At 39.7% G+C, this 72,089-nt stretch overlaps 1 long non-coding RNA gene across 1 annotated transcript; it reads left to right on the forward strand.

Moving 5' to 3' along the window:
* The first annotated feature begins 8,539 nt into the window (after positions 1-8,539).
* On the forward strand, positions 8,540-52,273 carry LOC123380446. Its single transcript, XR_006586209.1, has 4 exons — positions 8,540-8,670; positions 21,575-21,639; positions 22,155-22,264; positions 51,795-52,273. It is a non-coding gene; the product is annotated as an uncharacterized LOC123380446 (long non-coding RNA).
* Positions 52,274-72,089: the final 19,816 nt, after the last annotated feature.

Raw genomic sequence — 72,089 nt, forward strand, 5'->3', positions numbered from 1 at the left:
CCTTGCCATACAAAATTCAGCAAAATATACATTTTAAAATTTCAGATTCACCACAGAAGATTGGTCGAATGAGTGAGGACCAATTTGAGAGTAAAGGGCTTCCCAAAAGGCAGGTTTCTGATAACAGTAGTATGAAAAATATATTTTTCTCTCATCCTAGAAAGTTCAATTTACTATGCTTTGGGTAAAGTCCACAAGGCTTAAAAAACCTTGTCAAATGAGCACATCTGTGCCTGTCTAAGCACAACTTGTGGGGTGATAACGATATTCCAGAAATATCAGATGCTACAAATATTTCACACTAAGAGTACTAGTGCGTATTTTTTCACAAAAGTAAAACAGTCTAGAGAAATTAATATCAAATATAATAAATTACTGACTTGGGATTCTATTCCCTAGGCCCAATTCTGAATAAATGTCTACAGTTTGCCTAACAGGACCTGGAAAATGTCCCTAAGCAACCATGCTGAATTAATTATATTCTTCTAGCCATAAAAAATTGAGGAAAAAGAGAAACTAAAGCAAAGGGAATTAAAAGGAGAATATATTTAGCTCAAAAATATTTAAGCTATTGTTTTTTTTAGTGTCAAGTAGCATTTCTTGGAAAACTAAAATGAAAATATGGCTTAATGTGCAGGTAACAGCATGGTAGGTAGCTATATATCACCAGATACTGGGAGTCTTTGGTCTTCATAAACTTGGGAGAGGAGGATTTAGACGTGGCCATGGAAGGCTTAGCCCTTCTGTTAAGAAGCAGCTCTGTCCCTTTCTGTCCTTGTCTTGAGCTGCTTTTCTTGCCGTCTCTCAATCTCCAATGTCCCTTTTCTTGCTTTTAATCTGAAGGCCTGAGCTCACTGTCTTTGGTTCTCTAATGGTTCTTCTCTGAATTTTGTATCCAAGGGATCCAGAAGGGAGAAAAAAAATCTGATTTGGATTAAGGGTTACTGAACATTTATGTTTATCTTCTTTTCAGTCTTTCAGTGTTCTTTGCTTCAAAGGAGAAATGTCAGTGTCTCAAAGAGGACTTCTATGGTCACCCTGTCTAAAACAGTATCCCATTCCCCTTCCAATCAGGGTCCTAGCAACCAACATGCAGAGAGCTGAGTGGAGAGCCCTGAAGCCCCCTTCCCCACACAATGGCCTTGCAGGGAGGGAGTGGAAGAAAGACCCCCCCCAAACTCCCTCTAACTCTACCCTGCCATGTCCTGCCAGAGCCTAGCCCACTGGCAGAACCCAAATTGGAAGAAGCATGTGGAAAAGGGTTCAGAGGGGATCTTGAGAGGATGGAGATCTCTCCACACCCACTTCCTTCTCTACCTCTTTACCTCATTTTACTTTCTTTAGAGTCTCTGCCATCATACTTAATGCTAACTTTTGTTAGTTGATTATTTTTGTGGTAAGAAGGAAACTTTATGAAATAAACCTTTATTTTGAATTCTCTCTTGTTTTCCAGAATGTTGCTTGGCACATGGTCTGTACTCATTAAGTATTTGTGAAGGGAAGAAAAAGGGGAATTAGATGACTTTTTTTCCCTCATGATAGATTTTTAGAAGGTATTTAAATATTACAAACTAGGGGAGCCTGGGTGGCTCAGTTGGTTGGGTGTCTGACTTTGGCTTAGGTCACGATCTCACAGTTTATGAGTTGGAGCCCCATGTCAGGCTCTGTGCTGACAGCTCAGAGTCTGGATCATACTTCAGATTCTGTGTCTCCCTCCCTTCCTCCCTCTTCCGTGTCTTTGCCCCTCCCCAGCTTACTCGCGCTCTCTCTCTGTCTCTCAAAAAATAAATAAACATCGGGGCGCCTGGGTGGCGCAGTCGGTTAAGTGTCCAACTTCAGCCAGGTCATGATCTCGCGGTCCGTGAGTTTGAGCCCCGCGTCAGGCTCTGGGCTGATGGCTCGGAGCCTGGAGCCTGTTTCGGATTCTGTGTCTCCCTCTCTCTGTGCCCCTCCCCTGTTCATGCTCTGTCTCTCTCTGTCCCAAAAATAAATAAAAACGTTGAAAAAAAAAATTATAAATAAATAAATAAATAAATAAATAAATAAACATAAAAAATGTAAATATTACAAAGTTACAGAAAAATATTTGGTATATATATTAAAAGTAAGACAACACTGTATAAGTAAATGAGTTTGGGAAAAGATAGAGTGAAATATTCCCCATAGCTCCATGTTTTTATAAACAAGTCTGACTCTTTGTATCTTCATATTGTTTAAAACTGTGCACATATATTTCACACTGTATGCTCTCATAATAACACTATTCACCAGGGAGTTTACAAGGTATTTTCCAGGGTCCTACACTGAGTTGATGATAGGAACATGGCTTAGGTGTTCTGATGTAAGAATAGTTCTTGCATGTTGTGCTTAGCATGGAGCTCCAAGTAGATGAGCAATGGGTATGCCACAGCCGTTTATCTATAGGACAGGAGTGCTGAATGCACAAGCTCTAAAGCTAGATTGCCCTGGCCCAGTCTAAGTTCCACCTACCTTTATAGGTAACCTTGATAAATTACTAATCCTCTGTGTGCCTTGGTTTCTTAATCTGCACCATCATATAATAATAACTACAATCCCATTGGTTTGTTGTAAGGACTAAATTAACATAAGCGCCCAGAAAAGTGTCGGGGACATAGAAAGTGTGCTGGTTTTCTAGTGGAATATTTCTAATCAGCTGGAAGTATAGCCTACTTCCTTCTATTCTTTTCTTCTGTCTGCTGTATGTGCAGAGAAAGACTCATGCAGCATACCCTGAACCAAAAACATACCCATTTGTGGTGCCTAGCGATGATTTATAGCTACTAGAGTACTGACAAATACACTTTAATAATTAATCTCTGAGTTAGTGGACATTTCATAGATGTGGGAGATGATAAGAGAATCTATTGAAATGATACAAAATATGCATGTTGCACTATCAGCTCTGGAATAGTGTGAAAAAAATATTTTGATGTGAGGCATAAAGTAATTCTATTAATAATAATGGGATCTGCATTTTTACTTTCTCACTGGGGACACACACATGAATTTATTTGCAATATGGAATATTCTCCCATGTGCCACACAACCTCGTGTTCTATAACATACAGTTAAGTCATTTTTATAAGTTTGTGTAAATTTACATATTGCTATATGTAATCTCCGAGCAGTGTTCCTATCTGATAGAAATGCTATTTCCCTCTGCCCACCATTTTAATAAATACCTCTTTGTTTACAATTGCTATTTCTTCTCCTTCTGAACTTTTAGTCAACACTGAGATGAAGGCCCTGAATAAAGGCAATTAGCAAACACAGTCTTCCAGCTTTGAAATTTACTCAATGATCTTAATAGTTCCCACAGATTTTCAGCTAGTTTTTTTAAACCAGACAGTGTGAGGAGGCAGGGACTTTTTATTGAGAAATGAGCTCCTCTGCATACATTCAAATAATTAAGATAGCCTCAGTTTTCATCCCTGATTCAAGGGGGATAGATACAGAATGAATGATGACATCATTTCTGTTAGAAGGGGGAAAAAATAAGACACAAAAAAGCAAACAAAGTAATAGAAGTTCAATGTCAACTAGGTGTCCTGTATGATCTTAGTACACACTAAGGGCTGTCTTGGCCTGATTGGACAGTGGAGTGGTGGTCTCCTCAAAGAAAGTATCAGAGTTGTAGAAGGTTTAGACACCGACTATAATTCCTTTTGGGAAGGCTTTAGGGGAAAAAACCTTGGTGGCCTCTTAATATTTTAGATAATGGCTTTATTTTATTAATGACATTCTGCCTCTGTAAGAGATTCTGTTCTATTTTTATTGGAACATACACGTGAGAATCCGCTCCATTTGTGTAGGTCCAATTGGATGGTTTTGAAAAGAAGAAATACATTAAATTTAATCAGCTGATCATCTCTTGTTTGTTATGTGTTTAATAGCAAGATTTTTCCAAACCTATATAGTAAAAAATATCCTGATTTATCAAAATTCTTTTTGAAGTCTGCTAGTACAAGACTTTTTTTAAATGTTTTTTTACATTTATTTATTTTTTATAGACAGAGACAGAGCACAAGTGGCGGAGGGGCAGAGAGAGAAGGAGACACAGAATCTGAAGCAGGCTCCAGGCTCCGAGCTGTCAGCACAGAGCCCGACGCGGGGCTTGAACTCACAAACCGCGAGATCATGACCTGAGCCGAAGTTGGACGCTCAACTGACTGAGCCACCCAGGTGCCCTTAGTATAAGACTTTTTAAAAAATTATTCTAATAAGCCTCAAGCCTTTAGACATCCTGCATGGGAAGATGGGGAGGGTTAACAAGATGTAAATCCAGTGGACCAACCTGGACTTTGGGTGGGCTTGACTGCATTAGTGGAGTCTGGGATTTTGAGCAAATGTGACTTAGGCCATTTTGAGGATCAGCACCAGAACTATGTAATCAGGTAGGATGGAAGGAACTGATTTGCTGGACCATCAGCAGTTGGACAGATTTGAGACCAAGGAGAACACAAGTAGTTAAGAATCTAACCATGAATAGACTTTGAGTGTTGCCATCCTCCTAATGGGAATAATGATAGTACATATTTCATAGGGCTGTTGTGAAAATTAATTGGGATAAGAAATAAAAAGCTCTTACCAAAGTGTAATATGATAATTAATGTTATTCTGATTGAGGCAGCAGAGAGGAGGAAAATATCTCAGTGTGATTAAGTATTCCAAGAAGTCTTTTGTAACTTATTTAAGAATCTTGCATATACCTAACCTTGAATGTCTGAGGTAGACTTGGGAAAATGGCAGGTTTTTTAAAAGGTTATTTTCTCCAGTGTCACAGGTGAGTAGGGAGGAAAGGAGTAGGCAGGATAACAGATGAAGAGATTTCAAGGAGTCAGAAAAATACAGCTCTGAGAGCCTCTCCAGTTTCATACTAGGGATGGCCTGCATTTCTTCTCAAATTATTATTTTAGTCACAAGCAATGCTTTCCAAATGGTCTCATGAAAAAAGATGCCACTTGGCATAGTCCCCTTAGAAAACAGAAAATGAATTAAGCTTCAAATCTGGTCTTTTGTTTTGTCCATGAACAGGAGACTGTGACTATTTCTCTAAACTGAGTACCTATAGGATGATTGATTGAGTGATTGATTGATTTTTAAATATTTTTAACATTTGTTTATTTTTGAGAGATAGAGACAGCATGAGTGGGGGAGGAGTGGAGAGAGAGAGACAATGAATCTGAAGCAGTCTCCAGGCTCTGAGCTGTCAGCACAGAGGTTGACAAGAGGCTCAAAGCCGTGACCCGCAAGATTGTGACCAGAGCCAAATTTGGGTGCTTAACCAACTGAGCCACCCAGACACCCCTAGGATGATTTAAATAAGCATATCATTTCCAAAATGCGGAGCTTCTAGAAGCCCACAGCATCAAGTGGAATGAAACTTTGATGATATTTGCAGCACTGAAGTAACTTGCTGTTACTGGCTGAATTGTGTCCTCTCAAATTTCATATGCAGAAGTCCCAACACTCAGGATTCCAGAATGTAACCGTATTTGGAGGTGAGGTCTTTAAAGAGGTGATTAAGGTAAAATGTGGCCTTTAGAATGGGACCCTATAATCCCATATGACTGGTCCTTATAAGAAAAGGTAGAGACATCAGGGATGTGCACAGAGAGAAAGGCCATCTGCCAGGTGGAGAGAGAGGGCTCAGGAGGAACCAGACCTACTAGTACCTTGATCTTGGACTTCCAGCCTCCAGAACTGTGAGAAAATAAATTTCTGTTGTTATGCCACCCAGGTCTATAATATTTTGTTACAGTAGATTAACAGATTAACTAGCAGATTAACACACCTGCCTTTCACTAGAAATTTGAGCCTGAGTTTTCACATTATATGGGACCCAAATTTCAAGAAAGGTAAAGAGGGGGGCTCAGTCTCTACCTCCTTATTCAGGTTTTACAGTAATGAGTATGACAAAGCAGTGGGGTTATCTGCAGTTAGCACATGTCAAATATCTGAGTGGTCCTCATGGTTGGGCCCAGGCTATGGCTGCTGAAATAGATGATACCACAGTGTAATTCCGACCCACAGAAATGTGCTGGGGGAAAAAAAGATAGCTGTTTGGAAAGATCCTTGACTCAGATGTCAAGACATGCACGTGTGCATGAGTACATGTATGTACATGTGCATGTACATTCATATAAACAGTCAAGTTTTCACAGATGTCCACATCGTTAAGCAAAACAAAACAAAACACAACAACAACAAAAAAAAACCAAAAAACAACCTTCCAACCTTCCCGCAATATCCTGGAGCCACAAGGCATTGTAGTCTACCAGAAACAAGACAAAATATGAGAAAACCACTGAGGATATGTGCAGTCTCCTCTGTGTCTGTCTTTTTTTTCCCCACTAACGGTGCTATGCCTGGGCATACTACTGACAGATGCTCTGACAGGCCTCTGATGCTTCTTAGAACTGCCGTCATAGTCTTCTAAAACCTTAGGACTGATTTGAAGAAGCTTCCTGTGCAGCCTAACATTAAGAAAAAAAAAAGTCAGTGAAGCTAGGAATTCCAGTAGTTCTATCTTCCTGGAAAACTCACCCACTGGCATGTGAAGCCTACACTTATCTCTCCACCCAGTCACCAGTGTGGTCATGACCATGATTGGGCCCAAGCCGGCGGAGAGCTGCTGGCCATGTGCCACTCACTGTCAATAGGGGAGAGACACTGTTGAGTGACACGAGGTCACATGGGGCTCTCCATCCACAGAGTCTGACTGGAAGTGCAGCTGGTTCTAGAAAAGAACATGGCACTTCATCATATGTTTCCCTGCTATTAATGTGGTGAAAAACATAGTCAGCTCCTCACTTAAATCACAAAAATCACAGGCAGCAACAGTTAATAGGGAATCCACATGTTGGCTCATCCGGGCTGTGTGCTAAGGCAAGCCAGAAACAGCTCCGCTTCTCAATTAGGTGAGAGTGAGTTTGGTCTGAATGGTGGACAAGTGCCCCTTTCTTCCACCCCACACCCGTCTGCCCTGCTTCTCTCATTAACATAAGCTTGCAATTAAGGCTCGGTGTTCTCAGGACACACTTGTTCCTTCAGGCCTGGGATGTGTCTGTGCCTTTTCCTTCCTTCGAGGAACTGCTGCTGCCCGTTTGAAAAATCCAGAAATAAAGCTGTCAGTTTTAGCACATTAAATCATGCAATGATGAGAACAAAGCCACTAACCAATCCTGAATCCCAATAACAAACCTCCAGAGGGACATTCTCCTGTCAGGGAAGCTCTTTCTGAAAGTGTCCACCTTTGAAAATATTTGGCACTCTCGAAAAAGGCATTAAATTTTATTAAGTCTAAATGAAGTTTATTTTACTTTTATGTGTTTTAATCTATATTTTAATGCAATGTGAGTTGTTATTGATGGACACATCTCGGTCCCTTTTGAGTGTGAGCAAATGATGCAGCTTATCGAGCACATCTTCTTAAGTATTTTCCATTAAAATGTGGAAGGCATCTGACCAGTAAAACCATCCAGTGGATATTTACGAACAAGAGGCTCTGTAGCTGAGGTGTCCATACACAGTTGATCTATGGAGGGAGAAATTAAATCAAAAGAGTTGAATAAGTGTCTGGTGAGGCTGAAATAAATGTACAAATGGTACAAAGAACATAAAAAGGTAGAGGGAGAACAAATAAAAGAGACATTACAAATTATAGCAATCTTATTTTGTTTGTAAAGAGCCTTGCTTCCAAGAAGTTCAATGTGAATGTTTGATCAACCATTTACTTAACGAACATTTATAAGTATACCTACTAAGTGCCAGGCAGGCACTAGTATATAATGATATACTTTCTTGTCTTTGAAGATACCACTATCTACTGAGGCAGTGAGACTTTGACTTCACTCTAAAAACTCTGTAGAGATGTGAAGATGAGTACTCTGAGAAAAATGAACTCTGTTGAGGCTTTGTTGGGCTGAGGTGCTGGAGGTATTGATAAGGGCTTCCCAAATGGCTTCCCAAATGAGATCTTAAGGAAGGAACATAAAGAAGAGGATGGGTTTGTGTGGGACAGAAGCATGGCTCCAGGGGGGGAGCATTGAACAGGTAAAGGCAACAAGACCAGAAAGGGTCTGATGGCTCTGGGGCTGATGGGAAGCCTCACATGAGTGTGCTGTGATATGCGGTAAAGAGGGAGATGAAGACAGTAGGTAGCCCAGGGCTGGCCCAGGCTGAGGCATCTGAAGTATATCTTACATTCATGGTGAGTTCGCTGGACTTTTTAAGCAGACATAATCAGCTTTATTTTCCTGCAAATCCATTCTACTAAGCAGTGTGGAGGATGGGCGAAAGCAGGCAAGTGGCACCAAGTGGAAGATTTTACAGTAGTTTGAACCAGCTTAACACCTTTCCCTTTTCCTTTCTCACCTAGCAACACTGGTCTGTAGCTCCACACTCTCTAACCTCTCGGAAATCGTTCCAGTTTCCCCCCCTTCAGTTTTGACTCCACCTGCTCTCTCTGGTTCCTGCTTCATTGGTTTAACCTGTGTTTTTTTCTCTCTTCAGGGCAGCAGCATCCACAAGTAGGGAGGAGAACAAGATTCGAGAGACAGTCTCAAAGGCACAGTCAACAAATGTATTGGTTAGCTCAGTCTACTTCGTCCACACGCTGAAGATTAACTTTGGTTATTTGGAGCTTCGGTAACTTACCTTCATTTTTTTCTTTCCCATTTCTTCTCATCTAGTCCCAAGCTCTGGTAGTTTTCATCTGGTCTGATGTTAGGAACACTTCTTTCGTATGGGAATGTTCAGATATCTCAAGTTCAATCAGTTTAAGAATTCAAGTTTTTGCTCTTTCTCTTTCCCCAACCAACTCTCTCCCCTAGTTTTTTTTTTTTTTAATTTATTTATTTGAGAGAGAGAGAGAAAATGAACCCATGTGCACAAGGATCGGTAGGGCAGAGAGAGAGAGAGAGAGAGAGAGAGAGAGAGAGAGAGAGAGTGAGAGAGAGAATCCCAAGCAGGCTCTGTGCTGTGAGCGCAGAGCCAATGTGGGGCACAGTCCCAGGAACTGTGAGATCATGACCTGAGTGGAAATCAGGAGTCAAACACACAATGGACTGAGCCACCCAGGTGCCCCTCCCCTAGGGTTTGTGTAATAATCATGTTAATTGTGCTGTTCACCTAAAGAGGTCTCTGGAGTGTAAAAGGAACAAAATCCCAATGCCCAAAGCTACAGTAAATATCTACTGGGCACTATTTTAAATGCTTTGCATGAATTCATTCATTTAAGCCCACTGTAATATATACTTGTCTTCTACCTTTAAAGGACACATCTCACACAGTGCCTGGGTAGCTCAGTTGGTTAAGTGTCTGACTCTTGATTTCAACTCAGGTCATGCTTTCACATTTTGTGAGTTCGAGCTCCTCATCAGTCTCTCTGCTGTCAGCATAGAGCCTGCTTCAGATCCTCTGTGCTGCCCCCTCGACTGCTCCTCCCCAACGGCTTCTCTCTCTCTCTGTTTCTCTCCCTCTCTCAAAAATGAATAAACCCAAAGAAAACACACCTCATGACAAAAGTATTGTTGTTCCCATTCAGAAATTGAGAGCTTTTGCAATTTAGAGCAGATGAAAAAAATCTGGTATGATTGGGGACTTCCTTGATATTCCCCAAATCTTCCCTCTTCAGCCAGCCAACTTCTACCAGAATCATAGATCTATAGAATTTGAGATTCTCAGAATGAGAGGATTTTGTAGGTATTGTTTTCAGTTCTCCTGGAGAAGCGCCAAGTGCTGGGCCTTGATGCATTGATTACTTCAGTCCTTCATTCATTCACTGTGGACAGATTGTCGACTCTGTCTAGATATTCACTAAAGTGAAGTATGCTCTGCCCATATGGTCATCTGTCTTGCTTCAGCTTCAACACTTTCAGGGAATTCACTACCTCCTGAAACAGCCTGTTCTGTTGTCTCTTTAGTTTGTGGGACTTCTCATTTTGAACCAAATCTATTCCCTTCCAATGTTGTCGCTGGTCACAGTTTTACTTCATGAGACCACCTAGAACAAGTTTAATCTTTCTTCCACATGGCAACACTTTAATTATTTGAAGGCTTTTTTTAAAAAAAATAAATTTCCACCCTCTCTAGCAGGTCTTCTTTTCCATGGCTATATATCTGTAGTTCTTCACGTGACCAGTTTCAAATCTCCTTGGAATCTCAGTGACTTCCTCAGGTTGTACCCCTCCAAACGTACCCATTTCATCTTCCTGAGCCTATGTACACAGTGCTCAACACTCCATATAAGCCTCCAAGCCTGCTCTGTTTTCAGAAGGGTAGAAAGAAGTTACTCTTCCTTCTTTCCTGCTTGTATTAACTCCTAACATTTGGAGTTATGTGCTTGTGTTGGTGTCTGTGCTCCCCTGCAATATAGCAAGAGTGGCAAAGACCATGAAACATTTTGTTTTCAGAGGTATCCCCAGCAGTGTGCCTGGTATGAGTAAGTATGCAGTTAATGTTTGTGGAATGACTGAATAACTTAATTGAGTACATTGTTGTTCTAGCCCAGTCAGCCCATTGTCAGGAAGGAAAACTGAGACCAGAGAAGTCAACGATGGGTGTAAGCAGAGCTAAGACTAGAACTCAGGCCCAGTGACTCCCACTTCAGACCTCGTGAGTGACAGGGCAAATCCAGAGGTCAGGAGGTGGGGAATGGCAGTAGTGGTGGTCAATATGAGACAGCCATTTTACCTCTGAAAGCCAGGCATCTGAGGCTCTTCTGGGGTCCAAGACAAACCGCACGGGAGTAGCCTTTGCATCCCAGCCTCACTTCCAGGTCAGAAGCCTACTCAGTGGGACAGGACTGCATTCGAGGCAGATTTGGGCCTCAGCTGTGTATTCAGGGCTTTTCCAGGGCCCACATAAAGCTCAAATATTGATTCAGCATCTCTCCTCTAAGATCTCCTAAGCTGCACTGGGAGAGGGCTGACAAATAAGAAACAGCCAAGGATGTGCCCAGAGAATTATTCCAGGGAAATGAAATGAAGTGTTGGCAGTACAGTGAAATAAATTCTGGTTTTGTTCTGCTCAAGCTCACTGAGAGGAAGGAAGGAGGCTGAGGCCATTACAGTTCTTAGAAAACAAAGCAAAACTGGTTGTCAGTTACTGCTTGCTCCTGCACGCCTCGTTCATAGATGTGTCTGGCCTGATCACAGGAGAATTATGGCTCTCATTCCATAAACAGCGCTGATCCATATCCTCCCTTGGAGACTCTGAGGGGGATTCTGGATAGTATTTTATGACTTGAAACAACATATAATATAAGCCCCTAATCGGATGGTAATGGTCTACTCTGTCACCTCGTGATATACAAGTGCCAATAACAGCATGAATAATGCATACCATCGTTAAATTCTGTGGTTTTGCATGATTTCATTCGTTCTTCAAAATAGGTATTATCCCCATTTTATAGGTTCAGGAATCAAGGTGCAGAGAGTGCTAATTTTTTTTGAAACCAGATCTGCTAAAGCCAGTTTTCTTAACCCTATGCTCAGTACTTGTATAATGAGTTAAGAAAATCAGTATCGATCTAGGTGTGGTTTTCTGGGTTTTTTTTTAATGTTTATTTATTTTGAGAGAGAGAGAAGCATATGAATGAAGGAGGGGCAGAGAGAGAGGAGAGAGAGAACCCCAAGCAGGCTCCATGCTGTCAGTGCAGAGCCCCACGTGGGGCTCAATCTCATGAACTGTGAGATCATGACCTGAGCCGAAATCAGTAGTCGGATGTTCAACCAACTGATTGACCCAGGCACTCCAGTTCTCCCGTTTCAGACAGAGACTTTCTTCACACATTGCTGTCTTTCTGCCTTGAATGTTCTTACAACACACCCCCACCTAGTTTCTTCTCACCCTTATGCATTCCATGCAAGTGCTGCCTCTTCCAAGAAGCCTTCTTGGTCTGCCCCCCATCCCCTGAGTTTGTATAGCACCACTTTCAGATTTCTGCCATTGCAACAATGACTGTTTGCTTAATATCTTGTTTTCCCCACTGTTACACTGGAAACCCCTTAAGGTCATAGGCCATTTTCTTGTTCTTTTTATCCTTTTCTACTTTATTTTTTATTTCCAAATTTTTATTTAAATTCCAGTTAGTTAACATACAGTGCAATATTGGTTTCAGGAGTGGAATTCAATGAGTCATCACTTACATACAACACCCAGTGCTCATCACAACAAGTGCCCTCCTTAATGCCCCTCACCCATCTAGCCCATCCCTCACCCACCTTCCTCCGTCAACCCTCAGTTTGCTCTTTATCCTTCTGTGTCTCATGGTTTGTTTCCCTCTCTCTTTCCCCCTCCCCCATACATTCATCTGTTTTGTTTCTTAAATTCCACGTATGAGTGAAATCATATGGTATTTGTCTTTCTTTGACTTATTTCACTTAATACACTCTAGCTCCATCCACATCATTGCAAATGGCAAGATTTCATTCTTTTTGATGGCTGAGTAATATTCTGTTGTATGTACACCACATCTTTTTTGTCCATTCATCAGTTGGTGGGCATTTGGGCTCTTTCCACAGTTTGGCCAGAGGCCGTTTCTTATTAAGCCTGTGCCTCCAGTGCCTGGAGTAAGTCAGTGGTCCTGATGGGTTTCAGTTATCAAATGGAAGACAGGCTCTGGAGCACCCAGTAACCATTTGGGCCATGTTTTCTAATCACACTGTGGTAGGATTGGTTTAAATAACTAAGTTCTTCCAGAAGTCAAAGTGTTGCCTTTTGTCAGTGTCCCCAGCTAAGCACTTGACATGAGTAAGTATTCAATAAAGTACCCAGAAAAATTCTACCAAAGAAATACCAAACTAAACAAAAGACATAGCTCAGAGGAGATGAAGAAAGTTATTCAAGGTGGCAAAGCATAGTAGGAATGAGCTGGGACTCTGGAGTAAGGACAACCCGGCTTTAAATCCCAGCTCTGTCACTGCCTGGCGCTTGATCTAGCAAGTGAAGGATTGTTTCTGAAACTCAACTTCTTCATCCGAAAACCAGGGATAATACTAATGCCAACATTAAAGGCCAGCTGTGAGAATTATTTACAATCCTGTGTCTTAGCACGAAACCCAGCATAATGTTAGCACCAGTAAATGGCAGCTATTTTTATATAGCTGCATACTTCTCTCTTTTCTAACAGATATGCAAAGGTCTTGAAATGCATTTTTCTTGAGAAATGCTTTGACACTGAGATACATCCAGAATGTTGCTAATCTGATATGTAGGTAGAGGTGACTAGGTGTCTATGACTCCATATCCATGGCATCTAAAATATGGGACTTGTGTTTTCAGGTTGGTTCTAGGCATATGTAAAATCTTCTTCCACATGCCGCTCTCAAGAAGAATCAGTCACTTGAAGATAGTGCATTTTATAATTTATATTTTATGGTAATTTTTATGTTGCACTTTCTATACTATGAGCTACTTAGGGCAGAAATTGTTTCTAATGTACCTTTCTTTGGGCTTTGCATACAGCGTGATGCCAGGCATATAGTAGATACCTTTTTATTTTTAGCACTTATCACAGCTGTTCTTGAAAGTTTTGTAAAGTATAATTACGTTTAATATATGTCTCTCCTAAGAGGCTGTGAGAAGCAGAGAGTTAAGATAGGAGAGAAACAGGGAGTAAAGATGAGAAAGAAGCTCATTTAATTTTATACCTTCAGGTACCGGGACCTCTGCAAAAAATAGCTCTTTTTCTTTTCTTTTCTTTTCTTTTCTTTTCTTTTCTTTTCTTTTCTTTTCTTTTCTTTTCTGGCCATGGAATGCTGGAGCCAACTGTCCTCTCCATATCCACTGCTGCTCATACTTTGAGAAGAGCTGTTTCTAGGATTGGGATTATAGATGTGACTGCAGGGAGTCCCATGTCTTTGCAGTCTGCTCACTGTTATCTCCCCAGTGTCTACCACAGTGTCAGGTACATAGCAAATACTCAGAAATTACTGAACTTGAATGTTTTCCAACACCTGATAGGGAAACAAGAGTCATGGGAAGGAGTCCCAAAGAGCCTTTGATACACCTGCCTAGGGGAATTCCTTATAGGGGGCTCTCAGACTTCAGAGTGCAGAAGGATCACCTGGAAACATTGTCAGGACATGATTGGAGGTGGGGGTGAGGACGGAGGAGACAAAGTGAGAGAAATTCTAGCCTGGCAGAGAGCACGCAGGCTATTCTAAGGTAATGCTAGCAAAGCTGGAGAACCCGGATGTGTCCAGCAAGCCTGTGATGGGTGATAGGGGAGGCAGTGACAGAATCCAGGCAGGGGTAAAAACATCAGTGTAGCCTAGTAACTTGGTGTGGACCCTAATCACAGGACTAGACATGAGTCTCCGGGAGACAGGTTGATTAGAGCAAAGTAGGACGCCTGTCCTGGGGGCACCAGGATGCCGAGGACATGAGTGAGGCAGAGTTCAGAAACAAGACTGGACTGATGGGCTGCGGTCCTTCTGTATGACACAGACACAGATCCAGCATCTCGCCGTAGTAGCTTGCCTCTTGTGTTGTAGTCGTCATGCTGCATGGCAGTGACCTGCTTGTATTTCTGTCTCCCTCCCTACGTGGTGAGCAACTTGAGGGCATGGGCCATGTGCTGTTGTTGTTCTTGTTCTTATTATTATTGCTGCTATTATGTTTCTTCATATCTTTGGTACTTAGTTCAGAGCTTGGCACATGATATCTATCCGTTAAGTGTTTACTGAATGATGGCATGAGTGGATGGGTGGGTGGATTTGTGAATGATTTATTTTCCTTCCATCCCCTGACCCCACATTGGGAGACAGGTGTTTAAATCCTCCTGGCAGGAAAGCAGGGCACTCCCAGGAGCTGGAGCAGGTCAGAATATGCATGTGGGAATTAAGTGGTCTCAGCTGTGGGGAAAGGCAAACCAAAGAGGTGGGGATCAGCAAAGGGAAAACTTTGAATAACTAGTCATTAGTCATTGACCTTGGTGTGGCTGAATCGGTCATTCTAGTCTTTTTTTTTTTTTTTATCAGAACAGTTTATCAGAAGGATGGTGGGGAGGGTGAGAAGGAGGGAGAAGAGGTTTAGTTCATGCAGTTACTTTATTCATATTTTCAATTTCACACTTTATAAGATTCTTATAACACACATTTATTATTGTCCCTTTAAAGATGGGGAAACCAAATAATTTGCTTAAGGTCACAGTGCTGCTCCAGGGCAGTCCAGAACTGGAGGCACTCTCTAGTGAGTGTTTAACTTAGGGCTGTGAGGATAGAAGACGGATATTATGAATGCATTGCATGCCTAGGGAGAGGGATTTCTATTCAGTACTATTCAGTACTATTTCAGTACCCTTGACATACACAACTGGCCCATCAAGACATGGAAAACTCTTAGGACAGATTTCATCAACCCTCAATTTGTTTTTACATAGTTTTATTATATTGATTAATCTAATTAGCAGCCATAGGAAAGTGGTATTTACTTAGTTAATAATCAGCATTTTGGGGGCACACATACTCTGTGGCATTTGGCATTAGAGACACAAGAATAATGAAAATATGATTATCCTTTGTTGAGCAACTAGAAGTGTGCTAACATTTCCCACACATTTTCCTAATTCCTCCTCACGTGAATTCTAATGAGTAGATATTATCATCTCCAACTGACAGGTGAAAAAAGGAAGGCCCAAAAGGTTAACTAACTTAGCTCTACCATTTTCACATTCTGAACTTGGATGGTTCTTTTTGACTTTAGCCCCCATATTCTTGTTATTACAGCGTGCATGTATCAGGGGTTCATAATCCATTCGGAGAGGCAGATTGTAAATGTATAATTAAATATAATAAATGATGTAAGTGCCTTAATAGAAGTTACAAAGCACTGGTGGGGCTAATCAGTTCTTCAACCAGAGAAGGCAGCAGTGTGGAGGTGATGTGCAAATTGGGCCTTAAATGAGACCTAGTTTTATATCTGAAACCAAGTAACATTGTGTGTCAGTAATACTTCAATTAAAAAAAAAAAAGGGCCTGGGTGGCTCAGTCGGTTTAGTGTCTGACTCCTAATTTCTGCTCAGGTCATGATCTCATGGTTCGTGGAATTGAGCCCCATGTGCGGCTCTGCACTGACAGAGTGAAAAATGTGAGTGAAAAATGTGAAAAAAACCAAAAACCTTTAAATGAGGAATATTTTTAAAGAAAGTACTCATCCACCTTGTGTGTTAAAATAACTTTAAATATGTGAAAAATGTGAGTGAAAATACGAAAAAAAAACTTTAAATGAGCAATAGTTTGTAAAGAAACTACTCATCTGCTGTGTGTGTTAAAATAACTTTAAATTCTCAGCAAATAACTGGTGGGCAGAAAAATATGTTCCATGTATGCAAGCTTCCCTTTGCTTGAGTGCCCATCACCTCCTATGCTGCCTGGGGACTTGCCTTCTTTCCACACAATACTGTTGGCCGCTACGCCTGGGTTCCTTTTCATGGTTAAACTGATGGTCCATCTGTTCCCAATGAAAAGTACAAATATTCTGACACAAACCTTGAATATAGAACTGTCACAGAGTCAAGGTAGAGCTGTCAAACATCTCTTCTGAGGGGCAGAGTACATTTTTAGGGACGTGTTCCTGTAACTATGTTTGTCTTTCCAGGCGGTGGGGCAATCAAGAATGTTTCAGGAGATTTCCTGCTGGTACTGGAGGAGTTTGTGCATAGATCTAAGTAATAAATGTGCAGTCACTACACATAGGAGAGGAACATTCAGCATCCTATGATGGGATGTATAATTGACTTCCTCAGCACCATCTTCACATGTTTTATTTCCCCTTCCTTTCTGTTGTGTCTTTTCACTAATCTTTCCTACTAAGTTACCAAAACACACTTTCAAAAACCTATTCTTTGCTTTCTGTCCTCAGGTTTTTTTTTCCTAAATATTGCCTCAGACAGTGTTGCAGTTGTCTGCCCTAGGCTCCTTGAAGGTGGTCCATTGTGTTAACTCAAGGTTCTGGAGCCCTAAAGCCTGGTTTGAATTATCGCTCCATAGCCTACCACCATGCAAACTATTTAATATGAATTTCCCCACCTGTAAAATGGGGTGATGATAGCACTGATTTCACTGAGTTGGTGTGACATCAAATGAGATAATGCTCGTAGAAGACATTTCTGGTGCCTAGGGAGATCTTCAGAAAATGTTAGCTACTAGGACTTTTTTCTAGCACAGTTCTTGGTAGACAGCAGATGCTTGAATATGTTTGTTAAATGGCAGAAGAGGACGTAAGTCATGGAGAAAATGACTGGCCTCTTTAAGGACCCAGAGTTAGTGACAGAGCTGAACTGTGATCTGCCTCTTTTAAACCAAGGACATTTCTTTTTCTAGCAGGCTTTCTTCTTTTGAAAATACCCTTTGTCTACATTTTAATCTTTGAAAATAGGTTTGTGTTATTTCTATTTGTTTTTATTTTTATTTATTTCTATTTCTTTTTTTTTAACGTTTGTTTTTATTTTTGAGACAGAGAGAGACAGAGCATGAACGGGGGAGGGTCAGAGAGAGGGAGACACAGAATCTGAAACAGGCTCCAGGCTCTGAGCTGTCAGCACAGAGCCCCACACAGGGTTCAAACTCTCAGACCGCGAGATCATGACCTGAGCCGAAGTCGGCCGCTTAACCGACTGAGCCACCCAGGCGCCCCTATTTATTTCTATTTCTAAATGCCTCCTACTTTCAAAAAACTTGTTTCATGAAAAGCCATACAATATAGTATTGACTGCCACTTAACAGATATTAAAAAAAAAAAAATAATGGAAAAACAAAGCAAGAGGAGCTGGGGAATTATATCCAAAGCCATAAACTGAACTAGAGACAAAAGCTTGAGCTCCGTGTTTGGTTCTGTGTACCTGGCAGTCAGGTGCATGTCCATGCGCGCCCAGAGAAAGTCCTGGAGTTGGAGCCTCAGCGGTCTATATGGAGCTCCTCCATATAATTCTAGTGAGCTTTCCCTTGCCGATATGTCTACATTCTCTCTTGAAATGTTTACTAAAAACCAGAAGATCAAATTCAAAGGCTGGGCAGTTATCAGACAGTCTTTCAAGTACCAAGACCTGGGTAAGTAGCAGTAGATGTAGATCAGCGTATTTAGTGTTCACCCGAGGAGCTCATGAGTGAAAGTGCAGCTGGTCCACAGCACCATAATCCTGTGTTTCTTCCAGCTGCTCAGGCAAAAGGTCAAGTTGGAGAGTAGATTGAGTCTGATGTTCAAGCTGGACATATCCTTTAGACAGGCTACAGATGGCCTGTGGTTTAGCCTGTCAGATCAGTCACTGCTTGCACTTTACAAAATGTTGGTCCAACCAAGGACACCTTTGTTACCATACTTTACAATTTGCCCTCCAGGCTTCAACATGATCACGGACAATTAGAAGCTAGCAGGGCAGCATGCAGATTCTGTGTTCAGTTATTTGTCCTGCCAGCTGCAACGTGGACCTCCCTAACTCTAAACCAATGCCTAAAGTGTTAATTGGCATTGCCCAACAAGGAAGGGAGTCTCCAGCCACTGAGAAAAAGAACATGCATTTTCCATTTTATATGACATGAAGAGAAAATGCTATCTTGGTGAATTATCTCCTGTCCTGGATGATATGCAGAGAAAGTATTCAGAATCCAAAAAGTGCAGCCTAATGTCAGAAAGCTGTTCTTTTTGATTGCATCTTCACAGAGCTACTCTTTCAAATATCATGGTCAAATATATTTGCTTCTGAATGCTTCTGAAGCAACACTATTTTCAAAAGCTGGAAAACATCAATCATCTATACACCCATCTATCCAGTGATCCATTCATGCAACAAAGATTTACTTCCATATACTCCATGGAAGAGTTTTGTAGTCATCATAGGCATATAGACTTGAAACATTGTGGTCCCTAAGGTCCAAGAACTTAAAGAAAAGAAATATATACTCTTTAGGTTGAAAGGAAGTTTCAATTTATTTAGTCTAGCTCTCTATGTAAGAAGTCTGGTAGGGCAAATTTGATTTGCAGAAAAATAATTATTTTTAAAGGCTGAGGAATAATAAGGGGTTAAGAGTTGTAAAAGTAAACTGCTATGAATTCTCAGGTTGTGGAAAGATGTCTTTGAGCCAGAGGCTATCTGGGAAGGCTTCATGCAGGAAGTGGCATTTATTTGCTTCTTAAGGTGTGATCTAGTGAGTTGAATGGTGGCCCCCCAAAATGTGTCCATGTGCAAATCCCTAAAACCTTTGTATATTACTCTATTTTTTTTTATTTTTAATGTTTCTATTTATTTTTGAGAGACAGAGGATGAGTGGGGGAGGGACAAAGAGACAGGGAGACAGAATCTGAAGGAGGCTCCAGACACTGAGCTGTCAGCACAGAGCCTGACGCGGGGCTCCAACTCATGAACTACAAGATCATGACCTGAGCTGAAGTCAGATGCTTCACTGACTGAGCCACCCAGGTGCCCCCAAAATTAACAAAAAATTAATAGAGAGGGGTACCTGGGTGGCTCAGTCAGTTAAGCGTCCGACTCTTGGTTTCAGCTCAGGTCATGATCTTAGTTTTGTGAGTTCAAGCCCCACACCGGGCTCTGTGCTTATAGCAGGGAGCCTATTTGGGATTTTCTCTCTCCACCTCTCTCTCTCTCTCTCTCTTTCTCTCTCTGCCCGTCCCCTGCATTTTCTCTCTCTCAAAATACATAAACTTTAAAAGAAATTTAAAAGAGAACAAAAGGAAAAGAGAATAAATTAACCAATTAGGTGGTGGGTCTGACTCTGGTTTACTTATTTTCATACCGAGAATCCTCCAATGTTTCCACCTTTTTAAAAGAATTTCAAAATCTCCATCCTCCAGACTTTCTGCATGCCAACTCTGATGTGTCTTTTGTGTGCTAGTCTTTACTACACCGGCCCTTGCCTGTGCAGGAAATGCATACTGAACTGTGCAGAATTCTTTGGCATTCGCTGTTTTCTTACCTTGGTATCCTCACCCACTGTCTCCTCAATGTGGATATTCATTCAGTTTTATTTCTTCCTCTTAATCTCCACTCTCTAAGGCCAAACATAGGCCAACATCAGTGATTCATTTGTTCAATTCGTTTATTTGACCAGGACTGGAGAACTTTGTCTTAACGCATGGAAAACGTTTACTTTCCAATCCTGTCTTTCCCATTTGGCACCGTTGACCTACGTGACAGTGGCAGTTTCAGCTTTGTGGGTCCACAGTGCTTTGTGTATGCCAGTTCTCACAGATTCTTTTGAATAAATGATCCCCTGGCTGGAGCCTATTCATGTGAGCATGCTATCCTGGCTAGAACGAAACTCACGAAGTGTGTTTGCAATTAATTAAAATACTTAATTTAACTGTTTGGTAAAATTTGCTAAGATTCATGTACAATGTGAGATTGGTATTACCCAGAGAGCCCTGTTTCTTCCAAGATCCCTTTGCTACTTGTCTAGTACAACACCAGCGCTCACCTGGCTTGCCTCAGCTCCGAGTTGTCTTCAGCTTTGCTGCCTTGAATCCGTTCTCCATCTTGCATTCACAGGGATCTAGTTTCTAGAGCACAGATCAGATTGTGCCCACCCCTGCCTAAAGCACTCCGATGGCTTCTCTGTGTTTTCAGGGTAAAGTCCACGCTCCTGAGTCACAAGACCCTACAGGATCTCCTCCCAGCTCAAGTCTTCAGAGAAAATGCTCCTCATTTTCTTGCCACTCCGTTCACCTTTGCTGTTCCTTCTTTCTGGAATAATGCTCCCCCACCCCAACAGACAAATAACTCTTATTTATCTCTTATATGACTATTCCCCCACCCCCTGCCTAGGTCTGAGCTTTTGTTTGTATAGCATTCTATATATTCTCTATGGTAGCATGTTTCACAATAGGTTTTAATTGCATGCTAATTTTTATCTAAACGCTGTGAAACTGAGGATTCATAAGGGTGATGCTCATTTCTATCTCGTTCACATATTAACACAAGGGTCTGAGATAAGATAGCACTCAATGGTTAATTGTTAAGTTTAGTGGAGCCTTATTAACAAAACTAACAACACACATATTCTATTAAAAAAAAAAATTCTTGGGCACCTGGGTGGCTCAGTAAGCTAAGCAGCCAACTCCTGGTTTCAGCTCAGGTCATGATCTCACAGTTTCATGAGTTTGAACCCCGTTTCTGGGTCTGTGCTGGCAGTACAGAGCCTGCTTGGGATTCTCTCTCTCCCTCTCTCTTTCTCTGCCCCTCCCCTGCTCACACTGTCTTTCTCAAAATAAATAAATAAACTTAAAAAACTTAAAAAAAATTCTTCCATAAGCATGGTGTTTTCTCATTTCATATCACTAAACTGGTTACATACAGAAAATGGAATGACCCTTCTGGAGTCTGTTGTAGCCTCACCTAGCTGTCCAAGAGAAAGAAAATGCTCTGCACAAAGGAATGTTCACCTGTTTCCTGGGACCACTCCCAGGCCTGAAGTGCCTGGTGAAAACTGGGATCGTCAAGTTAGGACCATCAGCAAAACGATAATAATCTGTACTTGTTGAGTGCCTTTGATGTGACAGAGCTTTTAATGTACATTGTTTTTTCCTTTTGTAGGCTCAGAACTACCTTATAAGGCAGTATCATCATGGCTCCTTTATATGAGGAAGCTGAGCTCGGAGGTAAGTAACTTGCCCAAGGATTCCAGTGTCAGTAAGTCTCAGAGCCAGAATTCAGTCAGGGCTGTCTCATTCCAGTGCCTTTGTTCTCCGGATTTCAACACGTTGTCTCTCTCAGGACTTCCCATACATGCCAGCTGGGAATGAAGTAGACACTGGGAAAATCTGCCTGAGTGGACTTAGGGAATAGTGAGTCTCTCCTAGGAACAGAATGTCAGGAAAATGAGACTATCCATCTCCATCATCCTTGCTCACAAATAAATCCCTTTTGTGAGCCCACTGCCTAGGTGAGGATAAGAAATACGAGTTTTTGAAAAGTTTTAAAGGCAGGTGAAAGACTTCTCTTTCAAAATCTGTGTTTACCAATACCCACTCAGCAGCGAGCTCCGAAGGCCGGGGAATGCCCCTTCGGCCGGTGAGCAGTGCTGCTGCAAACAGCTGTTCATTATCACAGCGCCACAGCATCGTCAAGTGTCTGCAGTATTAAAGTAAATCCTTGCCTCTCTGACCCCTGCCAGATCCAGTCATCCAAGAGATGGCTCCTGAGATACATCTCAACAAGCTGCGTGAAAAACAAGAACTTGATAGTCCAGCTGTTACCAAATGGGAAACTTCCTATTATTCCAAGGTGTGTTATGCTAAATGACCAATCATTTTTTATTGATTCTCAGTGCTCTTTGTCAGGATGTCCTGAGTACATAATCCCTGCTGATCTTGTGGTCCTTGGAAATGACAGCTAAAGCCAGCAGCTGGCTTAGTGGAAGGGTGAGATTAAGATAGCAGTGTCTCTTCTGCTGCATTATTCATATAAGGAAGCCCATTCACTAATGGCCATGCAGGACTCCTATTAACTCTTGGTGCTTAAGAACAAGAGTGGAGGATCAAAGTCTTAGCAAAAGTACAAGTATAAGCTTATGTGAAAATGTCAATAATTTTTAGGTATTTTATTCCCATAGCTTAAGGCTTTAAATTCTGAGTTCGAGAAAGATAGGCTGATGTCCGTGACCATTTCATTTCCCCTGGCTGGTAAGAATATGTACCACATGTCGCCTCAAACAGACCTGTGGATTGGGTAAATGAGTGACTCAACCACTCAGCTCCTTTAAGGAAACTTGCAGAAACTTATCCCTCATTTTTTGGTATTTAATGTGCATATGCACATGCACATATGTATGTGTGTGTGTTTGTGTATACATGCATATATATACATGAATACACATGTATATAAACATGCATGCATACATGTGTGTATGTCTGTATTTATATCTATCTATCTGTCTATCCATCTATCGATTATTTTAAAGGATTGGCTCACATCTCTCACTTGATTGTGGAGGCTCGGTGAGTCCAAAATCTGGTGTCATAGGCCAGAAGACTGGAGCTGTAGGGAAGAATTGCAGTTTGAATCCAAAGGCCATCTGCTGGCAGTATTTCTTCTTGCCCTGGGAAAGTCAGTCTTTGTTCTACAAAGGCCTTCAACACACTGGATGAGGCCTGTCACATTATGGAGAGCAATCTGTTTTATTCAAGGCCTATCAATTTAAGTATTAATCTTGTCCAATAGCACTCTCGAAGGCACATCCAGAATAATGTTTGACTAAATATCTGGGCACCCATGGCCCATCCATGTTGGCACATAAAATTGCCATCAGTCAGCTTCTCATCACTTTGCTGCATTACTTTGCATTCTCACCAGTAATGTATGAAAGTTCCAGTTGTTTTGCATCCTTGTCAGCCCTTGGTATTTTCAATATTTTTATTTTTGCCATTTTAATAGTGATAGTATAGAGATTAAAACAGTGCATTTTTTAATGCTTATTTACTTATTTTGAGAGTGAGAGAGAGAGCAAACAAGTGGGGTAGGGGCAGAGAGAGAGAGAGAGGGAGAGAGAGGGAGAGAATCCCAAGCTGGCTCCACGCTGAACATGTTCTCAGCTCAGAGCCTGATGTGGGGCTAGATCTCACAACCAGGAGATCATGAGTCAGAGGCTTAAGTGACTGAGCCACACAGGTGCTGCTAAAACAGTGGTTTTTGATTTGCATTGTCCTGATGGCTAATAATGTTGAGCTTTTTGAGTACTTGTTTCTCATTCTTATGTTCTCTTTTGTGAAGTTCAGGACCTTTGCCCATTTTTGATTAGGTTGTTTTATTATTGAGTTTTAAAGATTTGTTATATATTGTAGGTAAAGTCCATTGTTGGATGTGTAATTTGCAAATATATTCACCCAGTATGTATCTCATTGTATCTTTGGCAGACCAAAGTTTTGAGTTTGGGTGAAACTCATTTTATCAGTCTTTCTCTTTTCTGACTTTTGTGTCATTTTTACAAACTCTTTACCCTTTTTCCATGTCTCAAAGATTTTCTTTTTTTTTTCCTAAATGTTCTGTAGCTTTATGTTTTAAATTTATAATTATGATTTGAATTAAAATTTGTAAAATGTGTGAGGTATAGGTCAAAGTTCACTTTTTATATATAGAAGCCCATTTGTTCCAACACCATTTAATGAAAAGATGACCCTTTCTCAGTTGAATTATCTTTGCACCTTTGTCAAAGTTCAAATGGCCATATCTGTATGGCTATATTTCTGGACTCTAACTTTTATCCCAATGATCTATATGTCTATCTCTTTGGTATTAGCAAAGTTTTACTGTCGTATCCTAATTTAATTATTGTAGCTTTATAGTAAGTCTTAAAGTCATGGTTTGATTTCTCAAATTTGGTTGTTCTTTTTCAGAATACCTGTCCTATTTTTTCCCCTACATATGAACTTCCTGCTACCCTGTACCACATGTTCTGCTTCAGGCTAATTCTTGTGTCAAGATAATACCCTGTTTCCTTCTGCCTCTAGGCCTTTGCTCAGGGTGCCTTCTCTACTTATGTCCTTCCCTGCCATTTGCTCTCAGAGTCCCAGCCATGTTTTACCATGCAGATCAAATCCTATGAAGTCCCTTGGCTTGTGTTTGTACCTAATATACAACATTGGGTGAGCTGAGTGATGTGAATCATAGCACAATGCAGAGGAGATGAGAGAACTAGAGAATCCACTGCTCTCCTAGACTTTCTTTTTTTATGTTTGTTTATTTTCGAGAGAGAGAGATAGAGTACAAGGAGGGGGGAGAGGCAGAGAGAGAGGGAGACACAGAATCCGAAGCAGGCTCTAGGCTCTGAGCTGTCACTACAGAGCCTGATGAGGGGCTTGAACCCCATGAACTGCAAGATCTTGACCTGAGCCAGTTGGACACTTAACCAACTGAGTCACCTAGGAGCCCCTCTCCTGCACTTTCTGCCAGGGCTTTTAGGAGCTGAAGTGAAACTTTGCCTTTGCTGAACTCCAGCCAGTTGCCTCTCACAAATCCATTACTGATAAGATGAATGGATAGAAGAGAATGCCTTCACAGGTGTGTTTTCATTCTGAAGGCAACAAATATTCAGAGTTGACAACGGAGGTGAAAGGTGGCATTTTGGGACAATATATTCTTTTAAACCATGCTGTTCAGACAGGTGACAGTTTGCCCCATGGAAGAGTTGGCATTTCCATAGCACTGTATCCATTCAGACCTCTTGGCATACCATATAGTGAAGGTCAAGGTCAGATTTCTATTCTTTTTCCCAAGAATAAAGCAGAGACAGAAAGTTGAATTTGCTTCTTCCACCTGCCAAGAAGGAAGGAAATTAGCATATCCTGAGCATTCATTAGTTAAATTTCTGTACCAGGTATTTCATATACTGCAGTTATTATACACTAATCATTTCGCTCTGCTCTTACCACCAAGATAGGTGAGGTTATCTTCATTTTACAGGTGTGGAAAGTAAATTTAGGAGACTTGACTAGGGTTAGCTATTTAGTAACAATTGAGCCTCAGTGCACCTGCAGCACTCACAAGCACACACACAAATCAGAGTGGACAGTTAAGTGGGAGACCTATGATGTATGGGATGTGTAAGAGGGATACCGTGAGCTGACACCATTGAACTCTGAGTGTATATTGTAAGTTGTTAAGGAACTCTTTGATGTTTATGAATATCTTTGAGTTATTTAATGATGTAGCTTATATTTGGGTTAATTTTGCTCCATTTACTTGTAAACCACTGTCATTTTGTCAACTATCATGACATTTCCTTGAGGGCACTTCAGAACAGACACGGAAAGTTTAGTTCTCTGCCATAGAGAAGCTGGTGTCGAAGGAATGCGACTGAGAAGAATGTAGGCAACAGAGAGAGGGGACCAGAGCGGGCCACAGCTGATCACAACTTGCTGAGATATTGCTGCTCCCAGTGATTGATAAAGAAAGATTTTTATTTTTTTTACTTTTAATGCTTTCATACTTGGATTTAAAATTTTTCACAGATAAGATTAACTTAGAGGATAAAGGGGCAGAATTCACTAAGGAGGCTAATGTCTATCCATTGAAGGTAATTGAATAATCTTAATCTCCTCTAGTTTCTGTTTATCGGCTAAAACACAGTCTTTAGTACAGTTAATATGGCCTGTATGATAGGGACCCTGGTAATGTGCCTCATCTCCTCTCTTGTCTCTCTGCATTGCACAGTTACTGAACTGCTGTATTTCATGCACCCCAAATAATTCCTCTGCTCAGGGTACTCCTCCAATATCTACCACCTTTCCTGTGTAAGACTAATTCCTATAATGATAATGGGAACTTTATTAATTAGAAATTATGTTTATTAGGGTGTCTGGGTGGCTCAGTTAAGCGTATGACTCTTGGTTTCAGTTCAGGTCATGATCTCATGGTTGTGGGTTCGAGCCCCATGTCGGGCTCTGCGCTGACAGCACTGAGTCTGCTTGGTTTCTCTCTCTCTCTCTCTCTCTCTCTCTCTCTCTCTCTCTCTCTCTCTCTCTGCCTCTCTCTCTTTCTCTCTCTCTCTCTCTCTCTCTCTCTCTCTCTCTGCTCTTCCTCACTTGTACTCTCTCTCTCTAAATAAATAAAGAAACTTAAAAAAGAAATTATTTTTATTAGTAGTAATTAATTAATTAATTAATTAATTAATTTCATTTAGCAAGAGAGGAACCATACTTTGTGGAGTTTAACACAAACATTTTACAGGCTGCACTAGTCATGGCTCTATTGAAATGACCCAGCATAGCTGGTGGCTGAAGTAGAGATTGCTGAGAAACTTCCAGTTATGTTGACACACACGCACGCGCGCACACACACACACACACACACAGAAGCAGTGGAGACCCTATGTCAAAGGGAGATTTTATTTTTTTTAAGTTTATATAGCTTTGTAGTTCCTGAGAGATTTCAGAATTGGGAAGGAATGCGTAGTGTATTTTGATATATGTGTTGTGCATAATGAACTAGACTATATTAATGTTCTTTGTGAGATGTAAGGAAAGATTAGAATTCACTTTTAATTACCTTTTGTTGATGGGCTATACTATGTACAATTCCGTGATTCCATGAAGAAACTGGGCCATATCGGCTTCCAGCTTGTGTTCAGATTATACTTCCACTCGTTCTTCATGTTTCAGCTAAGTCACATCCTCTGGAAAGCTTTCCTTTACCTCTGAGTCTACATCAGATCCTAATGTAGCCTTTACCAAGTTACATTGTAAATGCACCTTTAGTTGTCTTTTTCCTCCCATATGCTGGAATATCTATACAGGCTAGGCCTGTATCTATTTTGTTAATCATTGTGTTCCTGCACTTAGCATCTGGAGTGGCACAGAATATAAACTTCAAAGATTCAGAGAAGGAAAATAAAAGGGGAAAAAAAAATGACTGTATTATGATTAAGTCATATAGTTATCATGGGGCATTGGAAATCTTTTTCTCCTGGCTGCTGTATAGGTGATCATTTAGTAAATGTCTGTTGAGTCTTTGCTTGTGCAAGAGCTGTTTTGGGCACTTGGATGAAAGAGAGATGGAAACTAATCATGTCCTTGTCCTAAAGAAGTATGCACTTTGCACACTGAGTGAGACAGAGTTAAAAGTTAATTGAATTCCTATTTTGTTGATTACAATAAGCATTTTTTATGGACTACTTATAATGCTATAAGATATTTCTCTTTTCAAATTATTTTTAATATTTGACGACCATCTAAAAAAATGCCTGCACCATCCAAAAGAAGCCCCCCGCAATATCTTGATGGCAACACTCAGGCCAAGAAAAGATCCAGAAAGAAAATAAAAAGCTTCTCTTGGATGCACTCTAAAAATTTGCTTCTTAACCATGAAGAGGCTTTTTCCAAAGCATTTATGGGAGTAAGGAAGAAAAGTCTGCAAGAGCATGAGTAAATGTGAATTATATCACGATACAAGGATAGTTTGGAGGTGAGCTCAGAGAAGGTGAGGACAGTAGGAATTGTGAAGTGCTTCAAAGAAGCTGAGCATCTCACATGAAGAAATGTATTTATTATCATATCTTGGTCGTGGATTCCTTAATTCACTGGAAGTATGCATTGTTAGTCTTATACTGCAATCAACTCAAGTTCATAACTCCTGTAGCCAGGGGCTGCCTCACATTCATTTCTCTGTCCATCATGCTTTATACCTGGTAGTTGCCCTCATGTCTGGGCTCAGAAAAATGTACAAAGCAAGATAATTCAAAACAAGAGATAATCAGAGGATTATTGATTTTTTTTTTGCCTTTGGTGTTTTTGCCTTCTTTTTAATATTTTTCTTGAAGCACTATTCAAATAGCTTTCTATTGCCATAAATGCAGCTTGATGTAGTGAAAAATTGAACTCCTGTTTCTTGACTCCATCCTTCGTGACAGTGAATTTATATGCCTTAGCTCAGCTAATCTTCACATCAGGCTTCAGTACTAAATATTATGTGCTAGCCCCATTTTGTAGATAAAGGAACTCAGCTTCAGGGAGGAAGACTGACTTGCCCAGAGACACACAGTTAGCAAGACCCAGAGGCTGCAGTCACACTGAAGTGTCTGGGCTTAAAGCATGTATATTCCTTCTGCTGCAGCACCTATTAAGAAACAGGAAGCACATTGGGACTCCATTTTCCATTTTCCAAGGGGTATGCACATCACTCTACTTCTCTGAATCTGTTTTCTGTGTTAAGTGGGGGACAACAACATCTATCTAATGAGTAATAGATACTAACTATTGATGTGTCTATGAACATTATCCATAGTCCTCATTACAGTCTTGAATAGGCATTAATATTCCCATTTTACAGATGAGGAAAGCATGTTTCAGAGATATTTAGGAACTGGCCATACATCACATAGATGGATGGTAATGCTAGAGCTGAGATTTGAACCCAAGTATGTCTGATTCAATCCAGTTACAGTTCCACTATTACCTGGGGGCCAGATTGTAGATGCTTTCAGCTTTGTGGGCCATCAGTCTGTTTTGCAACTATCAACACCATCATTGTAGTGTCAGAGAAGCTATAGGCAACATGCAAAGAAATGAACGTGGCTGGGTTCCAATAAAATTTATTTGTGGACATTTCAATTTTTCTAAACGTCAATAATGTAAAAACCATTCTTCAACCTCAGCCAGGTGATCAAAGTTAAGATCATCAGTGAAAAGTTGTGCAACTAGTATATCAACACCCTTGGTATGTGATGAGAATGGGACTCTACATTTATGTCCTTCCTCCACAAAACCTATAAACCCAATCTAACTGAGAAAAACACCAGATCCAAATTGAAATGCACTCTACAAAATACCAGGCCAGTATTCATCAAAATTATCAAGAGTCTGAGAAACAGTCACGGCCAAGAGGAGCTGAAGAGCCATGATGACGGAATGTAATATGGTATCTTGGATGGGATTCTGGAACAGAAATAAACACTAGGGGGCTCCTGAGTGGCTCAGTCAGTTAAGTTGTCATTTAGGTCATGATCTCGTGGTTTGTGAGTTCGAGCCCTACATTGGGCTCTGTGCCGACAGCTCAGAGCCTGGAGCTTATTTCAGATTCTGTGTCTCCCTCTCTCTCTCTGCCCCTCCCCCACTCCCACTCTGTCTCTCTCTCTCAAAAGTAAATAAACATGTTTTTAAAAAACAACATTAGGGTAAAAGTAAAGAAATCCTAATAAGATATTGACTTTAGTTAATAATAATGTTTCAATATTAGTTGTGACAATCATGCCATAGTAATGTAAAATGATAATAATTGGGTAAACCAGGTGTGGGGAACATGGGAGCCCTTTGTGATATGCTTGCAACTTTTTTGTAAATCTAAAACTATTCTAAAGAAAAAAGTTTATTAAATGTTTTTGAAAAAATGTAAGCTCCGCCCTTCCCATCTGCAAAAAAAAAAAAAAAAAAATCAGGGGCCATAGAAAAAGCAGATGGTGGGATAAATGTGGCCTCACAGGCCATAGTTAGCTGTCCACTGCACTCTGCTATTCGGCCTCTGTACCTTCCTTACTGGGCTAGTCAAAGAAGATGGTGCATGTAATAGTACTTTGTAAAGGTGCAAGCTGTTATGTAGATGATAGCTTTATTTGTGCAATTAGTATATGTTTTTTCATCTAACAAACATTTACTGAGTGACTACTGTGTACAAGGTACATTGCTAGATTTTGACCAGTGACGGTAGGAAGGACACAAGCCCTGCCTTGAGCATCTGGAGATTTAGGCGTTTATATGAATTGCCACAATGCTACAAAAGACAAAATTAGTCACCGTGTATGGCATACCAACTACAAAAGATTTGTAAAGGAAGGAGTGATAAATCTTTATGGTGAGAAAAGGGAAAGATTTTCAAGGAGGAAGTGATGTTTGAACTGAGTCTTACGTGATAAATATGAGCTCACGTAGGAGTAAAAGAGTTGAAGGTGAGGGGGAGGACAAGGGAGCCAGAGGACAATACAGGCAGAAGGAAGAGCCTGAATAGAAGGCTGGACATATGAGAGAGGAAGGCATGATTTGAAATTAACAGGAGGTTTGTTATGTCTGAGACACATGACATTATTCTGGTGTCTCCTGAGCACCCATTGCACACTGGACATTATACAAGTGCATTTCATGTACAGCTGCTTATAGTCCTTATTGTCTGGTAGGCTTCTGAAGTATATTTCTGTCATTGGCTGAATTCTTCCTCCCCCCAAGTTTTTATGTTGGAATGCTAACTGCCAGGTCCTCAGAATGTGACTGTATTTGGAGATGGGGTTTTTAAAGAGGTAATCAAATTAAAATGACATCATTATGGTGGGCCCTAATCACATACAACAGGTGTCCTTGTAAGAAGAGATTAGGACACATACAGAGGAAAGACCATGTGAAGACACAGGGAGAAGATAGCCATCTACAAGCCAAGGAGGGAGACCCTCAGAAGAAACCAAACCTGCTGATTCCTTGATTTCAGACTTTTGTCCTCCAGACACATGAGGAAATAAATTTACATCATTTAAGACAGTCTATGGTACCTTGTCATGGAAGCTTTAGAAAACCAACATAATCTTCTACAAACTTCTTTAATTATTTATATCTCTCCAACTCTCCTGTTGTTACTCCAGTCCAAAGCAATGTCATCTTGTACTATTACTATCTTCTCTTAAATAGTTACTCATATTTACTCTCGCAGCCCTCCAAACAGTTGCTCGCCTAACCTTAAGATGCAAAATGCCATCATGCCACTTCTCTTCAGTGACTATATATGGTGAAGCTTGAGATCAGAAGACCAAACAGAAGAACATTGCATTAGTTGGAGCAAAAAATGGTAGGGGCTTGAAATAAGACCAATGGAGTGGGGACACAGAGGAAGGGAGAAACCAGATGGACTTTGAAGGCAAAATCCAAAGAAATGGAGAGCTCATTAAATGGTGGGGAAGGAGAATAGAGATGGATCATGAATGTCTCTCAGATAGTTACATATGTAGAATTCTTGCCACACAGAGCGGATAATTTTAAACTCTCCCTTCTTCATATGACAAAATCATTTTCAGTAATGATGATGTAATAATTGATAAATCATTACTTTCTTAATTTGTGCTTTGAAAACAATAACACACAAAAGGAGAATACATTTAAATTGTAAAGCCATTGTTCAAATTCATTAAGATGTTCTATATACTTTTACTAAATATTTGTTGTTTGTGTTTTCCAAACAAAAACATTAACACCTCCCAGTTCACATTTATTTCAATATTTTAAACTTAACACAAATGAAAACTCCAAGCGGTCATTTCATTCTAATGAAAGAACTGAAACACCCAAGTTCTCTTGCTTTGTTTTGTCAACTACTGTGCTGGTGTTGTTTATTTCTAACCTATTGTTATAATGCAAAGATACTTATTATCATAGGAAAGGGGAATATGTGCTGTGCCTAAAGTGAGCTTGAATGCTTCTAAACCTTTTCAACAATAGCAAACTATAGAAAGAACCCAAATGTCCATCAAATAATGAATGGATGAAGAAAATGTGATCTATCTATATCTATCTATATATCTATCTCTATATCATCTATACTATATATGTATATATATAGTGATATACTATATATATATACATATATAGATATGTATACATATATAGATATAGGTATAGTGGTATACTATATAGTATACATATATAGATATAGATATGTATATAGATGTATGTAGTGGAATACTACTCAGCCATCAAAAAGAACCTTGCCATTTGCAATGATGTGGATGGGGCTAAGAAATATTATAAGCAAAGTAAATCAGTCAGAGAAAAACAAATACCATATGATTTCATTCAAAGTTACTTTAATATTTTTTTTTTTTAATTTGAGAGAGAGAGAGAGAAAGAGCATGAGTGAGGGAGAGGAGCAGAGAGAGAGAGACAGATTGTGAAGCAAGCTCCACACTCAGCATAGAGCCCAATGCAGGGCTCAATCCCACAACTCCTGGGATCATGACCTGAGCCAAAACCAAGAGTCAGATGCTCAACCAACTAAGCCACCCAGGTGCCCCCAGAGTTACTTTTGACAGAAACAGGTGTAGCTGTGTCCACATGTGTTGGGATTTAACTGTATAACTGAAGATTTCTGATTATTTTCCACGAACAATAAAATGCTTATTATAGCATGTCATAAAATAGGCTAGTTTGACACTTGCACATATATTATTAAAACTCAAGAATAATCATGGCAATTATTTAGAATTTAGAAAAAAAAATTGAAGGAAGAGTTTTATCACTGACATTGTTTAGATAAAATGTCATCACATGGTGATAAAAATAAACCAACTTTTAGTCAGGTTTACTATTGTGCATAAATTCTCTCTATATAATGCACCCCATGATTTACTACCTGAGATGGATAGTTCTCACTATATAACCCTGCCCTTGATCTACCACTGTTCTCAGGTATTTGACTCAGGAAAAAAACCTCCCATTTATGTTGCCTATTATGGATTTACTGCATCCCCTCAAAATTTGTATGTTGAAGTCCTAACCCCACATACCTGAGACTATGACTGTATGTAGAGATAGGGTCTTTAAAGAGGTTAATAAGTCAAGAGGAGCTTATTGGGGTGGACCCGAAACCAATGTGACTTATATCCTTATACGAAAAGTTCATTACGACGCAGACACACACAGAGGGAAAATGGTATGAAGAAACCAGAAGACAGCCATTTACCAGCCAGGGAGGAGACCTCTGAAGAAATCAAACTTGTCAATTCCTTAATTTTCAGCTTCCAGCCTCCATAACTGTGAGGAAATCAGTTTCTGTCATTTAAGTCACACAGACTGTGGTCCTTTGTTATGGAACCCTTAGAAGGCTGATGTATTGCCTGACTCATAGAGAGAGGTTTTACTAGAAAGGTGATGAGTTCCACTTTGAGGCAATTTAGTCTTGTGAATTTTGGACCAACCTTGCATCCCTGGAGTAAATCCCACTTGAAGGGCACCTGGGTGGCTCAGTCAGTTACGAGTCCAACTTTGGCTCAGGTCATGATCTCAGGGTTCGAAAGTTTGAGCCCTGCATTGGGCTTTCTATGGTCAGTATGGAGCCCACTTTGAATCCTCTGTACCCCTCTCTCTCTGCCCCTTCCTTGCTTGTGCTCTCACTCTCTCTCTCAAAAATAAACATTAAAAAAAATCCCACTCAATTTTGATGAATGATCCTCTTACTATATTATATGCTGTTTGCTAAGATTGTGTTGAGGATTTTTACATCTCTGTCCATCAGGGATATTGGACGTTGGTTTTCTTTTTTGTGGTGTCTTGTGGCTAATGCTGGTTTTGATACTGGTGGCTGATACAGGATGTTGGTCTCATGTATTTGGAAGTTTTCCTTCATTTTCTATTTTTTTGGAATACTCTGAGGAAAATAGGTACTAACTTTTCTTTAAACATTTGGTAGAAAGAACTCCTCTTTCTACCAAAGCCATCTGGTCCTGCACGTTGCCTTTTTTGTAGCTTTTTGATTACTGATTTAATTTCATTACTGGTAATTGGTCCGTTCAGATTTTCTATTTCATTCTGATTCAGTTTTGGAAGATTGTGTGTTTCTAGGAATTTATCAATTTTTTTTATGTTGTCCGATATGTTGGCACATAATTTTTCGTAGTATTCTCTTATAATCCTTTGTGTTTCTGTGATGTCAGTTGGTGGCTTCTCCTCTCTTGTTTTTGATTTTTTTTTTTGAAGGTGCTTTGTCTTTTTGCTTAATGAGTCTGGCTAAGGGTTTGCATCCTCTGGAACACTCCAGAAATTTCAGAATGGAATTTGGAAAATGACAGCGAGCTAGATAAATATATTTGCATATCATCAACATTTGGGTGGTAGCTGAAGCCATGAGAATAGATGAAATTATCCAGAAAGAAACATGGAGTAAGAGAAAGAAGGCCAAGGATGGGGTGCTTTGGGACCCCCTACAAATCTACAAATCTGAATAAATGTGCATGTTTTCTCACAGACATACTTGGGCATACCAGCTGGGGTTATTCACCTGAGAGAGGTCATTTAGAGAGGCACTGAATTTTGGAGAGAAAATCATCTGTAAATGAAAATTGTTCCTTTGATAATCCTCAAAATGAACAATTTTCTCATCTGAGGTTAGCTAGCCCTGTGATCCACCTGAAAAATATTTAGTTTAAAAAAACTGGATAGATACAAAGTCTGAGCTATTTCTTTCAAAGGAAATACAACTGAAAAAATAAAATGATTGTTGAATAAAAAGGCAAACTGAAAATTTGGTTTCCGGAAACCTGAGGTGTTTATGGGCCAGATGTGCCATGCTTTGAATATTTCAGAATGCTGTAATTGTCACTGGGAAGCTGAGAAATAGCAGTATCTTTGAAAAGCTAGTTTGAAAAAAGAATAGGCCACTTCAGGGCTTTAGTGAGAAAGAATAAAATGTCACTGATGCCTGAAATAAAACTATCACAGGGCTTTTTCCACTTTAGAGTCAGCCCACTTTGTATGTGTGAGTGTGTGTATGTGTTTGCATGTGTATGAGCATACACAGATTTAATGTCCAATTTCAGTGTATCTTCCTACTAGAAAATTTATTTTATTTTATTTTATTTTATTTTATTTTATTTTATTTTATTTTATTTTATTTTATTTTGTCTTATTTTGTCTTATTTTAATCTTTTTATTCATTTTTGAGAGACAGAGAGAGACAGGGCATAGGCAGGGTTGGGGCAGAGATAGAAAGAGACACAGAATCTGAAGCAGGCTCCAGGCACTTAGCTGTCAGCACACAGCCCAACGTGGGGCTAGAACCCATGAACCACGAGACTATGACCTGAACCAAAGTCGGATGCTTAACCAACTGAGGCACCCCGAAAATAATTTTATTTAATGGATGAAGGTTAATGTGTTCATTTTATTTCATTTGCACTAGGTGTGTGTGTGTGTGTGTGTGTGTGTGTGTGTGTGTGTGTGTGTATGTGTGTGTGTATATATATGTATATATATATATACATATACATATGTATATGTGTATATATGTGTATATACACATATGTATATGTGTATATATGTGTATATATATACATATACACACACGTAGAGAGAGAGAGAGAGTTCATATGTATATATGAACACATATACATATGTATATGTGTATATATGTGTATATACACATATGTATATGTGTATATATGTGTATATATATATACATATACACACACGTAGAGAGAGAGAGAGAGTTCATCTCTTAAAAATAACAAACTCTTTTTTTGAATAGGGGATCTTGGTTTCGATCCCCCATTGTCTATAAATTCAAGAAGGGTATATCTTCAAATACCTGATACCAGATGAAAAATGAATGAATGTTGAGTGGTTTAAAAAATACACATGCATGCATACCCTGAATATGTTTATATATACAGTTGTAAGAAAATACAAGGCAAGCTAAGAAAAGAAAACTTTAAAGTGTTCCCCATGCCATTTTATTTGTGTGTGTGAGAGGAACAAGTCTAAGGGGAAGAAGACAAATGGTTGAGCACATTACTGTTTTAATATTGCTATTCGACTGTTCCAGAAAGATAGTTTTCAACAGAATATTATGGGACTAGAGAATTATTCTGGGTTATTTTTGTGGGATAATATTTTAAAATGCTGTTCGGGAGCCTCTTATTTAGAGCCAGCCAGCCGATACATGTTAAATCCTATTTGTATTTATATAGAAATTTTAATTAACTGGAAGTTTTAACAATTTCAATTTATGTAATTAAGTCTAGTGTTAGATAAGGATGGTCGATTGGGGTTAGGGATAATGTATTTTCCGTGTGTGTGTGTGTGTGTGTGTGTGTGTGTGTGTGTGTGTGTGTCTTGACCTAAGGCCACTGGATGATACCATATCTAACTAACTGTTTTATGTTTCATGAGGGTAGTTGCTAGTATGAGGGAAGGTCCGTGCACATTTTCAGATATTTGAGGAACTAGCCTCAGTGTACTGATGTGGGATAATTCCTTCTACAAATGTACTGGCATTAAAGGTAATGGGGAAAATTGCGTTCAATTTTACTATTTTTCTCCTGGATCTGTCTCTACCTCCCGTATTTCCCATCCTCCAATGCATTTATCCCCCTCCCCCTTCTCTTTCCTCCTTGTGGCAGTCCTTCTGATTCTGCCTCTATATTCTCCCCATCTTCACTAACTGTAACTCACTTGCAGGTGTGTGACGTAATCTCCAACAGCTCAAAGGGGCATCAGAGGTGGGGTTAGCCAATGGTTTCATTGCACATCTTCTGAGTTGAGCAAGAGGCCGAGCGCCTGTGACCTGCCACAACCCCTCTCACCAGTCAGTGTGTGACCTGTACAAGAGTCCAGGGCTCTTTTCTCTAAGCCTTTCAGGCAAGTACTGTCTCCTGTTGCCCACCTCATCTGACCTGCAGCCCACTTACATGCATACTCTCTGAGCCCCACCTCTCTCTGCCTTTTGCATAATTACATCTACTTCTGTGCCTTGCCTCCCAGTAGTGGGCTTCTTGTTGTGGCCACGACTGTACCTAACTTTGCTCTCTTCTGACTTCTCTGCTTGGGCTTGGTGTAGTAGTAGTAATACAATATTCAAATAACATATATTGAACCTTCACAATGTGCCATTCATTGAACATTTTACATCTATAATCTCAGTTAATTTTCACACACTCTGTGAAGTCCTCACTGTTGTGTAACTTATTTTAGACATAAGGTACAGGGAAGCTAAGTAACTAGTCTGAAGTCACACTGTTAGTAATATGATGGAACTATGATTTGAGCCCAGGCCATCTGATTCCAAAGCTGGAGCGTTTGTATCTGATGCCATCTTGCCTGTCATACAGGTGGTCCCACAATTTAAACCACAGCATAGTATGCCTGGCAGTGTGAGAGGGTCTAAATAACAAATCAAGGTTTACCTTGAAATGGGCACCCGAAAGAGTTATTCACGGCTTCTGTTTCATGTTTCATTTGTAGCCCTGTTTGGACTATTCAGCACTCTTTCAACCTTAGCACTGAAATTGGGGAAGAAAGAAAAGTGGGCAGAGGACTATGGTGAAGGAAAAGGGGACTGGGGAACAAGAGTCACTGAGGTGGGCGGAGGAGTGGCCAGCCGGGCGGTAGCATGGTTATGGCAAGAAACAAAAATCTGAACCTGACTCTCCTTGCCTTTCTGACCCAAGTGGTTATCCCTGTGTCATGCCACCCTCCTGTTGTGTCTTCTGTTTTCTTACCACTCTAGGATCTTAATAACATAATAAAATGAAATGCACTTGTCCAATGTAAAACATGGCTGATGTGGGAAAAAATCAGAGTCATCATAAAACCTTACCAAATCCCTGTAACAGATATTGTAGGCAGCTGGCAGTCAAGACAGAAGGACCCTGAAGTGCAACTAAGTTCAGGTCAATAGGAAGTATTTGTAGCTTGAACTTACGAGTTACAGTAAAGAGGAAATATGCTGGCTGTAAGCAGCAGAAGCATGTAATAACCCAGTCCCAATACATTTCAAAGTTGTTTTTATTGAACTCCAGCCATCTATCTAATTTGCTCTCCAGGGCATTCTGGGAGAGTGATTTTATGATATATATTTTTTAAAAGCTGACTGTTTTCAATAGTTTAGATTTAATTTTCTCTCCATCTATTAGGTGTCATTAACTCATGGCATTTTTAAGCTTGGTAACAGACAAACGCCTTCAGTAGGCAAATTAAAAATGGAAGATTTAATAAGTGAAAACAGTGTGACTCAAAGTGGGAGCGAAACAGTTTTGTATTAGATGGAGGAGTTAAAAGACAAAAGATATCGGGAAATTCAATAGAGCTAGAAATTATGAAGACTACACAAAGGAATAAAGAAAGGTAAGAGAGTTTCAGCAAAACTTTCTGAATCAAATTATAGTTATTCCACACAAGGCAGTTCTTTCAGGAGAAGTTGAAAAAAAAATGAGCTCAGGAAGAAGAGAATCTGAGCCAAGAAATGTCTGGGATCCATACCCCTTGCCCCACTTTGCCCTTGAGCTGTGACCGTTTGCTCCGGGTGCACTAATGGAGCACGTTTACCCAGTTGACCAGACAGGGTGATGTCGTTAAGGTCACAGGCTTGACCCCTTCAAGTTCTGTGGAGAAGCAGTGTAACATTGTGGCCGTGAGAGGTCTCTAAGCTCCGCTGCTTGTTAGCCAAGTTATCTAGCTCCTTGAAGCTCAGTTTCCTCATTTGTAAAATAAGGATAATCCTAATACTCACCTCCAGCTCCTTGCCCAGAAAGGGCAATCCAATACTTAGCCCAGGGCCTAAAACTGTAAATAGCGGTATACAAAGGTTATTGATGGAGTATTGGTTTTACAGCTTTCCATGTGCACAGCATGCTCAGTCTTTCAATAGCACGGAAGGACAACTGAGTCGTCTATCACCCCATCAGTCAGGATCATTCCAAGAATCGGGCACCATTGGACAGCACACAGCATTGCTAACATGTCTGTGAGCTATAACATTAGTCACAAAATGGACTTCACAGCACATTCTGTGAGTGTCGCCTGCTCAGAACATCTATATATCTTGTTTTCAGTGTTGCCTGCTATGTGCAGCTTAAATGAAATAAGGATTCATTTTTCCGAGCAACAGAATCGAATTCCAAAACTTTAAGTCACGCTTAACAAAATGCTGGCTTCAATCCACTAAATTGATTTTAAGTCCCACTAATGGGTCATGACCCACTGTTGAAAAGTCCTGATACTGATAATAATATCCAATTTCTCGAGGAAAACCCAGCCTGTGTGCACACAGCAGGTTCTCTAGTTACTTTTCTGGTATAAAAGGCCTTTGATGATTTCTGAGCAGAACACAGTGATCCCAAAGCACAGGATTTAGCCTGTGTGGCTATTCTGCATGTGCTTTCTGCTCATAAAAGGATGCTGGCCTTTTAAGTATTCTGGCTTCAGAGACCTTCTGTGAGACTGACCTCTCAGATGGGAATGACTAGCTACCTTACAAAGGGATAAGCAGGAAAATAGAAGTTGTCTGGGCTTGCTTCCTCCCTTGGCTGGCTGAAATTCTGGCCCAGAAGAATGGGCTGGGTGAGGGAGTAGGGTGTGTGTGGAGAGGACTCAGGGAGAATGGCTGGAATGATTGGAAAGTAAATTAAGAGAGCTCCAAGGCCTGGTTACTTCAATTATTTGTAGTTAAAGCTTCATTATGAGCAATTAATGAGCAGCCATATGGCACATCTCTAAGTCTAACCAGTAATGCTCACTTCACATCCAGGTGGTTGTAAACAATTTAATCCCATTTGGTCACCACTAAAAAGTTAAACCTCAAAACAAAAAGCAACCATTTTCCCTAACCTGCCTCCCCCACCCCCGCCCCAAGCACACATCCCTCTCTTCAGCAATGTCCTGGATTATTTCATTTATTGGATAGACTTTTGAGACTGATAGTTTGTGATAAAACTAATATTTCCATTAGGAGTTCTTGATGCAAGCTACAGATACCAATTCCGGCTAATTGAAGCCATGAAGGTGTCATTAGAAGGGTGTGAAGACAGTTAAAAAATAAAGAAAAGTAAAAAAAAAAAAAAAAAAAAAAAAAAAAAAAAAAAAAAAAAAAGGTAGATGACAGGAAGGGCAAGTCCAGAGCAGTTCAGAGAATCCCTCTAGTTGAAAAAGTCCCAATTCTTTGTGTGTGTGTGTGTGTGTGCATGTGTGCACACACACACACAGGATCATAAAAACCTGCACGTTTGTAACTGGATTGAAAATGAATGGGAAAAAATTCAATTAAATTCAACTTATGTTTAATTGAGTGCCAGCTTTATGTCAGGGATTGTTCTAGAGGTTTTTGATGCATCGGCAAAGTTCTCTGCCCTCATGGGACTTACATTCAGTGTTTTTATAAATCCATCCTAAATTCTGGTCTTAAGCAGCGTTGATGATGGGGTGATAAACTTCTTTTGATAACATTTTTTTTTTCCAAATGTGACTTACATTTAAGATTATTTACCTTGTGGTGTATATGTACTTTTCACTTTTAGGAGACAGGCTACCAATCCATCCTTACTATTGAAACGTACACAATAAACATGTAACTATATACTTGTATTTGGCTCAATGTTACACAAAAACAACTAAATACACACTGTGATCCTAACCACTACCCAGTTTATTTCTAAGGTTGAAATGTTGCAGATGAGTTCTCTTTGCTTAAAACTGCTATCTGTGCCTACATAACACTTTTTGGGAAACATTAGTAAATGAAATAAACTCCTTAAAGTACTTATGCAATTGTACTATCGAGGTAACAATGACCAGAGTATGTCTCAGAGTTTGTAAATCCAACTAACGTGAACACAGGAGCTCCCCAAGTGCTTTAGGACACTAAAAACAACAACAACAACAGCGACAACAACAACAACAAGCAACCAAAAAAACCCAAAACCATATTATTAGCTTCAAAATTCAAAATTTAAGTGGGGAAATACAATTAAAAATTTTTAAATGTTTATTTATATTTTGAGACAGAGAGAGACAGAGCACGAGTTGGGGAGGGGCAGAAAAAGAGGGAGACACAGAATCTGAAGCAGGCGCCAGGCTCTGAGCTGTTAGTACAGAGCCTGATGCAGGGCTGGAATTCACAAACTGTGAGATCATGATCTGAGCCCAAGTCAGACGCTTGACCAACTGAGCCGCCCAGGTGCCCCGAGGGGAAATACAATTTAAAGGGTTAACTTTCATGTGAAAATTCTTCATTAAAATCAGAACAAGTGGGTACAGTAATGAAATGACAGAAGTTGGCATAAGGCAACTTTTGAATTCATAGTCAGTAGTTCTACTATGATAAAAATGATATTATAAATATTGGACTTACTTGAAATAAAAGAATCCTTTCTCTTCCAGTGAGTCATCAAAGACTTTTTAAATCAGGTTAATTTTCAGGGCACTTATTATATTTTGGAAATTTTATTTTGTGTCTCTTTCCCACTTGCCCCTGTGAAGACATGAATATAGGAAAAAACTGAGAAAGCGTGCTACATTTGGAAGCCCCTTTTGTTTCCTTTCTGGCTTTAGCAGAAAAAGGATTCTCTGTTTCATAACGCGTACACACACAGCTGCGTGCAGGCAGTGGCCGCGCATCACTGTTGCTGCTAACAGCACAGTGCGTGGTTCCTGCTGTTGAGCTCCGCGAAAAGCTCTTTAATGAACCAGACATAGCCAGAGTCCATGCTGTTTTTACCTAGTCCAGAAGCATTGTTTAATATAACCTTGGGATTTCGTTGCCTCTGGAAATATGGCAGGATTTCTTTCAGTCAAAGGCAAATAGTGATGAATGTCATAATTAAACATTGAAGTGTATCACAGTGGACTTTTCAATGAACAACCTAGTTTTTTGTCTTAATTACATAGAACGGTGAGGGAATACCTCTTTGGAAATGGAAACATACTTCCCAGCCACCTTGATTTTTGTGAGTCTTTTATTTTGGCTGTCTAATAAGGATCTGTGGGTAAGCCGTGTATAGGCTGTGAATCCTTCCAAAGCCTGAGCAGCCATAATGACCATCAATGTCTCTGTCCATCCCATTCACCTGGGAAGTCAACCAGTGAGTTCAGAGACAGACAGAAGGTGGAAGACTAGGTCTTATATTATGTTAGGATTTTTTTTTTTCCTATTACTTTCTAAATTGGTCCTCAGACTCCAAATTTGCTAAGAGTGGCATCCCTTTTGAACTATTTGCAGCAGGAGGAACAGACTCAAAATAATAAGCACATTCCCTCCCTGTCTTATGTAAATGATATTTTGATGTTAATTGTCTGTTGTTGGGAGATGATTGGGATCAGATGTACAAAGCAGTGTGCTTTTAGAGTTAGAGCAAAAGCCTGAAAGTCAGTGAGTCAGGCTTTTTAGCTAGAGAGCTACTGATGCACCAGCTTCATTGACAAAGTCACTTCTGCACTTCTGGTTTTTTAGGGAGTCCTTACCTATAAATCCTAGAGATCATTTTGCTTGGCACTCTGTAGCTGTGCTGTGGACGTTTATTTGTGTGGAGTTCTTTGAGTCAAGAATTTGAAAGCATAATGTGCTTCCTTGATCTAGGAAGGTGAAAAGGACAGAGCAAAAACATGGCATCACTCTAGTCAAAAGGCCCAAGTTTAAAAAAAAAAAAAATAGGCCAAAGTTTGACCCTTGGCTTACTTACTATCCAATAATCTTGGATATTATTTAAGTGCTCTGAGATTAATTTTCTTAAAAATGATCACAGTGAAAAAAATTCCAGCACTTAAAAGAGTGTTTGGAAGCAACAGTGCATTGTGATTTAGAACATATTGCTTGTGTTGGAAGTATATTGTATTCTCTGCAAGTAATTAGCTGTGTGACTAGCTAACTAAACTCCTAACCCTGTTTCTTCTTAGATAAAACAATACTTAACCTTCAGGATTATTTTGATGTAATAAATGAGAAAATCCATGTAAAATTTTAGGATAGTGTTCCACATATAGCTATTGTAGGTGTGGCTATTATTATTATTATTGTTATTATAGTGTGGATATCAAATGAAACAATGGCTAAAAAGTGTCACATAAACTCTAAAGTTCTTTATGCATTGTAATTGCTGCGTAGCAACTTGATAGTGTTAAATAATTTAATCCATTGTAATTTGAGCGTACAGAAACCTGCCAAAAAAGGTAAAATTTCCATTTTTAATGAATGAGCCTCTACATATACTTGCTAGGAGTATATTTTACTTATTGTTTTTATGAAGCTTGTTTCATAAGCACACCTTTTTCCAGGTATTTGGTTTATGCTTAGAGAAATCCTGTTATTTTCCAGATAATGCCCAGGGGAAACAACCAACCACTCTCTTAGCTAGTAAGCACATAAGTTACAATTTGTATTGTAAACATGTGTCCTCAATGTCATAAGATTTCATTACCCAAATCAAGTACAGTGACATCTCACTGCAGGGCAATTTGGGGTAATAAAGGTGAAGTTTCTATGTAACTGAAGTTTTACCACTTGACCAAATGTTTTCAACTGGTTTTGGAGGACATTTTTCTAAACTACTTAACTTCATGCTTTCTTAAAAGTATAGATTATAATGTGACTTTTTTTTTCAATGACTCAAAATGAGCATTACAGCAATCAGTAATTATGTTAAGTTCTAATTGGTATGTTTTGTTTTTCTCATTTTCATTTCTAGGAGTCACCTGTTTCTTCTAGGGTCTGTGTACTTGCATCATGTAGCTGCCTGCCTTCTAATGTAGCATTTCTAATCTGCTGAACTGTGAGAATTCAGGTGACTAAGACACTTAGCCTTGTGTGTAAATGATGAGAATATTCCTCCATTCCACAAAATACTAAAATTTTAGTATAAGGGATTTGAGCAGTTATTTCAAGATTTAGGAGTTTTGTTCCTCTCCTTCCTCCCTCCCTCCCTCCCTCCCTCCCTTCTTCCCTTCCTTCCTTCCTTCCTTCCTTCCTTCCTTCCTTCCTTCCTTCCTTCCTTCCTTCCTTCCTTCCTTCCTTTAATGTTTATTTATTGAGAGAAGGAGAGACAGAGAGACAGACAGAGCTTGAGTGGGGAAGGGGCAGAGAGAGAGGGAGACACAGAATCCGAAGCAGGCTCCAGGCTCTGAGCTGTCAGCACAGAGCCTGATGTGGGTCTCGAACTCACTTATTGAGAGATCGTGACCTGGGCCTGAGCTGAAGTCGGATACTTAACCAACTGAGCTACCCAGGTGCTCCAGGTGTTTCTTTTCTTTATTTCCTGGTTCCCAAAGGCTCTAATAATGATCGATGTTCCCAGAAAAACAGAGAATAATTTGCTGGTACAGAAAGAACCACGTTACAAAAGATTTTGAGGGTACAGTTAGTTGCTATTAATGAAGGCAATTACAAATTTCCTAATTATCTGTAATTGGTAAGATTTTATTAATTTTCCTAACAGTAACAGTAATATTCAACATTAGCAAATGGTTACTGTGTTTTTTTAAATACTTTATTTGTGTAGTTTATTTAATGCTTATATAAAGCTTATTCTTAGATCAGATACTCTATGAACTATATACAAATGTTAACTTATTAAATTCCATGAATATTTACATGAATATACTCATTCCCTTCTCAAAACTATTATTTTTGTTGTTGTTTATTTACTTTCTGTATTTATTTATTTTTTTGTTTTTGAATAGGAACATAGGATTTATTGAATGCTGCAAGTTGATTTACTGCATATACAAACATCATTTGGGAACAGTGCAAAACCATACACATCACTTTGTCAACTAAAATTAAGGTAGCAACATGAGTAGACAGGGAAGTATGTTGCAAGTTTAATGGCTCCTCCTATCACCACCTAACTCTTCTGGCAAGTTTTACAAGCAGAGGTTCTCACCCTCTGAATCAGGATACATTGTTTCATGGTCTTGGATCAAAATCATATCACAAGTAACCTGTTGCCAATAATATAGAAATTGATGTGCATTTCAAAGAAATTAGAGCAGTTTCATGTTTATCATTATAAGTCCATCTTGCTCCCAATTTGCATGCTTTTCTTTTTCTTAAATTAATTTTAATTCCAGTATAGTTAATAAACACTGTTATATTCATTCCAGGTGTACCATATAGTGGTTCAACAATTCTGTATATTACTCAGGGCCCCCCAAGAGAAGTGTACTCTTAATCCCCTTCACCTATTTCACCCATCCCCCGACCTACCTCCTCTCTGGTAACCATTAGTTGGTTCTCTATAGTTAAGACTCTGTTTTTTGGTGTCTCTGTTTTCCTTTGTTTTGTTTCTTAAATTCCACATATGAGTGAAATCTGACGGTATTTGTCTTTCTCCGACCAGTTTATTTCCTTTAGTATTATATACTCTGTAGCTCCATCCATGTTGTTACAAATGGCAAGATTTCATTCTTTATTATGGCTAATATTCCATTGGATATATATATATATATATATATATATATATATATATATATATATATATATATATACCATGTCTTCTTTATCCATCCATTAGTTGGTGGACACATGCCTCTTTCCATAATTTAACTCTTATATACAATGCTGCTATAAACATAGGGGTGCACGTATCCCTTCAGGTTAGTGTTTTCATATTCTTTGGGTAAATACCCAGTAATGGAATTACTGGAGTATAGGGGTAGGTTTGTTTTATTTTTTTATTTTTTTGAGGAATCTCCAAACTGTTTTCCATAGTGGCTGCACCAGTTTGCATTCCCACCAACAGTGGAAGATGGTTCCTTTTTCTCCACATTCTCACTAATGCTTGTTGTGTCTTGTGTTGTTGATTTTTGCCATTCTGACAGGTATGAGGTGATATCTCATAGTAGTTTTGATTTTCATTTCCTTGATGATGAGTGATGTTGAGAATCTTTTCTTGGGTCTGTTGGATACCTGGACGTCTTCTTTGGAGAATATCTATTCATGTATTCTGCCCTTTTTTTAGTTGGACTATTTGTTTTTTGCATGTTGAGTTATATAAGTTCTTTATATATTTGGGGTACCAACCCTTTATTGGATATGTCATTTGCAAATACCTTCTCCCATTCCATGGGCTGTCATTTAGTTTTGTTCATTGTTTGCTTTGCTACACAGGAGCTTTTTTATTTTGAGGTAGTCCCAATAGTTTATTTTTGCTTTTGTTTCCCTTGCCTCAGGAGATGTATCTAGGAAGATGTTGTTCAAGACTATTATTCTCAATTTATAGATGGAGAAACTGAGAAGTTTTATCAGATGCTCAAGGTCTAACAGCTATTTAGTGGTAGAACCAATACCTAAAGGCAGGCTGTATATCTCTAAGAATATGATTTTATACCAAAAGCACTCAGGCAGACAGCCAGAAATCCAAATACAAGCCATTTGCTCTAGGAATCTGAATTCAATATTATTCAGTCTAATGGCTCAGGACAAAAATAGTGTAAGCTTCTTACTGGCAAAAAAAAAAACAAAACAAAAAACAAAAACAAAACCTGAGAAATTTGCCATTTCAAAGGAAACGAAGAGAGTTTGGATGTTATTCTTATGAGTGTAAAGCATCCACTTTCACCTGCTGATTTGCCTTTATTTAGCTCCTAATCTGGACTATAGGACGTCACATACCAGTTTTCTCAATACTGTAATGAGAATCAAGCACAGGGTCTGGGGGCGCCTAAGTGGCTCAGTCAGTTGGGTGACCAGCTCTTGGCTCAGGTCATGATCTCATGGTTTCGTGGGTTTGAGCCTGCTGTTGGGCTCTGTGTTGGTAGTGAGAAGCCTGCTTGGGATTCCCTGTCTCTCTGCCCCTCCCTGACTTGCACTGTCTCAAAAATAAACAAACTTAAAAAAAGAAAAGAGCACAGGTTCTGGAATCAGATTACTTGGCTCAGATATATATTCTATTGTTTGATCTTGGGGAATGTAAATCATCTGAGAGGTTTCCTCCTTTGTGAATTGATAATATAGAATAGTACCTATCCCATAGGATTATTTTAAGAGTCAAATGAAATAATAGTTCTTAGCAGAAAGCATGGCATATATTAATTGCTCAATAAATGCCTGTTACATTATCACCATTTTGAAACTATATTTTACACAAAGCTGACACTACAATCAACTCAGTGAAAAAAAAAAGTCTATGTCAGATTTGGAAAATTATGTTTTTCTTTAGTTCCCTCATAAAGAGTCACAGCATATACTATCATAGTAAAAGTGTTTTAAAAGTCTGTCTCAGGAGGGGCACCTGGGTGGCTCAGTTGGTTAAGCGGCTGGCAATTGATTTAGGCTCAGGTCATGATCTCACAGTTTGTGAGCCTGAGCCCCACGACAGGTTCATGAGTTCAGGTCCCTCATGAGGCTCTGTGCTGACCACATGGAGACTGCCTGGGATGCTCTCTCTCCCTCTCTCTCTGTCCCTCCCCTGCTCATGTGCACTTTCTCTGTTTCTCAAAATACATATAACTTAAAAAATACAAGTCTGCTTCAGGAAACATGTTTAACTTTCTTTAGCTCAATATTTCTCAAACTTCTTGATCCACAGAAGTTGTGTAGATGTGGTATGTGCACGCCCATGTGTGTGTGTATAAAACGTCTAGCTTACAGAACTCCGTTTTCTTGGGACACATTGCTGGGAAAAGCTGCTTCTCATTAAAATACCTGAAATGGAAATGACTAGAAACGTGTGAAGTGGGAATTCCAGATCGAATCTTATCAGTAAGGCTCGAATATTGCCGTGCCTGCTGATGGAACAAGGGGACTTGGACCTGAGATTACGTGAACGGGACTCCGTGTGTTCCTAGGAGAAATGCTTTGATTTGACTGTCTGAGCTTGAATCACAGCTACTGTCACTGCCACCATCATACCACCATCATTGTCATCATCGCTGCATTATCAGCGCCACCTATTAGAGGTCTCATGTACGTCAAACATGGTGCTGAGGGATCCATTCACCTTTGTCATTCTGTCCTGACAGCCACCCTGTGAGCTAGGCAGCCCAACTCTAATTTTCATATCATGGAACACGGACTTAGGTTAAGCTACGTGCCCAAGATAAGGAGCTAAATAAAGAAGACATTCATAGACTCCTGCCTGTCCTGGAGAGTAGCTTGATTCATTACTAGTGAGGATAATTGCCAGTGTGAGAGTTATAGTAATAGCTCACCTGGGGGTGAGCCAGGATCCATGTGACCAGACATGCCCTCTTAGGAGGTGAATTTCCTCAATAGCTGTACCTTCTGTGTGTGCAGGAGACAAATCCCCTTCGAAGGCCCAGACTGCAGGGAGCCTAAGAGCAGCAGGAGGAAGCAAGGCCCACTTAATGACGGGGATCACTTGGCTGCAGCAGAGCGCAGTCTCTTTCTTTTAAATTTCTGAACAGTAGAGCTAAAACTCATCATGCTGCTAACATTAGAGGCTGTTACAGGTTTCCCAGGGTGATGAAAGAACCAGACTTAAACCTAGGAGCCATCATTTAGTACAATACATGACAGGGACAGATTTATGTGGCCTGCACTACCGATCTGGGCTCTCACCTAATTTTGGCATGGCCTGCGAACTAAGAATGATAGGTATGTATGTATGTATGTATGTATTTCTTTATATTGGACGGCATCCACACACAATGTTACATTGTCTTCAGGTGTACCACACGGTGATTCAACAATCTGTACATGATGCTGTGCTCACCACAAAGGTAGCTACTGTCTATCACCATACAGGGCTATTACATTACCATTGACTACATTCCCTATGCTGTACCTTTCATCCCTGTGACTTTTTCATTCCATAACTAGAACCCTGTATCTCCCAGTTTTAATGTTTTTTAATATCTTTACCTGGTTAAATTTGTCTCTTGACCTACAGAGCCTAAAATATATACCATCTGGCCTTAAACAACAAAAAATTTTGCTGATCCCTGATTTATCATTTCACTGGTGCTGCCAATTAATGTCTTCAATTAAACAAAAAGAGATGCACCAATTTAGCTTAACAATTAGTATTAAAGGGTAAGTACTATTGTCTGCAGAAAACGTTAGCCATGGCAAGAATCCCAGAGAATGGTCAGTTAGGGCTTTATTGTGGGTTTATGCTGTGTGTTTCAAACCTGATAACCATGATGATTGTACTTCTTCCCGTCCTTCCTCCTAATAGTTGATAGGAACTGGGGTGATCGCATGGCAAGTTAAATAATCAGACTATTTTTTCACGATAGATGAGGGATTTGGATTATAGTTATTATCTGAGTTTGGTTAGATTTTAAGCACGGTTAAATACTCTTTGTCTGTGGGTCAGTCGTTTTAAGCATGCATAGAGAGATGAGACAAGATGGTCCCAAAGGGAGAGGGAAATGAGCAGAGAGCAGAAGAGAACCAGGCAGAGAGACTGCTATGCGGTTACTGAGTGATCGCTAGTGACTGCTTTCAATTGCTGCAGGTGGTGATTGGACACTGGAGCTGCTTTCCCATGTGGTATCCACTCACCACGTGCAGAGACTGAGTCCTTGAAATGTGGCGAGTCCAAACTGAATTGCACCGTATGTGCAAAATATACACCACATTCCAAAAACTCAGGACAAAAAATATAAAATATATCATCAATATTTCATACTTACTCCATGTTGAAATGATAATATTTTGGATATGTTAGGTTAAAATTAATTTTACATCTTTCCTTTTACTTTAAAAAATGTGCTTACAAGGGGCACCTGGGTGGTGCAGTCTGTTGAGCATTGGCTCTTGTTTCGGCTCAGGTAATGATTTCATGATTTGCGGGTTTGAACCCCATATCGGGCTCTGCGCTAACAGTGTGGAGCCTGTTTGGGATACTCTCTGTTTCCCTCTTTCTCTGCCCTTCCCCTGCTTGTGCTCTCTCTTTCTCTCTTAAAGTAAATAAATAAACTTGAAAAAATAAAAAATGTACATACTAGAAAATTAAAAAAATTTAAATACATTTTTAAAGTGCATGATTAATGTACAAAATATCTCCTCTTCCCTCAAGAAACAGTATCATACCTAAAACACACTTTGATGAACACTGGATATGAAAACAGGGGTGCCCAGGTGCCTCAGTCATTTCAGCTGCCAACTCTTGATTTCGGCTCAGGTCATGATCTCATGGTTGTGGGTTTGTGCCCCCGTCAGGCCCTAAGCTGACAACAGGGAGGCTGCTTGGGATTCTCTCTCTTTCTCTCTCTCTGCCCCTCCTCTGTTCGTGCTTGCTCTGTCTCTCTCAAAATAAACATTAAAAAAAGAAAATACTGATTGACACCATACAAATTGATTGAACAGAAGTGAACACAAATACTCTTTAATTTTACATATGCTAAGAATATATCATAGCATGGATGCTGTGAAGAAAAATGTTTGCATTTATTTTTAAATTCAGATTCCTCTGGTTGTTGTTCACTGAGAGACCTTAGGAGTAAAAAGGCAATCAGATTACCACCAAAGAAAACGTCTGCCATGTTCTTGATGCCTCCTCTCCACCTGAGTGAATGTATCACTGCAGTTTAGGCCTGGTGAATCAAGAAGATGGCTTTTTAGTAGTGACGCTTTTAGTATCAAATAGTACTGTCCGAGAAATTTTAGTTTCTCCTTCCTGGGAGATACTATTTTGTCATGGCATATTGTTTTTCAGGGCTGCCCATCACAGAATCCTGTGCCATAACTGAAGAATTTAGTTGCATTCTTTCTACAACATCTGAAACCCCATTTGATAGTATTAATATCATCACCCATTTCATCAGTAAGTAGAGGCAAACTCATTCTTTCACTGGGGAAGCAATCCATCCCAAGGTTTATCTTGTTTGCATCGTAATTTACTTCAACTAAATCTTGTAATCGAGGACATGGAGCATCTTCTATGCTGTTCCCATTTTCAGGAATAGTTCAAAGCAGTCTCCTTATTGATATGTTCAGTTTTGGTATTTGGAGAATCAGGATTCTGTGGCGATACAGCTACTTTGATTCTAAGAAATACTATTGCTTATACTCTCCAATCCTCTCTTTTTTCTTTTGCCGAAGCTAGACCAAGTTGGTTGTAATTAATACAGAGAGATCCTTGGCGAAACAATGAGCCCTTTCAATATGCCCAGCTTAAGGTGTATATCTCATGGACTGTGAAGAATTTGTCAAATGAGGCAACATATCTCACGTGTCATTCCTTAATACTACATCAAATAATTGTATTTATTTTCTTTTTAAATGTTTATTTATTTATTTTTGAGAGAAAGAGAGCATGAGTGGGGTTAGGAGCAGAGAGAGGGAGAGAGAGAATCCCAAGCAGGCTCCCTGATGTCAGCATAGAGCCCAACATGGGGCTTGGACTCAACGAACTGTAAGAGCATGACCTGAGCCAAAATCAAAAGTCGGTGCATCAAATAATTATAAAAGCTGCCATTTATTGGTTATTTACATTGGGTCATATGTTGTGCTTCATGCTATTTAACTTAAATTCAATATCCCCCAAATTACAGAAGAGAAAATGGAGGCTTTGCGGCTATTGCATCATTTGCCTACAACTCATAAGTGGTGGAGTTCTTTGCATGATAAGTCCTGGGCTTTTGACCATCAGACTATCTTAGTTATGAGTCGATGGTGTTTGTGCCAGTGATTGGGTTGTGCTGGGATTGCATTGACTTGGTGAACATGTATAAGGCATATACCGGGCAGAAATGGTCTAAGACCTCCCTAGGGGAGGAAATAAGTGAGAGGGTGGCTGAAATAAGAACAAAAATTACTCCTTGCTTCCCTCTTCACTACTCTGTGTCATCAGGAGCTTACATAGGATATCAAGTCCTTGCTTTTTGCACTGTGCCCCTTCTAGAAAAACCAGACTCTGCAATCTCTGCAATAAATATTGGAGTAATGTAACCCATCGGGAGGCCTGGAGAGACTGCAATACCTTGGGAATATGCTGTCAGACGGAGCTTCTGTGAGCTGTGGCAGACTGGGACTCCCTCTGGTCAAGGTATGGCCTCACAATTTCCTGTTTTCCTGGCTGCTGCCTCTGCTGCTGCACTCACATTAGATGGACTCCCTAGAGGTGATCTCTTCCCAGTGCTCCGACAGGGACCCTATTCTCCAAGCAAAGTTAATTCACATCATATGGGGGGAACAAATTACTCCCAGATAGTGGTTTATTTTCTTTGGCTCTTCATAGGATCAGACCCGATAATAAACATCTTAATAATGATGATAATGATGCTGTAGAAATGCAAAGTCTTCAGATTGTTATTTTTGCAGAAGACCATTTAATAATTCTAATTTTGCTGCGTATTTCTATTGGCCAGGCAATTGTTTCGTTTTCCCTCATCATATTCTTTTGTCATTGGGATATTGAGTTTCCAGATGCTTAGTGTACTCTGTGCCTAATTATCTACTGAAATAATTATATTAATTATACTATCACTTGAAAAATAATGGAAAAGTTTTAAAAGTAAAAGAAGAGTGATAAGATTATATTGAATGGCATTTTTAATCTTTAGAAATGCATATTGTTAGATGACAAGTGGAAACCGTCACAAAAAATGAAGCAAATGCTTCCTGGTACTGTGTAAATGGTCTTGTAAAAGACACAGACACCCCTTCTGTTAACCTTCTTGATCCAACCTATGATAATGACACTGTCATGGGAGGAAACACCCTCCCTGGAACTAGGCAAAAGTTGTAAGAAATGCCTCTAGAGTCTCCTCACACATCTGTTATATCTGCCTTGAGCACGTATTAGCAGAATACAATCCAAGAAAATCCTCAGCAACCCCAAGGAATGCCCTTTTATGCTGCTTCTGCAGACCTGCCCTTCCAGAAACCATCCACTACTTTGGATTGTTCTTAGTCCACTCCCTCCGGAAAAACACGAGACAGCATTCTGCTTTATAACTGCTCAGATTCTTCTCCTCCAGTTCTGCAGCCAGAGCCTATATATGTTTAACATGCTAAGTGGGATCAGCCCCCTGAATCCCGAATGAATATTTCATGATGTCCAGAGTGCACTTTTGTGAGTTTCTGAATTTTCTTTTCTTCCGCATATCTGCATTCTTTCTAAGGCAGGTGTGAGGTAGGTGAGTTTAATCATTTTGCAGTGCTTAAGGGATTAAAGGCTTACAGGCTCTCCTTGCAGGCTGGAGTTCCAGTCTTCTTCTCTTTCCTTTTCTCTCCTCCCTCCTACACTGCGCCCATGTCCCCCTCCCCCATGCCTACCCCAGGGCCTTTGGGGCAACTCTGTTGCTTTCTGATTTGACTTTCTTCTGGTAAATGAGTTAAAGTGTGAGTGGAGCCTGGCTCCATATTTCCTGTCTTAAAAGTAAAATCAAACTCTAAAAAATTAGCCCACAGGAAGAAGTGACTCCAAAAGCCAGGGCTCACGTTCCACAAGCCTCTGGAGCTCTCATCTGCCCCCAGCACAATGCACTCATAGGGCCTATGGAAGTGAAACTTCCCAAAAAGCCGCAGTGGAAGTGGCAGGCAGCTCCTGGGTTGTTTTCCTGTTAGAGACAAGGAGTTCTGGTCGCCTGCCATGGCTGTGCAGCCATTTTCAGAGTCCATTTGGAAGCCTTTGACCTCTACTGCAGAGAGTAGGCTTTGCAAAAATATAGGTGGCTGAACAAACAAATGGGGAGTGGGCAGGAGGGAAAATCATAGAGTTTAACAGTGTTGATGTTGGTCTTCTGTAAAAAAAGGAGGAGGATTTTCCGGTTTTCAGGTTTAGCTCATACCCATAAAGTTAGGAAACTGAATAAAGGAAACAGACGTTTTTGTTTGTTTTGTTTTTGTTTCCATCAGTGTACCCAGTTTCCATCAGTGCACCCAGTTCCACTGGGTGTGGAAAGCATCTTAGAGACATATATTGTCTGCTCCCTTCATGTCTGCTGGCTGACTCAGACCCAGTTTCCACATTGTCTGCGTTGCCCTTTAGTGATTCAGTGTTGCTTGAACACAGGACCTACCTTGGGCCCTAAGTTTTGCTGATGAATCCCAGGACTCTTTAAACTTTACAAATTGTTTAACCTAATTTTAAAAAAATCTGCAAACTTGTTGTTTGAGTTTCGGGCCTTATAAAAACAGTGCAGTTCAGGGGCGCCTGGGTGGCGCAGTCGGTTAAGCGTCCGACTTCAGCCAGGTCACGATCTCGCGGTCCGTGAGTTCGAGCCCCGCGTCAGGCTCCGGGCTGATGGCTCGGAGCCTGGAGCCTGTTTCCGATTCTGTGTCTCCCTCTCACTCTGCCCCTCCCCCGTTCATGCTCTGTCTCTCTCTGTCCCAAAAATAAATAAAAAGAGTTGAAAAAAAAAAAAAATTAAAAAAAAAAACAGTGCAGTTCATACTGGAGTGAACTACAGTGCTCCAATCTGGACACACAGGGACTACCACTTCCCCTTGGCCGCCCATAGAAGCCTACTTCAGCCCCGCCATATCCTTGAAACTCCCTCCTCCCATTATTCAAAACAAGGCTTAAAAGAGTTTCTTTTTATGTAGACCTTTCTCAATAAGTATTTATTGACTTGGCTGGTAAAAAAATTAGTTTCATAGGAACGTACTCCTCCCAAATAACATATCTGGTCTTTACTGGATCCTTCCATGCCTCAATCCCATGGAGTAATTTATAGTGAGATCTTTATGGCCCATGAAAGCCCACTGGGAGAGTATCCATGAGACCTGGAACAGCTTTTTCATCGTTGGCAAAACTTAGCAGAAAGAAGGTTTCCAATTCTTTTTCTGCAGAAGGGAAGTCCCATTTTGTGTAATGGACTATAACCTTTGTCTTCTGATATAATTAAAAGTGAATGACGTGACTGCTTGTGTGGTTTGATTTTAATGAACTAAACACAAGATCAACTATTATTCATACAGTTTTATATCAAATTCTCAGGCCATTTACACTGGCCACACCCATTGCTTAGCTCAGTGAGGCTAGCTAACCCCGGTGATAAGGTTCAGAAACATAAACACTCTAAATCCCAGTCTCAAATCAAACTCCATATAACACAGGGTTGGCAGAATGGATCAACAAGTGTCCTGTGATTGGGAGATTCCTAAATTGCTAAAACAATTCCCTCTGTGCTGTAGGTATATCAGATAAGATGAATAATACATGGAAGTTCTGAAGTAGAAGAAAACAAAAAAACAACAAAGCAAGGAATGCATTGTTGGTGTGTGTGTGTGTGTGTGTGTGTGTGTGTGTGTGTGTGTGTGAGACAGCAGATACCATACATGATGATTCTAAGATCCTTTATCTTTTCAAATTTTAAAATCTTAGAAATTGGGTTTTATCATAGAATCACTGTACTATCAAAGTACTGTGTCATTTTTCCTGTCTTAGGAGCACATAAAGTAATCAGTCAGTCTTGCAACAGAACAGAGTAGAAAATCCTGGAAGAGGGTGAAGTAAACGAGATGGTAACACAGCCAGGTCCAAGAGAGATGGCCAACAGAGAGTGGTTTTTGTCATCTGAGACTCATAGCGTTTTGCTATTCCATTGCCAAATCTGATTTACCCCCACCCTATAGCAACAATGGTTACTGTCCACACACACACACGCACAAAACTTCTATTATTTAATAATATAAGGTTGTTGCAGGAAACAACAGGTTGTTGTGACAATGCAAGAGAGGACCATACCTCCCAGGGCCATCTTTATCCCCTCCTTGCATTCAGAAGAGAACATGTGATTTTTTTTTTAATTTTATTTATTTATTCTGGGAGGTGGGAAGGGGCAGAGAGAGAGGAGAGAGAGAATCCCAAGCAGGCTCTGCACTATCAGCACAAAGCCTGATGCAGGGCTTGATCCTGTGACATCATGACCTGAGCCCAATGCTTAACCAAGTGAGCCACCCAGTGCCCTGAGAACATGTGATTTTTCCCCCTTAAAATATGAGCACAAGTACTCATTATCTCATCTAGAAAAGAGTCTTTAAGAAGAAGGTGTATCTTCTCCACAGCTTTCTTTTTCCTTTCATTTGTTGGGTATAGACAGTGCTAATGAAAGCCTAGGGCATCAGAGAGCCAAGTGATGTGAAGTTCCTGGGTGTCCATAACATCAAGTCAGGAAAAGCTACCTTCCAGCCATGATGAGCTTTCTGGGATTATTGCACAAGAAATGGATAAACTTCTGCTGTGTTTAAGACACTGTATGATTTTGGATCTATTTGTTACAGCAGCTTCACGTTACTTCAAGATACTAAATACAGAGTAGGAAATCAGAAGTTAGATGAAGATGAGAGTTGAGGAGGAGGCTTAATTGTTTTTGCAATGTTTAGCCAAAAGAAGGGAAGAAGAACATTGAGGAGGTCCTGATATGTCTAAAAGCATTTGAAAGGCAGTTCTAAAGTAAAAGAGATGAGAATTTTCTATAAGTCCAAAGGGCTCACCTATGAACAAGTAGAAGTTAGAGAGGCAGGTTACAGCCTAATTTAGCAAACACATTCTAACCATTTTCTGTAGTCCAAATGGCTTTGCCAAATAGCAACCCCCTGGTACTAATCTTTTTCGGCTGAAGTTGGATGAACGTCTAAAGGCGTGTGCTTTAGGCAGGGTTCAGAAGTGATGATCTCTAAGGCAGCACTCCTTTCTAAGTGTCCATGTGAGGATGTTATGCATTTGTAAGTGGCATTAAGCTATGACAGAATGGATGTTAGAATGGAGGCAGTCTTCTTAGCAAAGATCAGAATCTTCTGTTGGAAATATGCTGATAGACAAACAAAAGGAATGGATAGTTTCACATTTTCTTGATTAGATGGCCTTATTTCTAAGTTAGGAACATATATGGGAAATTATTAGGAAATCATTCAGTCAATACACATTTACTAAGCACTTGGTATATGTCTGACACCACCTTATTCAAGTACAGGGCATGGCTCCTGTTCTCAAAGACGTTATGATCTATGAGGGGAGACAGGGTGTATTCACTTTTGAATATTCATTATTATCTTCTGTAAGATCACCAGAGCAAGTGGAAGAAGCCAGAAAGACAGCCTGCTAGAGGGGAAGAAGCCCAGCATTTGGAGCCAGAAGAGCAAGATTCAAGGTCCTTTTCTGCCTCCTATTGGCTATGAGATGTTTTCTAACTCATTCATCGTTTTGATGCTCAGTTAAAATCTTTTTATAATCAACTAATACCTTTTAAAATTTGGAAGAATTTACAACTTTATAACATTTAGTGAACGTTAGCCATTACCTCTGAACTCAGAGAACAACTGTTAGTAATTTTAGTTATTCTCTTCCAAAAATATTAGGCATATGTAAACCAGACTATTTTAATATCTAGAGATTTGGACTTATAATGATTTCAACCCCAAAGATGAGGATAATAAGGCAGACACATGTGAAAGGAAGGAAGATTATAGCTAGAGAGCACAGAGAAGATCTGAGCAGGTAATCCTGGGCTACAAACAGTTCCATGAGGAGGCAGCCTCATGGGGAGAAAGGGTGGGGAAGCAGTGCCACGACTCTGTTTATATTTAAAAGATGAAAAGATGAAAGAATGAGTCAGCCTCTTGCAGAATCTTAAGAATTCAGAAAGGGAGTGTAAAGGAAAAACTCTTTGCCACCTTTCTATGTAGGAAAAATTCAGTTCTTCCCTAAATCAGTTATTTCTTCCCTGCTATGTCTTTCTTCACTGTGTATCTCCTTCCCCCAACTTTTTAAAGTGAAGTATAATTAATGTAGTCTTGTATTAATTTCAGATGTATAACATAATGATCCAAAAGTTGTATATATTACTCAGTGCTCGTCATGATAAGTGTACTCTTAACCCCTTTTATCTATTTCACACATCCCCCTACCCACATCTCCTCTGGCAACCATCAGTTTTTTCTCTTGTGTTTAAGAGTCTGTTTTTTACGGGGTGCCTTGGTGGCTCACTTGGTTAAGCCTTCAATTCTTGATTTTTGGCTCAGGTCTTGATCCCAGGGTCGTGGGAACTATGTGACAGCCAATAAGCTGTCAGGCTCTGTGCTGAGCAATGAGCCTGTTTGGGATTCTCTCTCTCTCTCCTTCTGTCCCTCTGCCCTGGTCATGCTCTCTTTCTCTCTCTCAAGTGAAAAAAAAAGAGGCTCCTTCTTTGGTTTGTTTGTTTTTTTCTTTGTTCGATTGTTTTGTTCTTAAATTCCACATGTAAGGGGCACCTGGCTGGCTCAGTTGGTTAAGTGTCCAACTCTTGATGTCGGTTCAGGCCATGATCCCAGGATTGTGGGATTTCCCACCCCCCCCCTTTCTCTCTCTCTCTCTGCCCCTGTCTCTCAGTCATTCCCATTCTCTCACCCTCTAAAAAAAAAGCCCTATGAGTGAAATCATATGGCATTTATCTTTTTCTGACTTATTTCACTTAGCATTATAGTCTCTAGATCCATCTGTGTTGTTGCAAATGGCAAGATTTTATCCTTTTTTATGGCTGAGTAAGACTCATAGTCCACATTTGGTGTACACACCACATTTTCTTTACAAATTCATTTGTTGATGGACATATGGGCTGCTTCCATATCTTGGCTGATGTAAACAATGCTGCAGTAAACATAGGACTGCATATACCTTGCACTTGTCAGAATGACTAAAGCATGTGTGTCTTTTTTCACTTTCACACAGAGACTACACTTTTGATACTTTTGGTCACCAAATATATGGTTTTTTCCCCTACCAAACAATTCTCTCTGATACCAGCTGGGTATCCTGCAATTTAAATCAATTCAGACACTATCCACCAGGAGATAATGTCAGATCCCACAGGTAAAGGGCTCAATCCCACAAGACTGACCCCCTCACCCTAACACCACTTTAGATGGAATTAAAAGCCCAGGTTGTCACCAGGATTTGATTTATTTGCTGGAGTACCTCACAGAATGCAGGGAAACACTAATGATTACCAGTTGATTAAAATATATGATAAAGGATATACATGGACAACCAGATGAAGAGATACCTAGGGCAAGGTCTAGGAGAGTATTGAGTGCAGGAGGTTCTGTCCTTATGGATCTGGGGTCGGTCACCCTGTTGGGATATGGATGTGTTCACCCACTTGGAAGCCCTCCCAAATCCATACTTTTGGATTTTTATGGACATGTCATCATGTAGACATGATCAATCATTAACTCCATTGTTAGTCCTTCTCCCTTCTCAAAAAATGGGGTGTGGGACTAAACATGTCAAGCTTCCAGTCATGACTTGGTCTTTCCAGTAACTAGCCCCCATCTAGAAGTCATCCAAGAGCCCACCAAGAGTCACCTCATTTGAACAAAACACAGTCCTACCACCCAGGAAATTACAAGGGTTTCAGGAGCACTATGCCAAGAACCAGGACAGAAACCTACACACACACACCCACACACACATACATACACATACATACACACCCATATGTGTGTGTGTGTGTGTGTGTGTGTGTGTGTGTGTATTCTATTATCTCACAGGGAAGGAGGAGGAAAACCAAACACCAACATTTTAAGTCTTCTCCTACATCATACTGTGTAACCCTCACAATAACCCTGTAAGGCTGATACTGTAGTATTGTTCCATTTTATAGATCAAAATATTGAGAAACAGAGCTTGTCATAGAAGTCATAAAAGCTGGATTTGAAACGATTTTGCCTGACTCCCAAACTCTTCTTTCTTCCATGCTGAAATATCCTAAAAAAGAGGGGAGTATCTTCTTATATTATTTGCCAAGATCAGTTAATCATAAGGAAAGTACAGAAATTCAGGAACAGTTTCTTTCTGTTCCATGTGTTTGCTTTCCAATTTGTACATTCAGCATTGGCTGCAATACTCAATTACCTTCCCGTTCTCTCCTCCTCCTAAATAAGAGTTAAGGGGAAGACAGTGGAAGAGCTCAGTGAGGCAAAGGAAGTGTCTGGTACTTTATTACCATCAAAGGAGCTACTTATTTCTGGACTTGAAAGTAGGACATAGTAGAGGGGTGGCCTGTGAGTCCAGTGACTAGCACCCCGTGATCTGGGAGAAATCACTTCTCATTTTTTCGTTAGTGGAGAATTTATGTAGGGATATGGATAAGGCCTTCTCATAACTTGATTGTAACCAGGATTGTCAATTTAGCAAATAAAAATGCAGAAGACCCAATTAAATTTGAACTTCAAAGAAAAAAAATGAATACTTTTTAGTATATTCTGAATTTTTAGTGTATGTTCCAAAAGGTTATTTGTTATTTATGTGGAACTTATATTTGACCGGATGACCTGTATTTCACTTGGCATCCCTAATTGTAACAGATAGCCATCCACCTTGGCTAGCTAAATCTAAAGGTCGGAAGAAAAGTCTGATGATAGGGACCTCAAAATCTAAATGCTGCCTAGGTCTCATTGCCAACCTGTGCAGGGAGTGTGAACTTAGAGCCCAGCCTAGACCTCCAGCCTTAGGCTCATCCCTGTTTCTTCCTAGTTGGTCTTCTGGGTAGTTCAGCCCAGGCATCCTAATTTAAAATGTTCTCCATGGTTCTAGTTGAGGGGAGGAAATAATTGTGCTTATAATTCAGTGTAAATAATAAAATCAATCCCTTAATTGTGCTCTCTGAAGGAAATTTTCAGTTTCTATCTCTGTGTATTTTATGTTTATTCATGATTTATAAGATACCCTATTGATGTAGGAATTAGCAGATTAGAGGACAGAAGAGTTGTGCTCATCTGTGAGACAATGAAACAAAACATTTTGTTAATCAATCACCCTGCTTGCCATTTAACTAGATTCTCCCCTAAGAGAATCTCTCCAGAGCCATGTCAGTCTAAAAGGAGAAAATAAAAACAAACAAACCAAAAAAGGACTTGTTCCACGTGGGTTCCCATTTGCTGTTCTCCCAAGGTCACAGCTGTTGGCCAAATGAATGAAGTTTCAGGATTTGGTTCTACAACCTGCGTCTGCTCCCTGTTAAATTGCTGAATTACCGAGAGTGAGGAAACATGGATGGGCCAGACAGTTATGGTGCCAGTTTCATTCTATACTCAATTACCCATCATTTTAGAGAAGATGGGATTCGCAATGCTTGGGGCAAATCTGGGATGCCATCTGGGAAAAAGGAGTCCTGAGGCCGCAGAAATGGTGAGGGCTCCCAACACCGAATACTCAAGAATGTCTGAGATTTCAGACATTCAATATTCAAATATTTCACAATGTCTTTCACAGTCTTAATTTCTAAGCAGCCTATGCCATTGATGATACTTACAGCCCCAAGCCAACCTACCACACCTGGAGGCTGGCTCAGGACTGAGTTTTCTGTTAAGTTTCACTAATAAGCAATACTAACAACTAACAGTTCAATAGCTCTTACAGTTTACAAACACTTTCACATTGAAATTATCTTATTTAATCTTTTGATTTTATAGTTAAAATACTTGTAATGCTACAAGTAATAGTAAAAAACCAGCACAACTCACAACTAACAAGCAGTTACTTTACACTTGGCCTCTTTCTAAGGACTGGGGTGAGTATGGTTATTTATGGCAGTGGAAACAGGCTCAGAGTAGAATGTATGTGCTCAAGTTTTCAGAGCCGGAAAGAAGCAGAACCTGGATTTAAACCTTAGGCGCTCACTAAGCCTCCAGTGCTGTTAGGAACACTTGTTATTACGTAAAAACATTTGTTTCAGGGAAGCATCTTTCCATGCCACCGAGGCATTTATTGAGTATAAGAGTTTCCAGAAACATTTCCCGATTTCCTTCTGTCTTCATTTAGCAGATTCTTATCCGACAGTCTAGGGGATACAGAGATGAATGGCATCACTAGCAGGAAGAAAACGCTGGAGCTGGGAGCTGACATGTGAGATCATCTCAGTGCAGCCCAAGGACACTGCAGTGGGAGATGAGGGTTCAGTGAGGACACCCCAAGGACAGACTTGAACCTGGGAGGAGTGGGTGGGAGGGAGCTCAGGACTGTTGATAGAGGAAGTGACAGGAGCTGAGTCTGGAATGCAGAAACATGCAGGCTGGGTGAGGGCAAGGACGGCTCAGGCAAAGGGAGCAGAGCATCCCTTTCACTTTGTGAAAGTGTGAAAGGCATCAACCTGGGATGCAGGGCCACGCACTTAGGATGATGTCCCAAGTAGTTAGGTGTGCACTGCAGCATGCTGGGGGTATGATGAGTGGAGGTGGGGGTGGGGGTGGGAAGACCATGGCTGGGGAAGCCACGCCCTGTCAGACACGCATTAGCTTTCACCTTTTAGACAACAAGGAGACATCAAAGACTTTAAATGGGCAGATGACATGATTCTATTTATTTGTATTTTAGAAAGACTGTCACTGAGAGAATAAATTTGGAGTGAATGCAGATAAAAATAAAGGAAAATCCAGTTTTCTGGTTTCCATGTTTGTTATTAACTTTAGATATTATTCTTCCTTAATTCAAACTGATAGGAATGTCATCAAAAGGACTGATTTGAAGATTTTTTTTTTTTTTTAGGACAGTTGCCTTTTTTTTTTTTTTGAGGTCCATCCTAATTTTTTTTTTTATTTTACATTTACTTATTTTTGAAAGACAGAATGAGACAGAGCATGAGCAGATGAGGGGAAGAGAGAGAAGGAGACAGAATTTGAAGCATGCTCCAGGCTCTGAGCAAGTGTTCAGCACAGAGCCTGAAGTGGGCTCGAACCCATGAACTGTGAGATCATGACCTGAGCCAAAGTCAGACCCTTAACTGACGGAGCCACCCAGGTGCCCCAATCCATCCTAATTTATTATTATTTGAATTTTGTTTTTTAACCTTTATCAAACACTTGTTATGTGTCAGGTATTGTGTTGGTGAACACTATGGTTATTTGTATTTTACAGAAAAAAAAATTGAGATTCAGAGAGGTTAAGTAACTTTCCTATCGTTGCACAGTTAATTTTGCTATAAAGCTAAGTTCTAAACTCTGGCATTGTAGAGTGTTGGCTCTTTATGCTATTTTTAAACTATATTATGCTGATGCTACTGTGGATAAGAGCTTGACTTGCATTTCAGTTACATCCTGGAGGCTGGAAGAGCCTCCTTAAAATAATCCAACTATGGTAATTACCTGACCACACTTTATATATAAAGCCAAAGCCATCTTCTGTGTTTTAATGATTGTTTCAAAGATACTGACTCTTTTCTTTCAGGTGCTAGCCAAGGTTGGGCTCTCAGCACTGACCCATGTCAACAGGAATGTTGAAAAATATAGACTAGAATGCAGATTTTGTAGCTGACAATATTCTTGGGAGCAGTTACTCCAGCATTTCCCAGCACAAACTCTTAAGGTACAATATCACCAAGGGATCTTAATAGGTGTTAAGTGATTAAAAAAAAAAAAAACTTCTCTGGCTTAGTGAGAGAAACATTGAATTCAACATAGTTGAACAGCTCCTTCTGCTCTTTGAGATTTCTTAGCACATTTAGTGTATAAGTGGGTATTGTGAATCTTTAGAATTCAGAAAGGTAATGTCTTTCAACACACTTGATCCCCAAATCTTTTTCTCTGACACCAGCACATTTGACATATGCTATTCTACCTTTGCCCAACAAGGAAACCTCAACTCAGAGAAAGCAAGTGACTTAGACAACTCCAGACATCCTGTCTGCCAGAAAATTCTGCAAGTTATGCTTTCAATACTATGCTCACAAGATGCCTCCTTAAGTCCATTTCAGTGTGGACATTCCTTCTCCTCTTTGAGATAGTACAAGAAGAGAAGTGCTAGGTCATGATTTTCATGAGGTAGGCAATTTCTCAAAGAGCCACTAAGCAAGAGGGTGATATCCCAAGAAAAGAGGGAAACTAGGATCAGTTTTTATATCCCAAACAAGTCAACAGTGAGTGTGCTGGGTCCAGAACCTAGAATCTTGCATGGCACTTTCCAGTCAAGAGCTTCTGAGTAGAGACTGCTTTGAGAAATCCTGTTTATTCATTTTATTTTTAAAAATTTTATTCTCTCAGCAGATTTAATCCTCATCCCTGGAATTCGCTGTATCTTTTTGTTATGATGAGAGTGAACAGCTGGTCCATTTGGTTGACTCTGTTGACAGTGTTCAGTTGCTTTTCCCAGCCCCCACTCCTCTTTTTTTCCAGACAGTGCCTGGCTCCCTTTGTCTGGCTACTGTCTGACATGTCAGCTTACACTACCTCAGTTCCCAGCTGTTCCTCTCTTTCATGCTATGGATTGCTCTTTGCATTGGACTCAAACATGGTTTTGCACTTCCAGAGGGCTAATCTGTTTCCACAGCAACTCATAAAATGGGGTAATTTGATGCAAGACCTGCCTAAAACTTTTTTCGCTGAAAGTTTTTGCATGTGTGTATAAATACGTCTGTGCCCTTCCAGGCTAAGCACTGCTTTTAGAGAGTAACTTCACAAAACCCGGACCACAGTTCCAATGAATAGCAGAGTTCTGTCAGCTTCCTGGCTTTTTTAAGCAACACATTTTCATTAGGAAATGAAATAGCAAAACCTATTTTCTGAACAATATTTAAACTAAAAGTTATAAACAGGAAATAAGGAAATAAAGTATCTTTCTTGTCAATTTGAACCCAACCATACTTAACAGATAGTACCCAAAAGCTTTTAATAAGATAGTAAGTAGCTGAAAATATGGAATATAGAGAGGTTGCACTAATGTGACTATTTAGTTCCTAACTTGGGTACTACCTGCTTATCTTCAATGTCAAGTGGTTTTTCAGCAACATCATTTTCTTCAGGTAACTTAAAAATTTTAGAGAAGTTAGCAAAAATATTCTTTCTAATAGGCATTAACTATAGAAGAGTTTTTTGTTCAACATTTTACGTAGCTTAGATGTCTTTTTTTAAATGTTTGTTTATTTTGAGAGAGACAGACAGACAGACAGAGCATGAGTAGGGGAGGGGCAGGGAGAGAGACACACACACAGAATCTGAAGCAGACTCCAGGCTCCTCACTGTCAGCACAGAGCTTGATGCTGGGCTTGAACTCACAAGCCATGAGATCATGAACTGAGCCGAAGTTGGACGTTAAACTGACTGAGCCACCAAGGTGCCCCTATATAGCTTGGAACACAATAGTACCAGACTAAAATTCTAAAAATTAGTAATCATTTTATGATCTTTTGTGACTTTGAAAGCAGAATCTAAATCTTTTCAATTTAGGGGCACCTGGGTAGTTCAGTTGGTTAAGCATACAACTCTTGGTCTGTGCTCAGGTCATAATCTCATGGTTCGTAGGTTCACATGGGGCTTGAACCCGTTTTCTGACAGCACTGTGCTGTCAGTGCAGAGCCTGCTTGGGATTTCTCTTTCTTCCTCTCTCTTTGCCCCTCTCTCCTTCTCAAAATAAATAAAGAAACTTTAAAAATAAATAAATAAATCCTTTCAATATATACTCCTAGCCTCTAGCACACTCTCTGGAACATAGCTAATACTCAGTAGATGTTTGCTTTTTATTTATTTGTTAATGAAGAAGGAAACTAAATTTTAAAATATATCTTTATAGTAGTAGATAATAGGACTATTCACAATTATTCATTTCCTCTCTCCCTGTAGGTGTATATGCTTTCTGCCCCACTGATTTTGATTTGACCATGTGACTAGCTTTGAACAATCAAATGCAAAAGCTTTTAGAGACTTGGTAGCTTTTTCCTAGTCCCCTTGTGTTTCTGCTCTCTTCCATGAGCCTGCAGGTCCTTCTGTCTGGGTTCTTGATAACAAGATACATGGAATAGGTCTAATCACCTACAGTCTAAAGCAGACTGTAGCCCGCATTTCACAGCCCTCATGTAAAGTGAGCAGGAGGTAATTTCATTATTGCATGTCATTGAGATTTTAGAATTGTTACTGCAGTAAAATCTGACTAATACATAGACCAAACACACTGTGCTATGCTATTTTATATTATGTATAAATTATATATATATGTATATATATATAATATACATATATATACCTAATCTGTATGGAATTATGATTATGATTATAATTAATATGTATGGGCTTATATATGTGTATGTGTATATTTCATATATGTATGTATATTATATATGTGTATTTATTCATGAATATGTGTTTATATACATATTCCTAATCATAACTCCATGATGTACTATTTTCTTTTTCATGGCAAACTGAAGATTAGAAAGTTGGGCATTTTTCTCAGAATCATACAATTCTTACTAAAGAAGTGGGATCTGAGCACATGTCCCTCTGACTTTCCAACCTCTATTTTCTTTTAATATCAGGCTCACACAATGCCTTTAAAATAGACATTCAGTTAAAATCCCTTTTATACTTAAAAATTATTTTCATAGAGAACTAAAATATACTTTCCTTCCACCTAACTAAAGAATTTTAATTCAATTTAACAAATATTTCTTGATGATTTTCTATGTGCCAGTCAATGTGTCAGTTCTTGGGGGAAATGAGATAAATCACTGTTCTTACCACCAAAGGGCTCATCATGTAGGACCATCTCATAGTCTGACAAGAACCTTAGATTCTAGTTGTTAATATACATGAATGAAAAAACAATGGAACTGAATTGCCAGCAGTAGACTCACAAGGTTTTCCCATTTTTTAAACACTATAATAGGGTGATCTACTGACCAATTCATGTACTTTTCTATAGCCAAAGGCACAAATTAGACTCAGCCTGTTACCAAGAGTAGTTTGGCTAACTAGCTATTATAGCCACCATTTGTTAGACCTAGACTGATGAAGAATGTATTCTAAATAACAAGCTAAGTGCCATACGTAAGATAATTTCCTCATAGACGAGTTACTCAGCCAGACTTATTTCTGAATCAATAAAATTGCTCCTTCCTATATTATTCACATTATTCCACACTAATAACAACAGCTATTTATTGAGCACTTGTATGCCTACCTGGCCTGAGCTAATTGTTGAGTATATACCCTCAGGGACATATATTTTGGAGAAGTATGCCAAACAAAAAGAAACAAGTTTAGTGCTTAAGAGAACTAGTTTAGGAGTCAGATAGGACTAAAATGAAATATCGGCTATGGCACTTCTATTGTATGGGACTCTGGACAGTTTACTCTCCTTTGCTTAAGTTTCTTCATGTATAAAATAAATATAATCTCTGCTACACAAGATAGCTGTGAGGATGGAATAAGCTGCAGCGGTGCCTGCATGGCTGAGTCAGTTAAGCGTCCAACTCTTGGTTTCAGCTCAGCTCATGATCTCATGGCTTCATGGGTTCAAGCCCTGTCTTGGGCTCCACACTAGCAGCAAGGGGTCTGCTTGGGATTCTCTCTCTGCCTCTCTCCCTGCCCTTCCCTAGCTCGTGCTGTCTCTGTCTCTCTCAAAATAAATAACTTAAAAAAAAAAAAAAAAGATTTGTCATCTGCAAAGCAGGTAGCATAGCGCCTGGCACATACTCAATGTTCAAAGATGAGAACACATTACCAAAAGTGAAATGTTAAATTGAAGGCACTCATGGGCCAACATGAATGATACTTACAGTACATGAAGGGATTAACCTTAGGGTGTGTATATATATTCAGATGTGGCCACTACATTTGCTGTGGCACATCAGGGTTTTGCAGAGTAAGAGCAGTGTGGGGGCTCTGTTTACCTGTTATGAATGTTCGTAATGTGGTCTTTAACCAGTTATACGTCCTGCCTTCAAGTTTCCAGTTCCTTGGTTGCTACATCATCATCAGCCAAGAACCACATTCTTGTTCTTGTTCCACCTCCATGAGATTGCTCTGAAAATCAGTGGGTAACACAGGGCAGATGGGAAAGGTATTCTGGCTCCAATTAATTAAGCCAAAAAGAAGACAGAGACCAAATGTGGAAAACCTCAGGCCAAAAGGAAAAAATGTCATTAAGTGATTAGCATCAAAAAAGAAAGTTTAAAATGAAAACCATCTTGCCTCCTAAACATGTTCTAACTTCTAAAATAGAAAGTAAAGCAAATACAGAAGTGACTTCTTGGAATCTGGTAATCATTGTTCAACAAAACTGACTTTGGTTCCCTGGGTAAGTACCTACTCAGCCAGCAGGCATCTAAGTAGTCTTCCTTTCTCCCTCCTACTTATCACTACAGAGCAGAATGCTCCTTGCAGAAGGGCTGGAATGCTAGAGAATGATCTCGTTAGTATGATTTGAAGGTCTGAGCAGAAATAGTGTCTTCCTTAATTAAAATATAGCTGAAACTCTCCAAAGTTGGCACTTTCTCTGGGCAAAGTGGAGACAGGGACAGCAAGACAATGGACAATTCTACTCCACTTTTGACTTGGATCACTTATGAACCAAACCCTTTTCATATATTCCCTGTAGCCTAATTGTTAAAATGGGGGTAGGACTAAGAATTTTTTTAAAAAAGGATATTATTTAGATATTATTTATATTCAGATATTATTTAGATAGTATTATATTTAGATGTTATTTAGTGGCAAGTAATGGAAACTTTTTACTCCAAGTGACTTTAATTTATGGAACTATATCAGGAAATCCAGAGGAAGGCAGATCTACAGCATACAATCAGAGATTCAACGATGCCATCAAATTGCAATTTCTCTGTTCCATCATCCTCTTAAGTTTGGTGCCACTAAAAGTCACAAGATAATTGCAGCAATTTCAGAAGTCATTTCCAGGCATGAGGATGTTTAGAGGAAGTAGAGGATTACCTTTTAAAGAGTGAGTCTTTACTAGAAACCCTCAAATCTTTCCTTGTGTCTCATTGGCCAGCTCTGTGTCACATGCCTATCCAAGCACCAATCACTGGTAACAGAATTGAGACTCTCCATAATTGTTTTGCACCAGTCAGGACTCAATCTCTGAGACTGTCGTGAAACACAAGCCAGTGCAAAATGGTCTAGGTTATGGAACAAAACAGGGTTTTGCTAGGAAGGTGGGAAGAAGGTGGGAAATGAAGATTGCATAGGCAGAATTGTAAAATCTTTGAAAATCTAGCAAATAACCAAAGTCAATAAAGACAGAGTGTCAGAAGTCTGGAAAATGTGATCGACATGGCATGTTATGACTTGTTTTCCTGAGCTTGAAGTGTCTGCACCATCCATGTGAAAAATCTGTACATCTTTCCTTTCCTATTCCCAGCTGGACGTCACCTAACAAATACCATCTTAAAACATACCACTTAGGATACCTCTTGTACTAATTTAGATCAGGCATATCCCTGATTGTTTTCTTATATGCCGAGTCTAATACATATGTGGTAGTTGTTTGAGCCATTGTATGGAATAAAATTTTTGAATCCATTCTCTGAACTCAGTGGGAAAGTGTGCATGTTAGATTAATTATGTTTTCCAAAGGCCGCAAAGATTTAAATGAAGCACCATGTACCAGGTACTGGCCATTGCTTGATAGATTCTTGGTCTGTATAGAGACGAAGAAAAGTGGAAAATTCACCATTCCTTCCTTGTAGCTCCTATATCCTACTTGATGACCCACCTCTTACCAGGTGATCGACATCGGGAGATGACTCTCTTCTCAGGAAATCTCACTCTTTAATGATAAGGATGCAGACCAGTCCTTGAGGGTTTCCACAGTACCTTGGTCTCCACAGCATATCTATTCATAAAACAAAATACAAATTGCAAGTAAGAAAGTTGTCTCTTTATTACAGTGGCACCTAAGGAGGTTTCTTCTGCTTAAACATAATTTCTTCTTCTTTTTTTTTTTTTTTTTCAGTTTTGGATTTCTTTTTTTCTTTCTTTTTTTTTTTTTTAGTTTATTTTTGACACAGAGAAAGAAAGCATGAGTGGGAAAGGGGCAGAGAGAGAGGAAGAGAGAGACTCAAGCGGGCTCCATGGTGTTAGCACATTGCCTGATGTGGGGCTCGAACTAATGAACTGTGAGATCATGACCTGAGCTGAAATCAAGAGTCAGGCACTTAACCAACTGAGCCACCCAGGTGCCCCTAAACATAATTTCTTCTTAATCTTAAGTACTAAATTTCTCCTAAGTTTAGTTTATCCATGTATTCTCCTTGTGTTTTCTGGGAGGTCATGTTTTATACCTTTTGTTCATCATTAGCAAATGAGCTCAGATGAATGAATCTCATCTGCTTCATTCCATAACCTGGAAAGAATTTGAAAAAGTATGGTGAAGGGTTCTATTTAAGAAATCTGGGGCGCCTGGGTGGCGCAGTCGGTTAAGCGTCCGACTTCAGCCAGGTCACGATCTCGTGGTCCGTGAGTTCGAGCCCCGCGTCGGGCTCTGGGCTGATGGCTCAGAGCCTGGAGCCTGTTTCCGATTCTGTGTCTCCCTCTCTCTCTGCTCCTCCCCCGTTCATGCTCTGTCTCCCTCTGTCCCAAAAATAAATAAACGTTGAAAAAAAAAATTAAAAAAAAAAAAAAAGAAATCTTTGCCTACTTCTAGATCATGATTTTCTCCTGTGTTTTTTTTTTTAATGTTTATTTATTTTTGAGAAAGAGAGAGACGGGGTGTGAGCAGGGGAGGGGCAGAGAGAGAGGGCGACACAGAATCTGAAGCAGGCTCCAGGCTCTGAGCTGTAAGCACTAAGCCCGACTCACCAGCTATGAGATCATGACCAGAGCTGAAATTGGAAGCTTAACTGTCTGAGCCACCCAGGTGCCCCTTCTCCTATGTTTTCTTATAGTAACTTTATTGTTCCATGTTTTAAGTTCAGCTTTGTTATCTATCCTAAGTCACTTCTTGGGAATGGAGTATAATCAAGTGTTTTTTTTTTTTTTCCCCCCTCCTTACTTAAATCTAATTTTTCTAATGCTCTTTGTTCAGAATCTGTTTTCTTTCTCCATTTAACTGACTGGGAGTCTTGTTAAATCAATTGACTATATTTATGTAGGTCTAAATATGGACTCTTTATGATGTCCCATGATATATTTTCTACCCTCATATAAATATCATACTAACTTGATTACTGTGATTTTATAGCAAGTATTAAAGTGGTATTGGTAATTTAAACTAGTTCTCTTTTTTCAGTATTGATCTGACACTTAGAGGCATGTGGCATTTTCTTATAAAACTAAAATTAACTTGTCAATTTCTTCAAAAAACTCTGCTGTATTTTCCACTGTGATTACATTGAATCTTGAGCAATATAATCAACTGACATCTTAACAATATTCAGCCTTCCAATTTATGAATATGGTATGTCTCTCAATGTTTTTAGGTTTTCACAAAAAAGTGCTAATTTAAAATAAAAAAATATATTCTATATAATTTTTAATATCAAATTATAAATACTTAGCTATCAAAAACACCATTAAGGAAATAAATAGGAAAATTAGCCTAATAGGTAGAAGATATTTGTAGCATATATATCAGACAAAGGACTCACACTGAGAATATATATAAAGAACTTCTATAAGTCAAATATCAAAGAATAAACAACCCAATCAAAATGGGCAAGACTTGGGCACTCCAAGCATATGGGAATTTGTCAATATCATAAGTCATCAGAGGAATGTTCATTGAAATTATGACAAAATACCCTTTCACACTCAATAGGATGGCCAAAATAAAAAAGAGTGACAACACTAACTTGATGACTATGCAGAACAAATGAAACTCTCATATATTTCTCGAGGGAACGGGAATGGTACAACCACTTCAGAAAATTCTTTAGCAATATCTTGTAAGATTAAACAAACACTGATTACACATCCCAGAAATTTCACTTGGTTTTTTACTGAGAGAAATGAAAACATTTGCCCACAGAAGCACTTGTACATGAAAATTCATAACATTCTTGTTCCTTTTTAAAAATATAATTTATTGCCAAGTTAGCTAACATATAGTATGTACAGTGTGCTCTTGGTTTCAGGGGTAGATTCCCATGATTCATTGCTTACATACAACACCTAGTGCTCATCCCAACAAGTGCCTCCTCAATGCCCATCACATATTTTCCCCTCTCCTCCAACGCCCCCCCCCCACATCATCCCTCAGTTTGTTTTCTGTATTTAAGAGTTTCTTATGGGTTTGCCTCCCTATTTTTCCCCTTCCCCTCCCCCATGGTCTTCTGTTAAGTTTCTCAAGTTCCACATATGAGTGAAAACATATGATATCTGTCTTTTCTTACTGACTTACTTCACTTAGCATAATACCCTCCAGTTCCATCCACGTTGTTGCAAATGGCAGGATTTCATTCTTTCTCATTGCCAAGTAGTATTCCATTGTATATATACACCACATCTTCTTTATCCATTCATCATTTGGTGGACATTTGGGCTCTTT

The sequence above is a fragment of the Felis catus genome, chromosome D1 (assembly GCF_018350175.1).
Source record: "Felis catus isolate Fca126 chromosome D1, F.catus_Fca126_mat1.0, whole genome shotgun sequence".
Lineage (NCBI taxonomy): Eukaryota > Metazoa > Chordata > Mammalia > Carnivora > Felidae > Felis > Felis catus.